General features: G+C 63.0%; 3 protein-coding genes across 3 annotated transcripts; 1 reads left to right on the top strand and 2 right to left on the bottom strand.

Moving 5' to 3' along the window:
• Nucleotides 1–10,435: 10,435 nt before the first annotated feature.
• On the top strand, nt 10,436–21,337 carry CADM4 (cell adhesion molecule 4). The gene is made up of 9 exons (XM_030543421.1): nt 10,436–10,457; nt 11,355–11,501; nt 11,919–12,071; nt 12,320–12,454; nt 14,524–14,685; nt 16,151–16,241; nt 17,042–17,214; nt 19,069–19,197; nt 19,764–21,337. Exons 2-9 carry the CDS (start codon nt 11,384–11,386, stop codon nt 19,871–19,873), a joined length of 1,071 nt encoding a protein of 356 aa, XP_030399281.1. The 5' UTR covers nt 10,436–10,457; nt 11,355–11,383; the 3' UTR covers nt 19,874–21,337.
• Nucleotides 21,338–21,827: 490 nt separating this feature from the next.
• LOC115640562 (sialoadhesin-like) lies at nt 21,828–28,461 on the bottom strand. Its single transcript, XM_030543422.1, has 8 exons — nt 27,956–28,461; nt 27,255–27,382; nt 25,861–26,062; nt 25,281–25,423; nt 24,529–24,694; nt 24,315–24,447; nt 22,725–22,838; nt 21,828–22,621 (listed from the first exon to the last, which is right to left on the bottom strand). The coding sequence occupies exons 1-7, from the start codon at nt 28,014–28,016 to the stop codon at nt 22,748–22,750; spliced, it is 924 nt and encodes a 307-aa protein (XP_030399282.1). The 5' UTR covers nt 28,017–28,461; the 3' UTR covers nt 21,828–22,621; nt 22,725–22,747.
• A 15,420-nt stretch (nt 28,462–43,881) lies between these two features.
• LOC115640623 (guanylate-binding protein 1-like) lies at nt 43,882–57,284 on the bottom strand. Its single transcript, XM_030543520.1, has 10 exons — nt 57,202–57,284; nt 54,101–54,284; nt 53,861–53,994; nt 52,838–52,947; nt 51,668–51,861; nt 49,320–49,562; nt 48,467–48,741; nt 47,802–48,014; nt 46,724–46,826; nt 43,882–46,165 (listed from the first exon to the last, which is right to left on the bottom strand). Exons 2-10 carry the CDS (start codon nt 54,279–54,281, stop codon nt 45,735–45,737), a joined length of 1,884 nt encoding a protein of 627 aa, XP_030399380.1. The 5' UTR covers nt 54,282–54,284; nt 57,202–57,284; the 3' UTR covers nt 43,882–45,734.
• Between the last annotated feature and the right edge of the window lie 1,197 nt (nt 57,285–58,481).

The raw sequence follows: 58,481 nt of genomic DNA, 5'->3' as shown, positions 1-58,481 counted from the left end.
CCTCTATATGGCCCATAGGGTGTGGCTGTCATTGTCTCCCCTCCCCCCAGGGTTGCTGGGGCACCAGGGCTGATGGATCCAGCAGCCTGGACCTGCTGCCAGAGCTGGACTGGCCCTGGCCTAGGTTAGAGCTGGAGGGCTGGAGCCCGGACTCCTGGGTTCTCTCCCCGCTCTGGGGTATGGGTGGGGTTAGAGCATGGGAGGCTGGGAGCCAGGACTCCTGGGTTCTCTCCCCGGCTCTGGGAGGGTAGTGGGTGGTTAGAGCATGGGTGGCGGTCGCTCGGACTCCTGGTTCTCTCCCGCCTCTGGAGGGGAGTGGGGGGTTAGAGCATGGGGGGCTGGGAGCTCGGACTCCTAGGTTTCTCTCCCCAGCTTCTGGGAGGGGAGTGGGGGGTTTAGAGCTGGAGGGCTTGGGAGCCCGGACTCCTGGGTTCTCTCCCCGGCTCTGGGAGGGGAGTGGGGGGTTAGAGCACGGGGGGCTGGGAGCTCGGACTCCTGGGTTCTCTCCCCGGCTCTGGGAGGGGAGTGGGGGGTTAGAGCTGGAGGGCTGGGAGCCCGGACTCCTGGGTTCTCTCCTGGCTCTGGGAGGGGAGTGGGGGGGTTAGAGCACAGGGGGCTGGGAGCCCGGACTCCGGGTTCTCTCCCGGCTCTGGGAGGGGAGTGGGGGGTTAGAGCATGGGAGGGCTGGGAGCCAGGACTCCTGGGTTCTCTCCGCGCACTGGGAGGGGAGTGGGGGGTTAGAGCACGGGGGGCTGGGCGCTCGGACTCCTGGGTTCTCTCCCCCGGCTCTGGGAGGGGAGTGGGGGGGTTAGAGCTGGAGGGCTGGAGCCCGGACTCCTGGTTCTCTCCGGCTCTGGGAGGGGAGTGGGGGGTTAGAGCACGGGGGGCTGGGAGCTCGGACTCCTGGGTTCTCTCCCCGGCTCTGGGAGGGGAGTGGGGGGGTTAGAGCTGGAGGGCTGGGAGCCCGGACTCCTGGGTTCTCTCCCTGGCTCTGGGAGGGGAGTGGGGGGTTAGAGCACGGGGGGCTGGGAGCCCGGACTCCTGGGTTCTCTCCCTGGCTCTGGGAGGGGAGTGGGGGGTTAGAGCACGGGGGGGGCTGGGAGCCCGGACTCCTGGGTTCTCTCCCTGGCTCTGGGAGGGGAGTGGGGGGTTAGAGCACGGGGGGGCTGGGAGCCCCGGACTCCTGGGTTCTTTCCATGGCTCTGGGAGGGGAGTGGGGGCTGGTGAGTTAGAGCAGGGGGGGCTGGGAGCCTGGACTCCTGGGTTCTCTCCCTGGCTCTGGGAGGGGAGTGGGGGGGTTAGAGCACGGGGGGCTGGGAGCCCGGACTCCTGGGTTCTCTCCCCAGCTGTGGGAGGGGAGTGGGGGGTTAGAGCACGGGGGGGCTGGGAGCTCGGACTCCTGGGTTCTCTCCCTGGCTCTGGGAGGGGAGTGGGGGGTTAGAGCACGGGGGGGCTGGGAGCCCGGACTCCTGGGTTCTCCTCCCCCGGCTCTGGGAGGGGAGTGGGGGGTTAGAGCTGGAGAGCTGGGAGCCCGGACTCCTGGGTTCTCTCCCCGGCTCTGGGAGGGGAGTGGGGGGTTAGAGCAGGGGGGGGCTGGGAGCTCGGACTCCTGGGTTCTCTCCCTGGCTCTGGGAGGGGAGTGGGGGGTAGAGCACGGGGGGGGGCTGGAAGCCCGGACTCCTGGGTTTCTCTCCCTGGCTCTGGGAGGGGATGTGGGGTTAGAGCTGGAGGGCTGGGAGCCCGGACTCCTGGGTTCTCTCCCTGGCTCTGGGAGGGGAGTGGGGGGTTAGAGCACGGGGGGGCTGGGAGCTCGTACTCCTGGGTTCTCTCCCCGGCTCTGGGAGGGGAGTGGGGGGGGTTAGAGCTGGAGGGCTGGGAGCCCGGACTCCTGGGTTCTCTCCCTGGCTCTGGGAGGGGAGTGGGGGGGTTAGAGCTGGAGAGCTGGGAGCCCGGGCTCCTGGGTTCTCTCCCCGGCTCTGGGAGGGGAGTGGGGGTTAGAGCACAGGGGGCTGGGAGCCTGGACTCCTGGGTTCTCTCCCTGGCTCTGGGAGGGGAGTCGGGGGTTAGAGCAGGGGGGGCTGGGAGCCCGGACTCCTGGGTTCTCTCCCTGGCTCTGGGAGGGGAGTGGGGGGTTAGAGCACGGGGGGGCTGGGAGCTCGGACTCCTGGGTTCTCTCCCTGGCTCTGGGAGGGGAGTGGGGGGTTAGAGCGGGGGGGCTGGGAGCCCGGACTCCTGGGTTCTCTCCCTGGCTCTGGGAGGGGAGTGGGGGGTTAGAGCAGGGGGGGCTGGGAGCCTGGACTCCTGGGTTCTCTCCCGGGCTCTGGGAGGGAGTGGGGGCTGGTGGGCTAGAGCAGGGGGGGCTGGGAGCCAGGACTCCTGGGTTCTATTCCTGCTATTGCCTCACTCTATGATCTTTAGCGCCATGTGCCTCAGTTTCCCCACCCAGGGGGCATGCTGGGCAGTGGCTGGAGGTGAATGGGGGGCAGCTCTTCAGGGGGTTTCACTTGCCCCGGGAGGGTTTTCCCCCCTGGATCACTAGGGCTGAATTGAGCCTCTCCCACCGAGGGGAAGGGGGGGCTGGGGAGCCCAGGCCGTTCCTCTCCCTTCTTGTGTGGAAAGGGGTCGAGCTGGCAGAAAAATGGGCCCCATTGTTGGCACTGGCTGAGGGGGGCGCGGCCCAAAATATGCCAGGAATCCAGTGCTGGGTCCCCTGGGGGGCTGGGCCAGCAGCGCGGAGTTAACCTGGGGCAGGGGGAGCCCAGGGCTGGGCTAGCAGGGGCTGCGGGTCAGGAGTGAGGGGCACCGGCTGAGCTGGGGCGGGGGGGTCTGCGGGTCGGGAGTGAGGGGCACCGGCGGAGTGTGGGGGGCTGTGGGTTGGGAGTGAGGGGCACCGGCGGAGCTGTGGGGGGCTGTGGGTTGGGAGTGAGGGGCACTGGCGGAGCTGGGGCGGGGGGGTCTGCGGGTCGGGAGTGAGGGGCACCGGCGGAGCTGTGGGGGGCTGTGGGTAGGAGTGAGGGGCACCGGCTGAGCTGGGGCGGGGGGTCTGCGGATCGGGAGTGAGGGGCACCGGCGGAGTGTGGGGGGCTGTGGGTCGGGAGTGAGGGGCACTGGCGGAGCTGTGGGGGGCTGTGGGTAGGGAGTGAGGGGCACCGGCTGAGCTGGGGCGGGGGGGTCTGCGGATCGGGAGTGAGGGGCACCGGCGGAGTGTGGGGGGCTGTGGGTCGGGAGTGAGGGGCACCGGCGGAGCTGTGGGGGGCTGTGGGTTGGGAGTGAGGGGCACTGGCGGAGCTGGGGCGGGGGGGTCTGCGGATCGGGAGTGAGGGGCACCGGCGGAGTGTGGGGGGCTGTGGGTCGGGAGTGAGGGGCACCGGCGGAGCTGTGGGGGGCTGTGGGTTGGGAGTGAGGGGCACCGGCTGAGCTGGGGCGGGGGGGGTCTGCGGGTCGGGAGTGAGGGTCACCGGCGGAGTGTGGGGGGCTGTGGGTCAGGAGTGAGGGGCACTGGCGGAGCTGGGGCAGGGGGGTCTGCGGGTCGGGAGTGAGGGGCACTGGCAGGGGGGGGACTGGTGACCTTGGTGGCGCGAGTGACCTTGACAATCACAGCTGGCTGCGCTGCGGTCGCCGTGGAGACCCTGCCGGAGGTGGGAGGGGGGCTGGGGAAGTAGCTGACACAGCAATAAACCGCCCCCCTCCACACACCAGGGAGTCCTACAGTCTTGGTGCTTAGCAACGGGCGATGGGGGTGTTGCCATGGCAACCCTGGCTGGCATCGCTGGGATGGTGAGGAGACAGCTGCGTAGGGGGGGTCCAGCTGTGCTGGTCTGTCCCCCCCAGCAGGGGGCGCGGGGGGGAGGGGCTGGCTGAGGGGATCCGGCCGTGGGGAGAAGGGAAGTGAACTATGGCCCCCCCTGCTGTAACCACTAGCCCCACCCCCACCCAGAGCCGGGGAGACAACCCAGGAGCCCTGGCTTCCACCCCCCTGCTCTAACCACTAGCCCCTGCTCCCTTCCCAGAGCTGGGATAGAACCCAGGAGTCCTGGCTCCCAGCCCCCCCTCTAACCACTAGACCCCACTTCCCTCCCAGAGCTGGGAGAGAACCCAGGTGTCCTGGCCCCCAGCGCCCCAGTAACAGCCAGTGTTTGCAGGGGCCACGTCCCCTCCTGTGAGGGTCGAAGGGGGCTCAGGCCCCAGGCCCCATATACTCCTCCCCGGGCTGGAGTGGGGCCAGTGCCCCAGAGGGGCCAGGCCCTGGGTCTGTTGAGCAGGACGTGCGGGTGTCGGTGGGCGGGGGGTGTGGGGCCGGGCTGTGGGGCCCACCCCTTGGCGTTTCCATGCTCTCTGTGTCCCTCTGGTCAGAGCCCAGGACCAGACGGGCAGGGTGAGGGGCACCCCCAGGGGGCTGGGGGCAGACGCTTGTTGGGGGGCTGACACCCCAGGCTCCCTGCACTGTGTGTCGCCTCCTTTCCTCCGGGTCCAGCCCTTCCGCCCCCCCTCCCGTGGTGGTTTCCGTTTGCCGGCTGGTTACCTGGGGGCTCTGCCCCCTCCTCACGGTGACTCCCCCCCGGCTGCAGCCCCCCCACCGCACCCTCCTTCGCTTCGTTCCCAGCCAGGCCAGGACCAGTGGGAGCAAGGACCTGGCCACCATTTCTCCATTCAGCCCTTTCTGCCCCCCTGCCCTGCCCCCCAGCACCCCCACGCCTGCCCCCTTCCTGAGTGAGGGGCACTGTCCGAGCTGGGGGGGCTGAGCATCAGGAGTGAGGGGCAGCGACCGAGCGTCTCCCCTTTCTCCTCCGGCTCGTTCCCTTCCTCCTCTGCAGCCTGCGCCCCCTTTCTCTGCTTGGCGCCTTCTCCAGCCAGCTGCCCCCCAGCGAGCCAGGCCCTGTGCCAGGCCCCTCCAGTTACCCCCACCCCACTGCCCCCCACGAGCCAGCCCCATCTCAACCCCCCTCCAATTACCCCCACCCCACTGCCCCCCACGAGCCAGCCCCATCTCAACCCCCCTCCAATTACCCCCACCCCACTGCCCCCCACGAGCCAGCCCCATCTCAACCCCCCTCCAATTACCTCTACCCCACTGCCCCCCAGCGAGCCAGGCCCTGTGCCAGGCCCCTCCAGTTACCCCCACCCCACTGCCCCCCATGAGCCAGCCCCATCTCAACCCCCCTCCAATTACCCCCACCCCACTGCTCCCCATGAGCCAGCCCCATCTCAACCCCCTTCCAATTACCCCCACCCCACTGCCCCCCACGAGCCAGGCCCTGTGCCAGGCCCCTCCAATTACCTCCACCCCATTGCCCCCCAGCGAGCCAACCCCTGTGCCAGGCCCCTTCAATTATCCCCACCCCACTGCCCCCCACGAGCCAGCCCCATCTCAACCCCCCTCCAGTTACCCCCCCACTGCCTCCCACGAGCCAGCCCCATCTCAACCCCCCTCCAATTACCCCCCCACTGCCCCCCACGAGCCAGCCCCAATCCAACCCCCCTCCAATTACCCCCACCCCACTGCCCCCCACGAGCCAGCCCCATCTCAACCCCCCTCCAATTACCCCCCCACTGCCTCCCACGAGCCAGGCCCTGTGCCAGGCCCCTCCAATTACCCCCACCCCACTGCCCCCCGGTGAGCCAGCCCCATCTCAACCCCCCTCCAATTACCCCCACCCCACTGTCCCCCAGTGAGCTAGCCCCTGTGCCAGGCCCCTCCAATTACCCCCACCCCACTGCCTCCCACGAGCCAGGCCCTGTGCCTCACCCCTCCAATTACCCCCCCACTGCCTCCCACGAGCCAGGCCCTGTGCCTCACCCCTCCAATTACCCCCACCCCACTGCCCCCCCGGTGAGCCAGCCCTATCTCAATCCCCTCCAATTACCCCCCACACCAATACCCCCCATCAGCTAGCCCCATCCCAAGCCCCCTCCAATTACCCACACCCCACTGCCCCCCGGTGAGCCAGCCCCATCCCAACCCCCCTCCAATTACCCCCACCCTACTGCCCCCCACGAGCCAGGCCCTGTGCCAGGCCCCTCCAATTACCCCCATCCCACTGCCCCGCGGCGAGCCAGGCGCTGTGCCAGGCCCCTCCAATTACCCCCACCTCACTGCCCCCCAGTGAGCCAGCCCCATCCCAATCCCCCTCCAATTATCCCCCACCCCACTGCCCCCCAGTGAGCTAGCCCCTGTGCCAGGCCCCTCCAATTATCCCCCACCCCACTGCCCCCTGGTGAGCCAGCCCCATCCCAACCCCCCTCCAATTACCCCCATCCCACTGCCCCCCATGAGCCAGCCCCTGTGCCAGGCCCCTCCGATTACTCCCACCCCACTGCCCCCTGGTGAGCCAGCCCCATCCCAACCCCCCTCCAATTACCCCCATCCCACTGCCCCCCATGAGCCAGCCCCTGTGCCAGGCCCCTCCAATTACTCCCACCCCACTGCCCCCTGGTGAGCCAGCCCCATCCCAACCCCCCTCCAATTATCCCCACCCCACTGCCCCCCACCCTGGGTACCCCAAAGCCAGAGATGAGGCCAAACTTGGCCTCCGTCACCCCATCCTGTCGGGGTTGAGGGGTATTATCAGTGGGGGGAGGGGCCATGTGGGTCCCAGGCCCCAGTTCTCTGCCCCCTCCAATCTCCAGCCCCTCCATCTCCAGCTCTCAGCCAAATATTTAAGGACTCGAATATGCAAATCGCAGTGGCCGGCTGCCATGGCAACGCCTGATTAGCTGGAGCTGAATGGAGCCCTGGGGGGTGGGGATGAGGCGGGCTATGCTGCCCATCGCCCCCTGGAGGGCGTGAAGGGAACTGCCCCTGGTACCCCGATGCCACCTCCCAGGCAGGATTGGGGGGATCCCAGCTATGGGGGTACAGGGCCTGGGGGTTACCCACAATCCTTCACTGCTGGGTGGGGGGGTCTAGGTCCATGGGGTGAGATTATATGGGGGGGTTCTCTCCCATCCCCCCCACTGCCATCACCACCCCTCCCCTGGCCTTTTGCCCCCACTCTGCCCAGACCCCCCCATCCCCCGCTGACTGCACCAGCTGATCAGAGCCGTTCCCATGACAACCCATTATGATGTCAAAGGAGGAGACGACAAAACAGCAAGGGATTTAAAGGGGCAGCATGACCTGCAGACCCCCCAACTCAACCGGTGCCCCTCACTCCCGACCTGCAGCCCCCAACTCAACCGGTGCCCCTCACTCCCGACCCGCAGCCCCCCAACTCAACCGGTGCCCCTCACTCCCGACCCGCAGCCCCCAATTCAACTGGTGCCCCTCACTCCCGACCCGCAGCCCCCCCCCAAGTCAACCAGTGCCCCTGACTCCCCACCTGCAGCCCTCCCCAAGTCAACCGGCTCCCTTCAATCCTGACATGCAGCCCCCAACTCAACCGGTGCCCCTCACTCCTGACCTGCAGCCCCCCCCAAGTCAACCAGTGCCCCTCACTCCCCACCTGCAGCCCTCCCCAAGTCAACCGGCGCCCCTCACTCCTGACCCGCAGCCCCCCCAAGTCAACCAGTGCCCCTCACTCCCCACCTGCAGCCCCCCCCAACTCAACCGGTGCCCCTCACTCCCCACCCCCAGGGCCCAACCCGCTGGCGCCCCTCACTCCTGACCTGCAGCCCTCACAACTCAGCCGGTGCCCCTCACCCCTGACCTGCCCCCCCCATTCAACCGGCACCCCTCAGTCCTGACCCGCAGACCCCCCAACTCAACCGTCACCCCTCAATCCTGACCCACAGCCCTCCAATTTGAACGGCACCCCTCAGTCCTGACCCGCAGCCCCCCAACTCCAGCAGCACCCCTCAATCCCGACCCGCAGCCCCCCAATTTGACTGGTGCCCGTCAATACTGACCTGCAGCCCCCAACTCAACCGGCGCCCCTCACTCCTGACCAGCAGGCCCTCACCCGCTGGCGCCCCTCACTCCTGACCTGCAGCCCCCTCTTCTTGGTGCAGGTGGGGAGTCCTGCTATGGTGGGGAACTTTCCTGGCTCATACACGACTCAGTGAAATGGGCTAGTGAAAGGATCGCTCCCACTCCCTGCACCCGAGCCCTGCCTGACCTCGGGGGCTTCCCTTTCCTGTGGGGCAGAGTCCTCGTAAGCCCGACCAGCCTGGGCCCGGGATCCGGGGGCGTCTCTGCTCCGGGCGCTTCCCTGGCCCGCTGATCCCTGCACAGAGCTCCAGCAAATACAGTTGATTAAACAGCAACCGATTAAAAACTCAGGAGAAAATGGGGCAGGAAAACCCATCACCCCGGTCTGTGGCACGGGGACCCCACACCAAGCCCCAGCCCCACAGGGACCCCACACCCAGCCCCAGCCCTCTACCTCCAGCTCCTGCTGTCCCCTTAGCTCTGCCCCTCTGGGCCAGGCTACCCCAGCTCACACAGAGGACGGTACCCCCCCGGGACTCCTGACTCCCTGATTGGCCTGCCTGCCCTATCAATCAGGCTGAAATGGAGTGCTGGCCTCTCCCCATTGGCCCTGGCGCCTGTCAGTCTGGGTCCCATCAGCCCATCCCCTTTCTGTTGGTACTGGGAGCCAGCAACCAAACCCCACTGAGTGTCCCTAGGGCGACCGGTTTTCATCTGTGTTGTACAGGAGAGGGCGGCCTTGTCTGTCCGCGTTGCCGGGGGGCGGCCTTGTCTGTCCGCGTTGCCGGGGGGCGGCCACGTCTGTCCGCGTTGCCAAGGAGCGGCCTTGTCTGTCCGCGTTGCCAAGGAGCGGCCACGTCTGTCCGCGTTGCCGGGGGGCGGCCACGTCTGTCCGCGTTGCCGGGGGGCGGCCACGTCTGTCCGCGTTGCCGGGGGGCGGCCACGTCTGTCTGCATTGCCGGGGGGCGGCCACGTCTGTCCGCGTTGCCGGGGGACGGCCACGTCTGTCAGCGTTGCCAAGGAGCGGCCACGTCTGTCCGCGTTGCCGGGGGGCGGCCACGTCTGTCCGCGTTGCCGGGGGGCGGCCACGTCTGTCCGCGTTGCCGGGGGGCAGCCTTGTGTGTCCGCGTTGCCAAGGAGCGGCCTTGTCTGTCCACGTTGCCGGGGGGCGGCCTTGTCTGTCCGCGTTGCCAAGGAGCGGCCACGTCTGTCCGCGTTGCCAAGGAGCGGCCACGTCTGTCCGCGTTGCCAAGGAGCGGCCACGTCTGTCCGCGTTGCCAAGCGGGGGCCATGTCTGTCCGCGTTGCCGGGGGGCGGCCACGTCTGTCCGCGTTGCCGGGGGACGGCCTTGTCTGTCCGCGTTGCCGGGGGGCGGCCTTGTCTGTCCGCGTTGCCGGGGGGCGGCCTTGTCTGTCCGCGTTGCCGGGGGGCGGCCACGTCTGTCAGCGTTGCCGGGGGGCGGCCACGTCTGTCCGCGTTGCCGGGGGGCGGCCACGTCTGTCTGCATTGCCGGGGGGGCGGCCACGTCTGTCCGCGTTGCCGGGGGACGGCCACGTCTGTCAGCGTTGCCAAGGAGCGGCCACGTCTGTCCGCGTTGCCGGGGGGCGGCCACGTCTGTCCGCGTTGCCGGGGGGCGGCCATGTCTGTCCGCGTTGCCAAGCAGGGACCATGTCTGTCCGCGTTGCCGGGGGGCGGCCACGTCTGTCCGCGTTGCCGGGGGGCGGCCATGTCTGTCCGCGTTGCCAAGCAGGGACCATGTCTGTCCGCGTTGCCGGGGGGCGGCCATGTCTGTCCGCGTTGCCGGGGGGCGGCCATGTCTGTCCGCGTTGCCAAGCAGGGACCACGTCTGTCCGCGTTGCCGGGGGGCGGCCACGTCTGTCCGCGTTGCCAGGGGGCGGCCACGTCTGTCCGTGTTGCCAGGGGGCGGCCACGTCTGTCCGTGTTGCCTGGGGGCGGCCACGTCTGTCCGTGCTGCCAAGGAGCGGCCACGTCTGTCCGCGTTGCCGGGGGGCGGCCACGTCTGTCCATGTTGCCAAGGGGCGGCCACGTCTGTCCGCGTTGCCGGGGGGCGGCCACGTCTGTCCGCGTTGCCGGGGGGGCGGCCACGTCTGTCCGCGTTGCCAAGCGGCGGCCACGTCTGTCCGCGTTGCCAAGCAGGGACCATGTCTGTCAGCGTTGCCGGGGGACGGCCACGTCTGTCCGCGTTGCCAAGGGGCGGCCACGTCTGTCCGCGTTGCCTGGGGGCAGCCTTGTCTGTCCGCGTTGCCGGGGGGCGGCCATGTCTGTCCGCGTTGCCGGGGGGCGGCCATGTCTGTCCGCGTTGCCGGGGGGCGGCCATGTTGTTGCTAGGTGACGGTGTAATTTACACCGCATAGGCCGCAGCCGCGGGTGGCGGGGAAGCAGGCAGTGACGGGGCCGGGGCGTCCTGGCTACGCACTGGGGGCGGGTTAAGCCGGGGGCGGCACCGCTCCCCGCGCTGGGCCGAGCCGGCGTGTGCTCGCTCTGATTGAAGGTTTCCCGCGTGTTGACGGTTGCCGAAGGGCTCTTCCTAGGCGTCCCTAATACAGAACTAAACTGCTGGTGGACGCAGGTAAATACGGGTTTTCAGATGTTTAAGAAGCTTCGTTTAAAGGTAAATGAGCCTGAGCGGTGCCCAGGACCCGGGCAGCGTGAGTGCCGCTGAGAACCAGCTCGCGTGCCGCCTCCGGCCCGGGTGCCACAGGTTGCCGACCCCTGGGTTAAGCCAAAGACAGGAAGTGGCCTCACGGCAGAGGTCAAAGGTCACGGGACAGTCGCCATTTGGTGGGAATAGCAGCATGAACTGGCCCTGGGCTCTTGTGGGGCCACCTTATCTGCATAGAACACGCCCCGTTCCAGCAAGCCACGCCCCTACTCCGTGCCCCATGTAACAAATCACCACCAAATCTCGGGGGGGGGGGTGGAGATCTGGCGGGTGTGGGTGGGGGCTCTGAGGGGGATCGTCTCCCTGGGGGTTGAGGTCATTGCAAACCAGGAGGTTCCCCCCCCCCCACCCCCAGCCAGCCCCAGGATTGGTTCCCCGGTGCTGCCAGCAGCATGTCCCTCCCGGGCCCTTCACCAGCTCCGGTTGGCGCAGCGCCGGCTCCAGGGGAGGCTCAACAGTGTAGAGGGCCCATGTCCATCTGTTCCTCCCCACACGCCCCATACAGTCATCGCTGCGTCGGGCCAGGCACCGGGCGGGACCGGGGCACCCTGGACCAGCCGGGCAGGGTTTGTCCGGGGTCTCTCAGAGCCTGCACCGGACAATCATCTCCGTTTCCCTGACCTGGGCTGGGTTTGGCACGTGTCCTCGGGGAGTTGCTTTGAGCCCAATTCTCCAATGCGTCGAGGTCGTTGTCGCTGGGAGGTTTGATGAGCGCCCTCAGTGCTACAGGGGTCCGTGGGGGGGTCTGCGTGGCAGCTTGACAGTCCCCCGGTCTCTCCCTGACCCCTGCTCTCACCCGCCCAGCCCTGGCGCAGGAGGTGCAGACGGAGAACATGACAGTGGTGGAGGGTGGTGTGGCCGAGATCAACTGCCGGCTGCACCGATACGATGGCTCCATCGTGGTGATCCAGAACCCAGCCCGGCAGACGCTCTTCTTCAACGGCACGCGTGGTGAGGGGCTGCCGGGCGGGGGGGTTTGTGCACGCGTGGTGAGGGGCTGCCGGGCGGGGGGTCTGTGCACGCGGGGTAAGGGGTCGCCAGGCGGGGGGGTGGTCACACGGGGTGAGTGGGCACGCGGGGTGAGGGGCTGCCAGGCGGGGGGGTGGGCACATGGGGTGAGGGGCCACTGGGTGGGGGGCAGCCGGGCGGGGGGTCTGTGCACGCGTGGTGAGGGGCTGCCGGGTGGGGGGTCAGGTATGCAGGGTGAGGGGCCGCCGGGTGGGGGGTCTGTGCATGCGTGGTGAGGGGCTGCCGGGCGGGGGGGTCTGTGCACGCGTGGTGAGGGGCTGCCGGGTGGGGGGGGTGGGCACATGTGGTGAGGGGCCACTGGGTGGGGGGCAGCCGCTGAGCCCGTCCCTGTCTCCCCAGCGCTGAAGGACGACCGGTTCCAGCTGGTGGAGTTCACCCAGAGGCAGGTGCGGATCCTGCTGTCTGAGGTCCGGCTGGAGGACGAGGGCGGCTACTTCTGCCAGCTCTACACCGACGACACGCACCACCAGATCGCCTCGCTCACCGTGCTGGGTGCGCGGGGTCCCCGGGGGCGGGAGGGGGTGGCTGCCCCAGGGGATTCTGGGAAGTGATGGGGGGATTCTGGGAAGAGATGTGGGGTGGCTGCCCCGGGGGATTCTGGGAAGAGATGTGGGGTGGCTGCCCCGGGGGATTCTGGGAAGGGATGGGGGGTGGCTGCCACAGGGGATTTTGGGATGGGACGAGGGGCCAGCCCCGGTGACCCCCTGCCCTGCCCTGCCCTGCCCCCTGTGTCTCTGCAGTGGCCCCCGAGAACCCGACGGTGGAGGTGAAGGAGCAGGCGGTGGAGGGCGGGGAGGTTGAGCTGACGTGCGTCGTGCCCCGGTCGCGCCCCGCGGCCACCCTGCGCTGGTACCGGGACCGGCGGGAGCTGCGAGGTGAGGCGGGGTAAGGGGCCTACTCCCCCTAGGGGGCATGGGCCGGCTGGGGGGCTGGGGAATGGGGCAGGGGGGTGGTTGACTCGGGGGGGCAAGGAATGGGGCAGGGGGCCTGTCCCCTCTGGGGGGCGGGGAATGGGGCAGGGGCCTGTCCCCTCGGGGGGCGGGGAGGTGGTTGACTCGGGGGGCAGGGAATGGGGCAGGGGGCCTGTCCCATCTGGGGGGCGGGGAATGGGACAGGGGGCCTGTCCCCTCTGGATGAGGAGGCTGGCTCAAGGGTCAGGGGTGGGGCAGGGCAGGGGGCCTGTCCCCTCTGGGGGCGGGGAGGTGGTTGACTCGGGGGGCAGGGAATGGGGCAGGGGGCCTGTCCCCTCTGAGGGGCGGGGAGGTGGTTGACTCAGGGGGGGCAGAGAATGGGGCAGGGGGCCTGTCCCCTCTGGGGGCGGGGAGGTGGTTGACTCAGGGGGGTGGGAAATGGGGCAGGGGGCCTGTCTCTTCTGGGGGGCGGGGAATGGGGCAGGGGGCCTGTCCCCTCTGGATGAGGAGGCTGGCTCAGGGCTCAGGGGTGGGGCAGGGCGGGGGGCCTGTCCCCTCTGGGGGCGGGGAGGTGGTTGACTCAGGGGGGCAGGGAATGGGGCAGGGGGCCTGTCCCCTCGGGGGGGTGGGGAATGGGGCAGGGGGCCTGTCCCCTCTGGGGGCAGGGAGGTGGTTGACTCAGGGGGGGCAGGGAATGGGGCAGGGGGCCTGTCCCCTCTGGGGGTGGGGAGGTGGTTGACTCGGGGGGGGGCGGGGAATGGGGCAGGGGGCCTGTCCCCTCTGGGGGGTGGCGAATGGGGTAGGGGGCCTGTCCCCTCTGGATGAGGAGGCCGGCTCAGGGGTCAGGGGTGGGGCAGGGCGGGGGGCCTGTCCCCTCTGGGGGTGGGGAGGTGGTTGACTCAGGGGGGCAGGGAATGGGGCAGGGGGCCTGTCCCCTCTGGGGGTGGGGAGGTAGTTGACTCAGGGGGGGCGGGAAATGGGGCAGGGGGCCTGTCCCCTCTGGGGGGTGGCGAATGGGGTAGGGGGCCTGTCCCCTCTGGATGAGGAGGCTGGCTCAGGGGTCAGGGGTGGGGCAGGGCGGGGGGCCTGTCCCCTCTGGGGGTGGGGAGGTGGTTGACTCAGGGGGGGCGGGGAATGGGGCAGGGGGCCTGTCCCCTCTGGGGGTGGGGAGGTGGTTGACTCAGGGGGGGCGGGGAATGGGGTAGGGGGCCTGTCCCCTCTGGGGGTGGGGAGGTGGTTGACTCAGGGGGGGCAGGGAATGGGGTAGGGGGCCTGTCCCCTCTGGGATGAGGAGGCCGGCTCAGGGGTCAGGGGTGGGGCAGGGCGGGGGGCCTGTCCCCTCTGGGGGTGGGGAGGTGGTTGACTCAGGGGGGGCAGGGAATGGGGTAGGGGGCCTGTCCCCTCTGGGGGTGGGGAGGTGGTTGACTCAGGGGGGGCAGGGAATGGGGTAGGGGGCCTGTCCCCTCTGGGATGAGGAGGCCGGGTCAGGGGTCAGGGGTGGGGCAGGGCGGGGGGCCTGTCCCCTCTGGGGGTGGGGAGGTGGTTGACTCAGGGGGGGCAGGGAATGGGGTAGGGGGCCTGTCCCCTCTGGGGGTGGGGAGGTAGTTGACTCAGGGGGGGGCGGGGAATGGGGTAGGGGGCCTGTCCCCTCTGGGGGTGGGGAGGTAGTTGACTCAGGGGGGGCAGGGAATGGGGTAGGGGGCCTGTCCCCTCTGGGGGTGGGGAGGTGGTTGACTCAGGGGGGGCAGGGAATGGGGTAGGGGGCCTGTCCCCTCTGGGGGTGGGGAGGTGGTTGACTCAGGGGGGGCAGGGAATGGGGCAGGGGGCAGGGAATGGGGTAGGGGGCCTGTCCCCTCTGGGGGTGGGGAGGTAGTTGACTCAGGGGGGGCAGGGAATGGGGCAGGGGGCGGGGAATGGGGTAGGGGGCCTGTCCCCTCTGGGATGAGGAGGCCGGCTCAGGGGTCGGGGTGGGGCAGGGCGGGGGGCCGGCCGGGGTCACTTCGAGGCGCTCACCCCCGGCCGTGCCGTGGCAGGGCTCAGCAGCCGGGAGCAGCTGGGGAAGGTTTTCCGGGTCAGCACATCGGTGAGGCTGCGGGTCGAGCGCCGGGACCACGGCACCATCGTGACGTGCGAAGCCACGCACCCCGCCCTGCGCGGGCAGCGGAAGCAGACGCAGTACGTGCTAGACGTGCAGTGTAAGTGCGGGGGGAGATATGGGGGGTCGGGTGGGGGGCAAAGAGGGAAGGGGGGACAGGGAGCAGATGGGGTAGGGGTAAGGGGAACGGGGGGTTGGGGGAGGGTGGGGTGAGGGGGGAAAGGGAGGGATGCGGGGCAGGGTTTAGGGCTGGGGGGCAGGAAGTGCCTGTGGATGGGGCTGCCCTGGGGGGGCGTGTTTCTCATGTCTCAGTCACGTGTGGGGTTGGGCTGGGCTGTGGTGGTGGGTTGGGGGCAGCGTGTGGCCGTGGGCTGCTTTGGGTTGTGAGTGTGCAGGGGGCCGGGATGAGGGGGGGTTGTGAATTCACAGGGGGGCTGGATGGCATGTCCTGCTGGGGCTGGGGCCGGGGCCAAGTTGTGAGAGGCTGGGGTTGTGTTGTGTTGTCCTGTGTGTGTTGGGTGTTGCAGGGGGCAGGAGGTTGTGTGTGGGGGTCATAGGCTGTCATGTTGCTGAGGGAGTGTGGGGGCTGTTGGCGGAGGTGGCGAGTTGTTGTGTTGTGCTGTCGTGCTAGGGGGGCGCACTGGGTGTGTGCTGGGGTGAGCTGTGTTGTTTTGGGGGGAGCGTCGTGTTGCAGTGGTGTTGGGTTGTGATGCCGGGGGTCACAGGGTTGCAGTGTTGATGGGTTGTTGGTGCGGGTATGGAGGTGTGGTGTTAGGTTGTGTTGTTGGATTGCTGTGGGGACATCGTGTGGTTGGGTTATGGTACTGGGTTCTCAGGTTGTGTTGTTGTCAGGCTGTGGTGGTGTCAGGTTGCTGGGGGGACATGGCGGCATTGTGTTGCTGGGTTGTGGGGTTGTTGTGGTGTGGTGTCGTGCTGGGGGGCGCACTGGGTGTGTGGTGGGGTTGTGCGGCCGGGGTGAGCTGGGCTGTTTTTGGGTGTGCAGGGAGTTGGGTCGTCGTGTTGTGGGGTTGCTGGATTGTCGGGTTGTAGTGTTGCTGGGTTGTTGTGTTGTGGTGTCGTGCTGGGGGTGCACTGGGTGTGTGACCAGCGTGAGCTGGGCTGTTTTTAGGGTGTGCAGGGGGTTGGGTTGTCGTGTTGTGAGGTGGTTGTGTTGTGGTGTCGTGCTGGGGGGCGCACTGGGTGTGTGGTGAAGTGTGACCAGGGTGAGCTGGGCTGTTTTTAGCTTGTGCGGGGGGTTGGGTTCTCGGGTTGTTGTGTCGTGCTGGGGGGCGCACTGGGTGTGTGGTGGGGGTGTGACCAGCGTGAGCTGGGCTGTTTTTAGGGTGTGCAGGGGGTTGGGTTCTCGTGTTGTGGGGTTGCTGGGTTGTTGTGTTGTGATGTCATGCTGGGGGGTGCACTGGGTGTGTGGTGGGGTGTGACCAGCGTGAGCTGGGCTGTTTTTAGGGTGTGCAGGGGGTTGGGTTCTCGTGCTGTGGGGTTGCTGGGTTGTCGGGTTGTGCGGCTGCTGGGCTCCCTGTGCAGCCGCCCTCGTCTTGTCCCCGCAGACTCGCCCACGGCGCGGATCCAGCCCAGCCAGGCCGTGCTGCGTGAGGGTGACACCCTGCTCCTCACCTGCGTCGTCAACGGCAACCCGCTGTGAGTGGGGGCCGTGGGCTGTGTGCTGGGGGGAAGCTCGCAGCGCCAGGGTCCCTGGCTGGGGCACTGCTGGGGGGAAGCTCGCAGCGCCAGGGTCCCTGGCTGGGGCACTGTTGGGGGAAGCTCGCAGCGCCAGGGTCCCTGGCTGGGGCACTGCTGGCGGGAAGCTCGCAGCGCCAGGGTCCCTGGCTGGGGCACTGCTGGGGGGAAGCTCGCAGCGCCAGGGTCCCTGGCTGGGGCACTGCTGGGGGGAAGCTCGCAGCGCCAGGGTCCCTGGCTGGGGCACTGCTGGGGGGAAGCTCGCAGCGCCAGGGTCCCTGGCTGGGGCACTGCTGGGGGGACGCTCGCAGCGCCAGGGTCCCTGGCTGGGGCACTGCTGGGGGGAAGCTCGCAGCGCCAGGGTCCCTGGCTGGGGCACTGCTGGCGGGAAGCTCGCAGCGCCAGGGTCAAGGCCTGGGCCCCAGCCGAAGGCCCGGGCCTGAGCCCAGGGCAGCAGGGCTCAGGCTGGCTCAGAGCCCTGGGGAATCGCAGGGCGAGGGGGTGCGGGGCCCTGACTCCCCCACACTCCATGACACCCCCGTATTTTGTACAGCGTCACCCCAAGCCTCCAGCTCACAGTGCCGGATGTGCCCGGGACATGGGGGGCTGCGCGTCTCAGTGCCGGGGACTGGGGGTGTCACCCTGTGAGCCGTGCTGCTGCCCATCACCCTGGTGTTGGGTCGGCCCTGCCCACTGGTGCCAGGGGACGGATCCCAAGGCCTGGCCCCGCTCACCCCCCTCCCCGGTGTGTGTCCCCGCAGCCCCCATGAGATCACGTGGAGCCGGGCGAACGACTCGCTGCCTGAGCGGGCACAGATCGAGGGCGCGGAGCTGACGCTGCCGGTGCTGGGCCCGGGCGACAACGGCACCTACGCCTGCCACGCGGCCAACAAACACGGGCGCGCCTCCGACCAGTATGTGCTGGTGGTGTACGGTAAGGAGCCCCGGCGCCCCTCCCTCCCTCCCGACCCGCAGCCCGTGGCACCGCCGGCACCCCTCCCTCCCGACCCGCAGCTCCCTGCCCCCCAGTGCCCCTCCCTCCCGACCCGCAGCTCCCTGCCCCCCAGTGCCCCTCACTCCCGAATCCACAGCCCCGTTGACCTGAATGTACAGGGCTAGTTCGTGACGCTTCGCCAGTGATCTGAGCAGAAGATATTTAGGCTCTTGTCCCAGTTCAGGCTCCAGGGGTAGAGAACAGAGCTTTCTCCGGGCTGGGTGGGCTCTCGGCAGCTGTGGCCAGGACACGTCTACTGAGGCCAATACCAACTTTTCAGGCTCTTTATTTGAACGAACGGACGGAGAATCCAAGGTAGAAAACACAGAGTTACACAGACGTCCACCACGGTCCCTGGTGGTAACAGCTCTAGTCTCAAATGAGCAAACTCGCCCCCTCCCTGGAGACCCGACCTGCCTCGGCACTGGCGCGCCCGGAGAACTCGAGGGGCCAGGCTGCCCGGTGGCAGCGAGCCGGTTCAGGGGTCGAGTGGCTAAGCTGTAGGGCCAGAGCTGAGCTAACAGAGTAGCAGAAGCTACGCAGAGCGAGCCCTCGCCATGGCATTAGCGGGTCCCGGCCGGGCCCTGAATATTCAGATCAGTGCCCGGCCTGCCAGGCCCAGCGACATCTTCGGGGTCACTTCTTCTGGGGCTGACATGTATTCAGACACGTTACTACGGAGTGGCTCGTCCCCGAAACCGGTACTTGGCCTAACCCGTGACATCCGTGCTCTGCGGTGCGGCCTGCGGCTACCGGCTCTCCAAGCGCACGGGAAACACGGGCAGGTCTCAGTTCCCCAAAGACAACGGGAAGTGGAGGCCGTTTCTCGGGGCTGAAGGTTACAAACACTTAGACTGAGTTGCTGGAGCGAATCCGACAGGAGACGCCTGTCGGGGCCTCGTTTCACAGCAAGCATGCTGACGAGAATTCGGTGTCAGCAAACCCCCAAGAAAATAACCATTGAATCAACCAAACCAGTGAAGAAAACGCATGATGCGAACTAGCAAATTAGCCTTGATGGCTGCACCCCCGGGGACCCTCACTGCCGATCTGCAGTCCCCTGTCCCCCTGGGGACCCTCACTCCCGACCCGCAGCCCCGTGCCCCTCAGGGACCCTCACTGCCGACCCGCAGCCCCCTGTGCCCCAGGGACCCTCACTGCTGACCCGCAGCCCCGTCCCCCCGAGCGCCCCTCACTGCCGACCCGCAGCCCCGTGCCCCTCAGGAACCCTCACTGCCGACCCGCAGCACCCTGTCCCCTCGGCACTCCTCACTGCTGACCCGCAGCCCCGTCCCCCGGGGACCCTCACTGCTGACCCACAGCCCTGTCCCCCCGAGCGCCCCTCACTGCCGACCTGCAGCCCCCTGTGCCCCAGGGACCCTCACTGCTGACCCGCAGCCCCGTCCCCCCGAGCGCCCCTCACTGCCGACCCGCAGCCCCATGCCCCTCAGGGACCCTCACTGCCGACCCGCAGCCCCCTGTCCCCTCGGCACTCCTCACTGCTGACCCGCAGCCCCGTCCCCCGGGGACCCTCACTGCCGACCCGCAGCCCCCTGTCCCCTCGGCACCCCTCACTCCCGATCCGCAGCCCCCCCCGCGCCCCTCACTCCTGACCTGCAGCCCCCTGTCCCCTGACCCTCACTGCCAATCCGCAGCCCCTATCCACTCTGGTGCCCCTCACTCCCGAGCCGCAGCCTCCTGCGGGGGGGGGGGGCAGCTGGGAGCTCCAGCCCACGTGGCCAGTCGGTGTCCACCTGAGCCCGACCCCCCCTGACCCCTCCTTTCCACCCCTAGACCCCGGGGCCATTGTGGAGGCCCAGACCTCGGTGCCCTATGCCATTGTGGGCGGCATCCTTGCCCTGCTGGTCTTCAGCATCATCTGCGTCCTGATCGGCATGGTGTGGTGCTCCATCCGGCAGAAAGGTGCGCGGGGGGGGGCACAGTGGGGGATGGGGTGTGGTGCTCCATCCGGCAGAAAGGTGCGCGGGGGGGGGCACAGTGGGGGATGGGGTGTGGTGTGGGGCCGTGGGGAGCAGGGGACAGGGCGAGAGGGGCTGGGGGAGGATGAAGGGGGAGGGGACAGGATGGGGGATGGGACAGGTGGGGAGGGGGATAGCGGCTAGCGACTGGGGGAGGATGAAGGGGGATGGGACAGAGGCAGGGGATGGGGCAGTGCGGGGTTGGGGACAGAGCCAGAGGAGGGGCAGGACAGTGGGAGGGGCCGCAGGGGGCGGGGCAGAGCAGCAGGTGGGTGGGGCGGCTGGGGAAGTGGCCTCGGGGGTGGGGAGGGAGGGAGGGGCCACGGCCACAGGGGGAGGGGCAGAGCAGCGGGGGGGGAAGGGAGGGGATGGGGCAGCAGGGGGAGAGGCAGAGCAGCAGGTGGGTGGGGCGGCTGGGGAAGGGGCCTCGGGGGTGGGGAGGGAGGGAGGGAGGGGCCACGGCCGCAGGGGCACCAGGGGCAGCCCCTCACTCCCCCCCCCTCCCCGCAGGTTCGTACCTGACGCACGAGGCCAGCGGGCTGGACGAGCACGGGGAGGCGCGGGAGGCGTTTCTCAACGGCGGGGACGGCCACAAGCGCAAGGAGGAATTCTTCATCTGAGCCGGGGGCGGAGCCGGGGGCGGAGCCAGGGGAGTTTGGACCAGCCCATCGAGCAGCGGCCGAACCACGCGATTGGGGGGCTGGTTTAATTTTTGAAACCAAGGCCCATGTGCCAGCAGCCTAGGGTTCAAGCCCCGCCCCTGGACTGTGAGGCCCCGCCCCTCTGCAGTAAGACCACACCCTTGGGCTGAGGCCCTGCCCACCCGTGAAAGTCTCCCCTCCAGGGACCCCGGCTGGGGGGACAGGCAGAGGAGGGGGCTGAGGGAGTGAAGCAGGGGGTTCTGGCCTCACCCACAATACAATTGGGGGGACTACACCCCTCTGATGGGGCAGGGCTCCAGGGAGGTGGGGTGGAGACCCTGGGGTGCTTTTGGAAACAGCTTAACTGGGTCTTGAGTGGATGGGCCTGCTGGGGCCCGGACCCCTGGCTTCTCTCCCCAGCTCCAGGAGGGTGGTGGGGGTTACTGGAGTGGAGGGGGTGGCTGGGAACCAGGACTCCTGGGTTCCATCCAGGGCTCCCGAATCCCTGCTGGGGGCCTTAAAAGCAGGTTGGACTCTTTAAAGCCATGATTGGGGGGTGGGAGGGTGTCTCTGTCCATCAGTGTCTGTCCGTCCTCGTCATGTGACGTCCTCACCAAGCACAAGAGCCTGAGATGGGGCCGGAGGGGGGGGGGCATCTTCCCCCACCCCCAGGAACTCCCCTGCCAGGGGGCACCTGTGGGCCCAGAGGGGGTGAATGGGGCAAATTCAGATTTCACCCTCCTGCCCCCACAATGCACCAGCCCCTCAGATGCCCCCAGCATGGGGGGTGCTGTGGTGGTGGGGCTCACTCACCCCCCCCTCGTAGTTAGTGCCACCCCCCACCCCAGGCATTAGAGAAGCCAGACCCTGAACTCCCTCGCCCCCCGCCTGCCCCTCTGTTAAACTGGGCAAGAGCTTCCCCGTCACGGCCTGCTGGAGAGCGGGGACCCCTCCTCCCCCTCCCAGCACCGGGCAAGGGGTCCCCCCATAACCCACCCCACTCCAGAGGGGCCATGTCCTGTGCCGGGCGAGGGGTCCTCCCATAACCCGTTCCACCACAGAGGGGCCGCATCTCCAGTGTGGGTATCTCCTCCCTGATCCCCTCTGACCCCCCCACTTCCTTGACTGCCCCCAGCCCCTCCTTTGTCCAGAAGAACCCCCCCCAGTGGGTCCCAGCCCCATCTCTGGCTCAAGGTTATTTTCTAGCGTGTGTCGGGGGAGGGGAGAGGGGAAACGAATGGGAGATTAATATATAACCGGGGTGCAGAGAGGGGGCTCTGTGTGTGGGGGGGGGCCAGGCCCTCCCCACCCTGAGACTGTTCCCCCACCCCCACCGCCTGAACGTTAATATATATGTAAATATCTGTCGCCTTTTAACCGCCTTTGATACTTCAATAAACTCCCCGATTAATTCTTTTAACCCGAGTGGGGGCAGAGACCTGGTTTGTGGGGTCTGTCCCCAGTGGGCCCCCCGTCTCCCCCCTCCAGAAAGTGTCACTCAGGGGCCTAAAAATCACAGCTTGGGGCTGAGAAATGAGGGACGCAGGTTGAGTGAGATCCTGGGATTCTTCTAGGTGAAATCCCAAGGGGGCTGAAGAAAAATCACCCACCCCCAAAGTCACAAGGACCTCCCCCTCGAGACTCACAGCCGAGAACAGGAGCAGTGGGACCCACACCCCAACAACCTCCCCATGGGGACCCACACCCCAGCAACCTCCCCACAGCTGGGACACAGGGCAGGGCCCCAGATAGCAAGGGGCGGGGGGGCTGAGAGCCAGGACTCCTGGGTTCTCTCCCCGGCTCTGGGAGGGAAGTGGGGTTTAGGGGCAATGACAGACTCCAGGGCTACCCCATAGCCCTGCTGGTGCCCCTCAATCCCGACCCCCAGCCCCATGACGGGGGTTGAGGGTATTCAGATGCCAACACTCGCAGCCAGAGTTTTAAAGTGTCATTTTAATCCCATTTAAACTGGGGGCGGGAGGGGGGGCTGGCCCATGTTCTCCCCCCCATTTAAAGAGCCCCTCCCACAGAACTACAATACCCAGATTTTAAGCAATAGCCCTAAGAAATCCCCCCCCCCCCCGAAATAACGCTTAGCCCCCGGCCCCGCAAAGACTTACATGCAGGGCAGATGAAAGCAGAGGGGCGAGAGCAGACTGCAAGGGATCAGCATTGGGGGGTCCCAGTTTAGGGGGACTCCACCCTCAGGCTGCCCTGACCCCTCCCCCACTACACTGATTACAGTCTCCCCATTAACAAAGCAAATTAACTCCATTTAGCTGGGGGGGGGGACGAGGCCTCTGGAGATTGGGGGTTTCTGGACTGGTGACCCCTGCAGAATGAATTTGGGGGTGGCGGGAGGTTTGCGTTTTGGGAGGGTTCCATGAACAACCCCCCCATTACAAATGGGGGGTTGGCTCCCAAATGCCGATATCCCCCAAACCAAGCTCCCAGCCCCCTAAGGGGGGGAGCTGGGCTGGTCAAACAGCACCCCAAGATCCACCCCACCCCCAAAATAATACCAGCCCCCACATCCGGAGTATTTCCCCACCCCCCACAGTGGCTGCATCTGCCTCAACTGCCTATAGAAACCACACCATAATAAGCTCCTCCCGAAAACGCAGCTGAGCCCCCAATAATTTCCTCCTCCCCCAAAGCCCCCCTATAACCCTCTCCCTGCTGATTACAGAAGTGGCTGAAGCTCTGTGACAGCCGGTGCGGTTCTGCCTGGGGGGGAGAAAAGAGATTTCAATGGGGGGGGGGTGTGAGAAATCGGGGTGGGGGGGGAGCTGCAGTCCCCAAAGGATCATGGGAGGAGCGAATCTCCTACCTGTGCCGGGGGCAGGGCCCATCTCACAGCACCAGGGGCTGCTGGTCCCCCGCCACCGAGGGGACCGACTCCAGGCTGCCTTTGTAGATCGGGGTGCGCTGGCCGGGCTCCTCCCTGAACCGGGGGGACAGAGAGCCCGGGTGAGTGATACCCCCAAGCCAGCCCCCCTCCAGGCAGGGGGAAAGACCCCCCCAGCCAGCCTCTGGGATCCCATTCCACCTGCCCTGTGGGCAGACCCCCATTCGCCCTCCCACACACCCCAAATCTTCCTGGGACCGAGCTGGGGGAGGGGAAATGAAGAGAGACGACTCCCCCACCCCCCGCCGTGAACATCCGGATCCCCCTGGGGACTGTACGTTTCCCCCCCCACAGCTACTGAGGCGCCGAAGTCGGGTGCCAGCAGCCGGGGAGTCAATAAATCAAAGGGCCCGAACCCGTGTCACATTCCCTGCCCTCCACAAGCCTCCGCTATGGGGCTGGATCAGTCCTGGCGCCCCCTGGAGGGCAGACCCCGTGCCTGGCACTGCGGCTGGCACCACCTGGAGGGCAGATCCCACACCCGACTCTGTGCCTGCTGCCCCCTGGAGGGCAGACCCCACGCCCGGCCCTGTGCCCAGCGCCCCCTGGAGGGCAGACCCCATGCCCGGCCCTGTGCCCAGCGCCCCCTGGAGGGCAGACCCCACGCTCAGCCCTGTGCCCAGCGCCCCCTGGAGGGCACATTCCACACCCGGCTCTGCGCCTGCTGCCCCGGCCCTGTGCCCAGCGCCCCCTGGAGGGCACATCCCACACCCGGCTCTGCGCCTGCTGCCCCCTGGAGGGCAGACCCCACGCTCAGCCCTGTGCCCAGCGCCCCCTGGAGGGCACATTCCACACCCGGCTCTGCGCCTGTTGCCCCATGGAGGGCAGACCCCACGCTCGGCCCTGCGCCCGGCGCCCCCTGGAGGGCACATTCCACACCCGGCTCTGCGCCTGCTGCCCCATGGAGGGCAGACCCCACGCCTGGCCCTGTGCCCGGCGCCCCCTGGAGGGCAGACCCAATGCCCGGCCCTGCGCCTGCTGCCCCCTGGAGGGCAGACTCCACACCCGGCTCTGTGCCTGCTGCCCCCTGGAGGGCAGACCCCACGCCCGGCCCTGTGCCCAGCGCCCCCTGGAGGGCAGACCCCACGCTCAGCCCTGTGCCCAGCGCCCCCTGGAGGGCACATCCCACACCCGGCTCTGCGCCTGCTGCCCCATGGAGGGCAGACCCCACGCTCGGCCCTGCGCCCGGCGCCCCCTGGAGGGCAGACCCCACCCCCGGCCCTGCGCCTGCTGCCCCCTGGAGGGCAGACCCCACACCCAGCCCTGTGCCCGGCGCCCCCTGGAGGGCAGACCCCACGCCCGGCCCTGCGCCTGCTGCCCCCTGGAGGGCAGATCCCACGCCCGGCCCTGTGCCTGCTGCCCCATGGAGGGCAGATCCCACACCCAGCCCTGTGCCTGCTGCCCCCTGGAGGGCAGACCCCGCACTCGGCCCGGCGCCCCCTGGAGGGTGACCCCGTGCCCGGCCCGGCGCCCCCTGGAGGGCAGACCCCGCGCCCGGCCCCTCGCACTCACCCGGTTGGGATCTTGGCAGCCTGGCGGCGCCGCAGGACGAGGACGCTGAGCCCCAGCACCAGCAGCAGGAGCAGCAGGGCCGGCAGCCCCACGGCCAGCAGCAGCACAGGGGTGCTCAGCCCCAGGCCCGGCTCTGGGGGCAGAGAGAGGGGTCAGTGCGGGGCAGGTGGGTCACAGCCCATAGGGGGGACGTGGGGGGGAGCCATCGACTCACCCAGCTGGTAGCTGCTCTGTGGCCCCTGCACGTCCAGCCGCACGGCCCGGCTGCGCGCCAGGTGGGGCAGGCTGGGGTGCTGGGCCCGGCACTCGTAGGTCCCGGCCTGCTCCCGGCTCACCTGGGGCAGGGTCAGCACACTGGACGCCACCACCCAGTCAGCCCCCTGCAACAAGGGCAGCTGCTTAGGGGGCGGGGACCCACATGGTGCCCCTGGCTGACCCCCTGCCCCACAGCATTCCCTACTGAGCCCCCATTCCCTGCCCCACAGTGCCCCCATTCCCTGCCCCGTGGCACCCCCTATGAGCCCCCGTTCCCTACCCCATGGCACACCCTGGTGACCCGCTGACCCCTCTGCCCCATGGCACTCCCTGCCCCACGGCACTGCCTGCTGACCCTCCGTCCCGCTCCCTGCCGCACAGTGCCCCCTGCTGACCCCCTGCCCCACGGCACCCCTTGCTGAGCCTCTGCCCTGCTCACTGCCCCACAGCGCCCCCTCTTGACCCTCTGCCCCGCTCCCTGCCCCATGGCATCCCCTGCTGACCCTTCGGCCCACTCCCTGCCACACGGCACCCCCTCCTGACCCTCTGCCCCGCTCCATGCCCCACGGTGCCCCCTGCTGACCCTCTGTCCCGCTCCCTGTCCCATGCCCCCCCCTGCTGGGTCTACTGTGTGACACCCCATATCCATCCCTGATATTTTGGGGTATGATCCCCCTCCACTGCCCGGGGGGGTCCTGCCCAGCCCCTCACCTGGCGGCTCCACTCGTACTGGGGGGGCTGGGAGGCATCGGCCGAGCACTGCAGCTCCACGTCCTCGCCCTCCATCACGGCCACGGAGTCACCCACGGTCCCGCACCAGGTGTGGGCCCGGGTCACGAAGACGCTCCGCAGATCTGGGGGGACACGTTGCGTCAGGTGCCGCGCCCCGAAATCCTTGCTCCTCCCCTGCCTGCCCAGCTGCCGGAGAGCTAACCACCCCCCGCCCCAGGTTACAATTGGGGTGTCCCTCTGTACCCCACTTCTAGCTGTGGGGAATAGACACCCATCAAACTGCCGCCTCCACGCTGGGCACTTTACCCCTCCCCTGCCTGCCCCACAGATGGACCCCCAAACTGAAGTAATTTCCCTACTCCGGGCTCCCTGCTGCACCCCCTGTTCATCTCCTCCCTCCCAGCCTGGGGAGGCAAGGGGCAAATTGGGGGGTTATGCTCAAATATAACCAGGGGTAACCCCCCCATGGCCCCCCAAGAGACAGACATGGGTGGGCCCCCCTGAATTGGCCACGCCAGATTCATTTGTGCGCCGAGGGGCCTGGGGTGGCGCCACCCACACTCCACGTGCAGGCTGAGCTCGGCGGAGGCGGACGCGTTGCCGGTGCTGTTGGCGGCCGCGCAGCGATAGGCCCCGGCATGCCAGGACTGCAGGGCCCCGATGGCCAGCAGGAGGCGCCCGTCCGCCCGCGTCACGTTCACGTCGAAGAACCAGCAGCGCAGCCGGTCGGGATTGTCCAGCGAGACCCAGGAGTGGAGCCACTGCAGAGAGACGCCCCCGGTGTCCCCGTTAAACCCCGATAGGCTGCCCCCCATGGACCCCTGGCCTGCCCCACGGCACCCCCATGGACCCCCTACCCTGCCCCCTGTGGCATAGACCCCTGCCCTGCCCCACGGCACCCCCATGGACCCCCTGCCCTGCCCCCCATGGCACGGACCCCCAGCCTGCCCCACGGCACCCCCATGGACTCCCGGCCTGCCCCACGATGCCCCCTATGGACACCTTGCCCTGCTCCCCGCAGCACAGACCCCTGGTCTGCCCCACGGCGCCCCCTACGGACCCCCTGCCCTACCCAGTGTGGCATGGACCCCCGGCCTGCCCCACGATGCACCCTATGGACACCTTGCCCTGCTCCCTGCAGCACAGACCCCTGGCCTGCCCCACGGCACCCCTATGGACCCCGGCCCTGCCCCATGCGGCACTGACCCCCGACCTGCCCCATGGCGCCCCCATGGACCCTCAGCCTGCCCCATGGCACCCCCTATGAACCCCCTGCCCTGCCCCCCATGGCACGTACCCCCAGTCCGCCCCACGGCGCCCCCTATGGACCCCCTGTCCTGTGCCCCCATGGCACCCCCTATGGACCTCCTGCCCTGCCCCCCCGTTGCACGGACCCCCAGCCTGCCTCACGACCCCCAGGGACCCCTGGCATGCTCCACGGTGCCTCCTATGGACCCCCTGCCCTGCCCCACCCCCTTTGGCACAGACCCCCTGCCTGCCCCATGGCACCCTGTATGCACCCCCTGCCTCTGAGGCATGGACCCACTCTCTGCCCCACAGCACCCCCTGCCCTCCCCTCTGTGGCACAGAGTCCCTGCCTGCCCCAGGGTGCCCCCTATGGAGCGCCTTGCCCTGCCCCCCATGGCATGGACCCCTGTCTGCCCTATGGCACCGCCTACAGATCCCCTGCCCTGCCCCACTGTGGCACAGACCCTCTGCCTGCCCCATGGCACCCCCTTTGGACGCCCTTTCCTGTCCCTCATGGTACAGGCCCCTTGCCTGCCCCACGGCACCCCTGCTGAACCTGTGCCCTGGCCCCTGTGACATGGACCCCCCCCACACACTGCCCCCTGCTGACCCCCCGCCATGCCCCCTGCAGCTTGGCACCCCTCAGTGTCGGGTGAGGGGCAGGTTCGTCCCCGGCGGGGCGTTGGGGGGGGCTGGCATCCTGACCCGACTGTATTTCTGGAAGGTGAATTGGCTCATGTCGGCTCCGGCCTCGTCCGTCAGACACTCCAGGGTCACGTAGCTGCCCTCCAGGATTGGGCCCTCTTGGTCAATCAGGCGGACTGTGGGCATCTCTGGAACAGTCGATGGGGCACAGTATGAGCACCCCCTAGAGGGGACAGGCCCCACTCCCTGCCCCCCGAGCCAGCCAGGCCCTGCTCTGGGGCTGGGTGGGAGCCAGCCCCCCCAGAGGGGACAGACCCTGTGCCCCATTCCCTGCCCCCCCTGAGCTGGCCAGGCCCTGCCCTGGGGCTGGGTGGGAGCCAGACCCCCCTAGAGGGGAGAGGCTCTGTGCCCCATTCGCTGCCGCCCTAAGCCAGCCAGGCCCTGCTCTGGGGATGGGTGGGAGCCAGTGCCCCCTAGGGGGGAAAGGCCCCTGCCCCATTCCTGCCTCCCTATAACCAGCCAGGCCCTGCCCTGGGGTCGGGTGGGAGCCGGACCCCCCTAGAGGGGAGAGGCTCTGTGCCCCATTCGCTGCCCCCCTGACCCAGCCAGGCCCTGCCCTGGGGCCGGGTGGGAGCAGCTCCCCCAACCGCAGTGGGCCCCCCTGGCAGAACAGGATTACAGGGCGGGGGTTGGGGGGAAGGAGCCCCAGCCCCCCCCGAGGAAGGGAGGCCGCAGGCGGGGCGAGGCTCTGACCCACTCACCCCCGTGGGCCCAGCGCAGGGCGAGGGCGGCCAGCAGGAGCAGGGGGCCTGGCCGGGCCATGGCAGCGGGCGAGGGCTCCAGGCAGACTCTGGCGTCCGGCTTCCGTGTCGCAGCAGAAGCAGGAAGGCGGCGGGGGGGCGGGGGGAGTCGGGGTTCCGCCTGCCTCGAACCCTGCCCCGGAGAGCACCTGCGGGGGGGGGACCGAGCAGAGACGCCAGGGCCCAGGCCCCTCCCGGGGGCGGAAAGTCAAAACCAAACCGCCTGTAACTGACTCCCAGCAACTGCACGTGATGGTGCAATTCCAACACACAACACACAACACACAACGTGTGTGCGGGGGGGGGGCAGGGCTGGCAGGGGCTGCAGGTCGGGAGTGAGGGGCACCGGTTGACCCATGCATTTGGGGCATTCCTGGGCCTCCCTCCCCCCCTGGGAAGTTCTGTGCGGGGGTGACCCGGGGAAGCTGCAAAGCTCAACCCCCCGGGAAGGGGAATTGGGCAGCTGCAGGTCACCTCCTGCTGAGAGCTGGGGGGGGGGTGTGTGTGTGTGTAAATTTCCCCTCCCCCCAGTCACCTCCATCGCGGGCGGGGCGCCGGCTGGACCGGTCCGGCCGGTTTCGAGCCGCGTGGGGGGCGGGGCGCTCAGCCCCAGTGACTGGGGGGGCGGGGGAGCTGCGGGCACAGAGTCGGGACAAGCCGCGAGATGCTCAGACAAGAGACGGGGGGGGGGCTTGTGCTGGGGGCTGCGAGACACCAGGAGGGGCGGGGGACTGAACTGGGGGGGCTGGGAGACACCGAGGGGGCTGGGAGTGGGGGGCGGAATTTGGGCTGGGGGCGCCGGGCGGAGGCGGAGGAATTTGAGCTGGGGGGGCTGAACTGGAGGAGGGGGGGCTGGGAGACACCAGGCGGGGGGGATGAGCAGTGGGCGCCGGGAGGGGTGGGGGCTCAGCTGGGGGGACTGGGAGACACGGGGGGGGGCTGGGAGACACCAGGCGGGGGGGATGAGTGGTGGGCGCCGGGAGGGGTGGGGGCTCAGCTGGGGGGGCTGGGAGACACGGGGGGGGGGAGGAATTTGAGCTGGGGGAGGGGGGACTGGGAGACACCAGGCGGGGGGGATGAGCGGTGGGCGCCGGGAGGGGTGGGGGCTCAGCTGGGGGGGCTGGGAGACACGGGGGGGGCTGAGCTGGGGGCGCCGGGCGGGGGGGGAGGGGCTGGGAGACACCAGGCGGGGGGGATGAGCGGTGGGCGCCGGGCGGGGTGGGGGCTCAGCTGGGGGGGCTGGGAGACACGGGGGGGCTGGGCTAGGGGCGCGGGGAGGGGGGACTGGGAGACACCAGGCGGGGGGGATGAGCGGTGGGCGCGGGCGGGGTGGGGGCTCAGCTGGGGGCTGGAATGGGGACCGGAAACCTCCTATCTGCAACTATCCCCCCCGTCCCGATTTCACACCTGCTCTCTGGGCACCTCGTGGGGCAGCGGGGACCCTCCCCCGGGGGGGGGATCTTGGTGGGCGGGGCTGGCTGGGGACGGGGCCTGAGGAGGGGACACTCGAGCCCCCGCCCGCCCGTTGCGGTCCCTGGAACACCGCCCCCGGCCCGCTGATTGGCTGAGCGCCTTCCGCTCCGCAACAGTGTAGCGATGGGGGCCAGCCAGGTAACCCCCCCGCCTTAAAGTGACAAGAGCAAAGGGGGGGGTTCCATGGGGGCTGGGGAAGAGGACGAAACTCACTATGGGGGACCTGGAAGCAGGAGGGGGGGGGCGCTGGGAGCCAGGACTCCTGGGTTCTCTCCCCGGCTCTGGGAGGGGAGTGGGGGCTGGTGGTTAGAGCCGGGGGGCTGGGAGCCGGGGGACTGGGAGCCAGGACTCCTGGGTTCTCTCCCCGGCTCTGGGACGGGAATGGGGGCTGGTGGTTAGAGCCGGGGGGCTGGGAGCCAGGACTCCTGGGTTCTTTCCCCGGCTCTGGGAGGGGAGTGGAGGCTGGTCGTTAGAGCCGGGGGACTGGGAGCCAGGACTCCTGGGTTCTTTCCCTGGCTCTGGGAGGGGAGTGGGGCTGAGTGGTTATAGCAGGGGGGCTGGGAGCCAGGACTCCTGGGTTCTCTCCCCTGCTCTTGGAGGGGAGTGGGGGCTGGTGGGTTAGAGCAGGAGGGGCTGGGAGCCAGGACTCCTGGGTTCTGTCCCCGGCTCTGGGAGGGGAGTGAGGGCTGGTGGTTAGAGCAGGAGGGGCTGGGAGCCAGGACTCCTGGGTTCTCTCCCCGGCTCTGGAAGGGGAGTGAGGGCTGGTGGTTAGAGCAGGAGGGGCTGGGAGCCAGGACTCCTGGGTTCTCTCCCCGGCTCTGGGAGGGGAGTGGAGTGGGGGCTGGTGGTTAGAGCAATGGGGCTGGGAGCCAGGACTCCTGGGTTCTCTCCCCGGCTCTGGGACGGGAATGGGGGCTGGTGGTTAGAGCCGGGGGGCTGGGAGCCAGGACTCCTGGGTTCTTTCCCCGGCTCTGGGAGGGGAGTGGAGGCTGGTCGTTAGAGCCGGGGGGCTGGGAGCCAGGACTCCTGGGTTCTTTCCCTGGCTCTGGGAGGGGAGTGGGGCTGAGTGGTTATAGCAGGGGGGCTGGGAGCCAGGACTCCTGGGTTCTCTCCCTGGCTCTGGGAGGGGAGTGGGGCTGAGTGGTTAGAGCTGGGCTAAATTAACAGATTGGGGATTCTCTCCATCCCCTGGCAAACTGTCGTGTTTCTGTTAAACAGCCCCCGCTTCCAAACCCAGAGGCGGCTGCATCTCTGCGCTGGCAGTTCCTGGGAGCGGGAGGCAGGGCGGAGCTGGGGGAATATTTGTCTCCGTTATGAAGACAAACGCCTGGACATCTGATGAGTGAAGCTTTGCTCCGTCTCCTCTGTGTCATGCCTCATCGCCAGCCCGTCCAACCCGCTAATGGAGCAAATGGCAAATTAAAAGCTGATCCATCGAGTGGGCTGGAGCGAGGGCTCCCCACACGCCGCCCTGCGGCAGAGACGCCCCCGCCTCCCCCCCAAGGGTCTCCCCAGAGAGTGAGGCCGGAGCTGGGCAGGTGCAGGGCCGGATTAACACATGCTGCCCACAGCACAGCCAGGGGAGGGCCTCCCATTACCCCCCCACAGCACAGCCAGGGGAGGGCCCCCCATTACCCCCCTACAGCACAGCCAGGCGAGGGCACCCCATTTCCCCCACACAGCACAGCCAGGGGAGGGCACCCCATTCCCCCCCTACAGCACAGCCAGGTGAGGGCACCCCATTTCCCCCACACACTCCCTACAGCACAGCCAGGGCCGGATTAACACATGCTGCCCACAGCACAGCCAGGGGAGGGCACCGCATTACCTCCCCACAGCACAGCCAGGGGAGGGCCCCCCATTACCCCCCTACAGCACAGCCAGGGGAGGGCACCGCATTTCCCCCCCACAGCACAGCCAGGGGAGGGCCCCCATTCCCCCCCCACAGCACAGCCAGGGGAGGGCCCCCCATTTCCCCCCTACAGCACAGCCAGGGGAGGGCACCCCATTTCCCCCACACACTCCCTACAGCACAGCCAGGGCCGGATTAACCTTTTGTGGAACTGGCACCACACCTATCTGTGGACCCCCATGGGGCAATAGAGCTTGGTGTGGGGGTGTCGGTCCCCAGAGCGAGAGGCCAGCCAGGGGCAATGAGGCCTGGCAGGGTTGGCCCCGATCCACCCAGCCCAGGGCACTAGTTACAGACCGGCAGCTGCCTGACGCACACTGGCCCACTCAGCCCTGTGCTGCCAGCCTGCCCGTTCGGGGCGGGTCCATGCTGTGCCATACAGCCCCCCACCACCACCGGGACACCCCCCCAATTCCCTATGGCCAGAGCCCCCCAGACCCACTATGCCCCCTACCCCCCCCCACAAATGCACAGCACCCTGCACACCACCCCTGCCCTGCACCCCCAGCCCCACCACGACTGCCCAGCACCCCCCACTCCCTACTGCCCCAACACACACAGATCCTCCCCCGCCCCCAGCAGCCCCAGAGACCCACTCTCCACCCCCTGCCTCCCGGCCGCACTCACGGCCCTGCTGGGAGGGGACTGTGTCTGCCGGGCTGAGCTGGCAGCGCAGCCAGGGCTGGTCCTGGGGCCGGGAATCGCTCTGGCCCCTCGGGAGTGGTGTGATCAGCCAGGCCAGAACCTGCCCCACTGGGCTCCCTCAGGACCCACCTGCCTGGAGGGGCCCAGCCAAGCCCCCCACCCTGTGTCCCCTTCCCCCCACCCCCCTGGGCTTGAGACTGGCCAAGCTTCTGCACCAGTCCCAGGCGGCTCAGCTCTGGGGAGCCAGGTGGGGTCCACAGGTGGTGGGAAGCGGAGACTGCCCGGAGGTGCCCTGGGGTCCGGCCAGGGGGCAGAGAGGAGCAGGGGGTGGGGCCGGGAGCAGAGAGGAGCAGGGGGTGGGACCAGGGGGCAGAGAAGAGCAGTGGGTAGGGGGAGCCAGCGGGGTCTCGGGGCACAGTGCAAGCGGAGCAGGCCAGGGCCCCTTTCGAACATGGGCCGGCTCCACGGAGCCATAGGCGCCATTGTAAATCCAGCACTCGCTGGATGCAAGACATTCCTAGGAAGCCGCCTTGAACACCACTACTCCAACCCACCCCGACTTCACCCCCCGTCTCCTTGAGCTAGGGAGAGAACCCAGGAGTCCTGGATCCCAGCCCCCCCATCTCTAACCACAGGAGCCCCCTCCCCTCCCACGCCTGGGGAGAGAACCCAGGAGTCCTGGATCCCAGCCCCCCCATCTCTAACCACAGGAGCCCCCTCCCCTCCCAGGCCTGGGGAGAGAACCCAGGAGTCCTGGATCCCAGCCCCCCCATCTCTAACCACAAGAGCCCCCTCCCGTTCCAGGCCTGGGGAGAGAACCCAGGAGTCCTGGCTCCCAGCACCCCCTGCTCCCTAATTTACCCTAACTGTGAACGTAACTGTCCAAGGGAAGTGGCTGTTCATCACCCCAAGCTCTGCTGGTGGGAAAGGCACCCCAGGGAGGCCATGCTGGACTGAGCAGTAGTTGGGCTGCAAGTCACAGCTAACCCCCTGGCCAGACCTGCCTCGTTCCGTTGGCTGTTGGGGGTCCAGCCCTTTCGCCTTCCCCTGTCTGCTGGGACAGACCCCCCCTGATGTTCCCAAGGCGCGACGCCGGCTGCCGTCTCTGCAGTCCAATGCTCTCCTTTAGCCCCCTTGGGGGTTGGACGGTTTCGGGTTCATGTGAGCCCCTTGAACGAGGGGCAGCTACTGCCCAGCCATGGGGTTCTGCCCCCCCGGCCGCACGGGCCCAAGGAGCAGTGCAGACGTCAGGGTGCCTCAGCAGCTGGCAGCTGGGTGAACTCAAGCAGGGGCTGCCCTGGCACTGCCGAGGTAACCGGGTCGGCTAGCGCGAGAACACGGCCACGCAGCCATGCTCGGTGGCCGGGCTAGAGCCAGGGTGCTGGCCTGCAGCCGTCTCCTGAGTGCCCTAGATAATGGAGCTGTAACCAGGGGCTCGGCCCAAGCGGGACATTTTCACTGGCTCCTGGCTGGGCCCTTTGCTGGCCACTGTGTCAGTGAATGCCCTGAAAACACACAAAGTTGGCAGCCAACCCCTAAACGGGGGGAGCGGGAAACCCTGACGAGGACACGGCCCTGGTACCGAGCCAGGCAGGTCACTTGGGAACCGGGGCGCAAGGGCCGACGGCAGGAGCAGTGCCAGGGTTTCTGGCGCCCTAGTCAGAATTCAGGGGGCGGCATTTTGTGCGCTCCCCATGGGGCGCGCGGGAGCTTCTGGTTCCACCCCCATCGTGCTGCCAAAGAAGGACCCTTCGCCGAAATGCTGCAGGCGACAGCGGCAGTCATTGAGCTGCTCCATTGCCTGCCGCTGTTTTCCGCAGCACGTCGGCAGAAGGTCCTTCTTCGGCGGTGCGACCGGAGCGGAACCGGAAGCTCCCGCGCGCCCTGTGGGGAGCGCACAAAATGCCGCCCCCCAAATCCTGGCGCCCTAGGCAACCACCTAAGGTCGCCTAATGGAAGCACCGTCCCTGGCTGACAGGAAGGAGAACAGCATCATCCTGCCTTTAGCGCCAGTGGTTCCCTCGCTCCCACAACCCACCCAACAGCTTTGGAGACAGCCGCCCCCGCCAAAGCCTGGGCCCCGATCCCCTAAAACCCACCCCTGCCCTGCTACGTTATTTACTGCGGATTTTCTTTCCCATAAGGCCCCCCCCCCCAAGACCCACAGCGCAGGGGGCTGAGCTCAGACGAGCCAAAGGCTCAAGGCTGGCAAGGGGCTGGGGGGCTGGACAAAGGGGGGGGCTGGGTTGCGGTGGCAGCTGCTGATCTGCCCTGGCCCAGGTGGTGTGTGTGAAAGACAGTCACTGTCCCTGGAGCAGCAGGTCCTGTGGTCGCTGTGGCCCATGGAGAGTCTGGCCCAGTGAGTACTGAAGACGGGAGAACAGGGGCTATAGACACAGGAGGGAGAAAGAGGCCGACGCGGCCCAGGGGCAAAGGGCTCGGGGCACAGAAGGGAACAATGGGGCCATTGGCATGGGAGGTGTTGGCTGAACATATCTTCCCTGAGGCCTGAGATCTCGGCCTCCATCAGCCTGGCTTTCTCCGCGAAGCCCTTCTGCAGCATGGCCTCCTGCTCCTTCAGCTTGCTCTGCAGCGCCCGCTCTGCCTCCTGCCGGGCACTGGCCAGCTCCTCCGCCACCTTGGCCTCCAGCTGCTTCACGTTCTCCTGGTGGCTGCGCTCCTGGTCCTTCATCAGCTGCTCCGTCTGCAGCTGCTTCTCCTCCGCCGCCTTCCGCTGCTGCTCCAGCAGCTCTGCCTTCTGCTTCTCCTCTGCACATTGGGAAGAAGGGTTGAAACGAACAATTCTGATGTAAAGGTCAGTGCAACGGCGCCGCCCTCCCAGGGCAGACATGACGCCTGAGACGCGTTTAAACAAGAACAGGCGGCATCTGGAGCAGATCTGCCAGAGTCCGATTCTCAGACACAGGAAGCACCCCCATTTCCTGCCTATGGCCTGTCGGGTGCAGAGCTGCTGCTGCCTGGACCGAGTGAAGAACTACATTTTTGGGTCAGAGGCCCAATCAAATAATCAAAAGAAAATTTTTTGTTTTGCATCAAAGTGGAACGAAAAATGTTCAGATTTCCCAGCAAAATGAAAATAGTTGGAAAAAAATGATTTTGGATCAAACGAAACATTTCATTCAACCCGAAACAAGTGTTTGTCTCTGTTTCTTCTTTTTTTTCGTGTGGTTTTCAATTATTTTAAAAAATAAAATGTCAGCCCAGCACAAAATGTCTTTCTGAAATATTTTAACATTTCCAGACTTGTTAAGAACATGAGAATGGCCAGACTGGGTCAGCCCAATGGTCCATCCAGCCCAGTGTCCAGTGCCAACAGTATCCAGTGCCAGGTGCCCCAGAGGGAGTGAACAGAACAGGGCCATTATCGCGTGATCCATCCCGTCGTCAGGTCCCAGCTTCTACACTCAGAGGTTCAGGGACACCCAGAGCAGGGGGTTGTGTCCCTGCCATCTCGGCTAATAGCCATTGATGGACCCATCCTCCAGGAACTGATCTAGTTCTTTTCTGAACCCTGTTATACTTCTGCCCTTCACGACATCCCCCGGCAGTGAGTTCCACAGGTTGGCTAAGCGCTGCGTGAGGAAATACTTCCTGTTGTTTGTTTGAAACCTGCTGCCTGCTCATTTCATTGGGTGACCCTGGTTCTTGTGTTACACGAAGGGGTAAATAGCACTTCTGTATTTACTGTCTCCACACCCGTCAAGATTTTATAGACCTCAGTCACATCCCTCCCAATCGTCTCTTTGCAGGTGGAGCAGTCCCAGGCTTTTCCTCACATGGAAGCTCTTCCATCCCCCTCATCGCTTACGCTGCCTTTCACTGCACTTTTCCCGGTTCTAATAGATCCTGTCATTGACCAGAATGATTGGCCACAAATTGATCTAAATTACCAATAGCTTTGGTTGCCCTGAATCTGTGAAAAAAACATTGCACCAAAAATTTCTTCCAATGCTACTAATGTCTGTTAGCAAGAGTGGGGGTTTCCCTGGTCGCTGGTGACAGGAGATCGGCTGCCGTTAGGGTGACCAGACAGCAAATGTGAAAAATCGGGATGGGGGGGGTAATAGGAACCTATACAAGAAAAAAAACCCCAAATCGGGCCAGTCCCTGTAAAACTGGGACATCTGGTTGTAGAACTGATGTGAATGAAATTGTTTTTAGTTATTCACTGTATCATTGTAACTTCTGTTCACCATTCCATTACACTTGCCATTTTGCCTACATTGTAACTTCTGTGCACTATTGTAATTCAAAACCCATTTTAAAATGCGTACTCCATTTTGTGGAAGGCTTGTGCTGCAGCCTTCATTTTTGCGAGCCCTGCTGTAATTTTATTAGTTTAGTTTAGATGTGTGACTGAGGTATGTATGGGTGTTAGAATTAACCTCCAGCCCCAGCCTGTCCTGATGAGATAAAGTTCAAATACCAACGGCTGAAGACGCAGACAACAGCCCTAAACAGAGTAAGAAGCACCCACCCTAAAAAGAAAAGGACAACAGAACAACAGAAGGAAGATCAAAGCCAGGTTCAAGGCTGAAAGTCAGGCCTGCAATTGATGGGTGATCAATCACTAAACCCAGAGGCAGCGTGACACAGCAAGACCTATAGACTTTGAATCCAAATCAAAAGCCTATAAAGAAGATGGGTGAGATGAGAGACTTTGGGTAACATTCTGCTATCAACATGGAGGGGCATTGGTGCGCGCTCAACAGAGACCTGGCTCCTCCTCCCCAGCTTTCCTGGCCAGTTAGCTGCCACGAGCTACGATCCCCAGCTGCGAACTCAAGCCACAAACTCAAGCTACAATCGGGACTGGTAACTATCCAGCAGCTGGAGAACATTTGGGGGGTATGTATGTGTGAGTGTATGTGTATAAGTATTAAGGTATTTGCTAATAGTTATAGATCATAATAAATGTGGCATCTTTGGCTTGACCCCTAAAATGATTCTGTGTAGTTTTGTCTGTACAACATGGTTACCCTAGCTGCCGTAGGGAGTTCAACATGGAGAGATTTTCTTGGGCACAGAGCCTGCTGGAGATGCAGGCGTGGGGATTTCTGAGAAAGGGAACTTCCTGCTGCTGCACAGGCCCCTGTGAAAATCCTTTATAAATAAGCAAGATGACACCACAGAATATCACTTCAAAAGTTTTTTTTCTCCTGCTGACGATAGCTCATCTCAATTCGTTAGACTCTTCCTGATGATATGCGTACTTCCACCTTTTCATGTTCTCTGCATGTACAAATATCTCCTGTCTGCGTGTTCCATTCTATGCATCCGAAGAAGTGAGCTGTGGCTCATGAAAGCTCATGCAGAAATAAATTTGTTAGTCTCTAAGGTTCCCCAAGTCCTCCTGTTCTTTTTGCGGATACAGACTAACACGGCTGCTACTCTGAAACCTGCAAGGTGGGGAATTCTGGCAAACCCCTGGGCTCAAAGGAGCGACAATTTCTAACCATCTCCAGAGATCCTCCTGTGTGGAGCTTAGCTAAGGAGCTTGTAGAGAAATCTCTGTATTAACTATCTCTATAAATCTTTATAACGTTGCATTGTGTTATTTTGTATTAAGTATCTTTCTGTATTAAGTATCTTTATGACATTGCATCTAGCATGATGTTATCTTGTATTTCATATGACTTGGCATTGTGCCTCTTTATTTTCATACAACTTTGTATTAGATCCCTATATAGAAAATTGGTAGAAAACTTTGTATCAAATGTTATAGCCCCTAAGGATAGTATAGTTAAAGTAAAAGAAACATGTGCCTTTTTGCTAGAAGTAGAATAAGATCTTCCCCCCACTCTGTAATCAATTGCCCTATTGACTGAATGAGGTGTGAATGAGTGAGGCTTGGAAGACACCCACCTCCAGACAGCTACAACAGTTGAAGAGGGAATGGGAGCCAGAGCAAAGGACAATACAACTTGTCAAGTGGGCCCAATAAAGAAGAGCAGACATCTTGACGGCCTCAGGGATTAGAAGCAAGCACCTTCTTTAGAAAACACCCTCTTTGAGCAGCATTGGGACAACACCCAAAGAAAAGCGGCACAAAGACCAATGGACACAGACCAACGGACACAGACCCAGGGCTTGTCTACATCAGAAAATTGCAGTGCTGGTGAGGGAGTTACAGCGCTGCAACTTAGGAGGTGTACACATCTGCAGGGCACCACCAGCGCTGCAACTCCCTGTTTGCAGCGCTGGCCGTACTCCCGTTTTGTCTCGGGTGTAGAGGATCCAGCGCTGGTGATCCAGCGCTGGTAATCAAATATAGACACTTACCAGCGCTTTTCTTGACCTCCGTGGAATAAGCAGGTATCCCAGCATATCTGAGGAAGCCTCTGGTAATCAAGCTGGTCTCCTTCCCCGGCTTGCTCTCGCGTTCCCCGAACCCCGAGCAAGCAGGTCTCCTTCCCTGCGGTTTGCAGGGGGGTTCGGGGAACGCGAGAACAAACCGCGGCGAAGCTGGTCTCCTTTCCCGGTTTGCTCTCGCTTTCCCCGAACCCCCCTTGAAGCCGCCCAACAGCGCTGCAGTGTGGCCACATCTAACACCACTTGCAGCGCTGGTTGCTGTAAGTGTGGCCACTCTGCAGCGCTGGCCCTATACAGCTGTACTAATACAGCTGTAACAACCAGCGCTGCAAAATTTTAGATGTAGACATGGCTCCAGATTTTGAATCTGGTCTAGATTTGCATAAGAGGGAAGCTGCTATAAATACAAGGTGTCTTGCAGAAGGACCCCGGGTCTCATCTTGTCACCATCGGAGCATCGACCCGGCTCCACCCCTCCCCCATCTAACTCACCTGGCCAGTGCAGTTAAGGGGAGCAACTAGTTGGTAACAACAGCAAGACAGAGTGTGTTTGTGTCTGTGTGTGTGGGTGAATGCATGACTGTGATATATATCTCATATGCATTTCATAGAGTATTAATTGATACCTGTATTACTAATAAATGTGGCGTTTTGCCTTAATCCCCCTGAAAAGATCCTGTATAGTACTTTGAGTACAACAAGCTCAACATTGACGTGTTATCGCTGTGGCATCCTGACCAGGGGTTCAGACTATGTACAATGATGATGTAACGCTTAGGAGTAAGCCCCAAGACCTACCTGCACGGGGCATGTTGCCTGTAGTGGTTTGATGGACTGGTCTGGCCCTGGGAGCGGTTGCCGGTTGGCTGGAGTTTATCAGACTCTGGGCTGGGGTTATCAAAATAGGCCCCTAAATCATTTAGATGCTTTTGAAAAATCTTACTCCAGAACTAATTCCGGTTTTGATTTTTTCCCTATACAAGTGAGCAGTGTTTTGAAGTTGCTACAGGAATCTCGCACCATTAGTTCCTGGGGGGCCTTACATTAAACAAGAATATTTTCTCCCCCTATTTTTCTTTTAAATCTTCCTGAGGTTTGCTTGGTTTTTGTGTCTCCTTCACGGTAGTTGAGTCTATTCCCCACAGTTCACATGCGCTAGGCTGCCTTGTGACGGGCAGCAAATAATTCAAGGATGAAGAGAGATTTAAATCCAGTGCAGTATTGATTTATAGTAAGTGACTGTCACATGGGTGGAAAAGACTGGGTCGGCGACCCCTAAGAGACTGAATCGAGGGTAAGTGATGGGGAGTTTAATCTCTTCATTCCAGCTGCAGGGGTTTTTTAGCATGTTATTAGAGGTTTAACTGTTACCCTTTGTTTCAGATAAGCTGCAGGAGACAGATAAGCACCAGTCATTGCCTCAAGCAACTCACAGACATTGCAAACATCTGGGCGGAGGGGTGTCACTGAATGTTGCTTTGGCTTAAAAGTCTGCGTGTAAGGCAAAAGAAAGCAAGATGCAGCCTGAACGAGCAATTGATAGCACAACCCTGAGAGAAGCCCAGAGAGGGAGCTTTTGGGCACAATACTGGCTGGAAGAGGCTTCGAATTGTGAGCAAGGAAACTGTCTCCTGTTAGAATCATAGAATCACAGAAGATTAGGGTTGGAAGGGACCTCAGGAGGTATCTAGTTCAACCCCCTGCTCAAAGCAGGACCAACCCCAACTAAATCATCCCAGCCAGGGCTTTGTCAAGCGGGGCCTTAAAAACCTCTAAGGAAGGAGATTCCACCCCCTCCCTAGGGAACCCATTCCAGTGCTTCACCACCCTCCTAGGGAAACAGTTTTTCCTAATATCCAACCTAGACCTCCCCCAGTGCAACTTGAGACCATTGCTCCTTGTTCTGTCATCTGCCACCACTGAGAACAGCCGAGCTCCATCCTCTCTGGAACCCCCTTCAGGTAGTTGAAAGCAGCTGTCAAATCCCCCCTCACTCTTCTCTTCTGCAGACTAAACAATCCCAGTTCCCTCAGCCTCTCCTCATAAGTCATGTGCTCCAGCCCCCTGATCATTTTTGTTGCCCTCCGCTGGACTCTCTCCAATTCGTCCACATCCTTTCTGTGGGGGGCGGGAGGGGGGCCCTCTTTTCTGAGTCATCCTGTGTTCAGGAAAATTGGACTTGGTCCATGCTTGGTAAATGAACGGGATTGCCCCAAAGGCACCACACTCCAGCCTCAATTTCCCCTCCCAAGTGGAACAACCCACAAGACCCCAAATCCTGGTGAGCCACGTAGGTCAGCGACCGTAACGCTAGGGACACACGGACCCATTTATTCCTGTGTGTGGGGATGTCACCAGCACCATCACCACGCAAAGGGGTGTGAGTCTCTGCTTTTGTGCTGCTAAAGAAAAGCCTCTCTTCATGGCACTGACCCATTTTTTCTCAGCAGTCTGCGGAAATTAGGGAATGTTTAGGTCTGGTTCGATTGGGAATCCTCCAGACTCGAGCACTGGACTGGCTTTCTCCTGCTCTGGCTCTGAGGATGGCATCTGCCACCGCCTTTTACTGGCCAGGAACTGGTCCAGTACCTCTTCTGCCTGGGAAGAAGAGATCACATGGTGTTGAATTATTCATGAGCTCTCATGAATATGCTAATTTACCTCATCTCCCACTAAAACACGTTTCCTCTTAGCAAGGGAGCAAGGGCCGTTGCTGGAGTTTGAAAACAAACCTGGGGGGGATGAGGAAGGAAAGCATCGCTGTGGCTACAGGGGCGAGGGAAGGTCCCTAAGAGTGGGGGGGCCACCAGTGCCCGAACCGTGGCCCTGCCCCCTTCATTACCCTTGCCCTGGAGGCCTCGCCCCCGCTTCACCCCCTTCCTGTTCAAAGGGACGGGGCTATAGCCCCCTGACCCCCCATTCCGTCCACCTGCCCCCTTTCCAGTGACGGGTCATCAGCCACTCACCTGGACCCCGAAATTCTCCACCCCCCGGCTCTGCTCTCGGAGGTCGACTTCGGAGCTGCGGGTGCTGCACAGCGGCCGAGAGCTCCTCTCGCAGCACAAGGCAAAGCTCCCTGGAGATGCTTCATTTCTGCTGGAGACTTTGCCAAAGTTTTCTGCTATCCCGGCCTAGCCCACAAAAGGAAAAAACTCATTTCTGTTCTCCGCAGCCGCCTCTCTGCTCTGGCCTATAGCGTCAGGCTGGCCCCTGCCCTGCAGGAGAGGACACAGTCCTGGCATTTCTAGCCCTTTCGCCAGTGGGTACCCGCTCAAGCCAAGCTCACCTGGAGCTCATAGTGCTTTCGATCCTAGACTGGCCCTGGCACGGCTGCCACGGAGGATCGAACCAGGGACCTCTAGAGCTGGAAGCACGAGCGGTGACTGTACCTTACCACGAGCTCCTGCTGAGACTGTAGCTTCTCAGCCTTGGAGGAGCCCGGCATGAAAAGCTGCGGTGCGGCCACCAGGCTTCTGCCGTGAGGCTCCAGGAGCTCCATCATGGTCACCGGGAATGTCACCCGCGTCTCCATCTCAGGCATGTAGTGAGCCTAGTGCCTCTGTGACGGCCGCCTCGTTCTTCACAGCCGCCAGCAGTGTCCCGGCGTCCTCCAGGCAGGGCACGTTCCCACGGGGTGTTGTGTCCAAAACGCTGAGCACTGGAAGGGGGAGAAAGGAGCAGAGGGTTAGGACTCTGGGAGGCGTTTTCTGGGCCCTCCAGGCCTGATGGTCTATGCAGGGGGCTGGTCGCTTCGTCTTTCGTCCCTGGGCCAGACAAGCAGCCCTTCGAAGACAGCAATGGACAATATAAAACCGGCCTCTGCAGGGCGGGAAATGATCATGCGATTAGGAGAAGAGGTGAGTTCCCTGTCAGCTGCCAGGCCACTGGTAATCTGGCCCTGCACCAGGATCAAACGGCTCAGGCGACCCTGGCCAAACAGGGGAATCTCGAGTCTCCTCCTGGAGAATGGATCTCACTCTTCACACCAACAGTAGCCTGAGTGCCTGGCCATATTTGGAGTCTCACATGTTGTTTCTGTTACGGGGGGTGGGGGGACATTACTGATGGGTCAGGTACTTCTTTGCTATGTCTTTATTTACGAAGTCCTGTTCCCCAGAACACAGCAAGAGGCAGGTTGTTTTACTTACATCTCAAGCCTCTTTCCAGACAGCACTCTGCCCAAAAGGTCTCTCTTTTTCAGGGTCATGTTAGAAGCACATCTCTGGGGCTTGCTGTCTTCCTTCTGTGTCTGCTTCAGTGGTGATTCTGCTGTTTCTCTGCCACACCTTCCCCTCAAACACACACATCCCTCCACCAAAAACATCACCAATATAGCTTGGATTCCTAACAGGCTTTGTATATGTCCCACAGTTTGGGTGGTGGCTTCTTTAGTTTCAGCTGTCTGGTTCCATAAAAGGAGCTTAATTGCTTCTTTGATACTTATCTTGATTGAAAGGCAGCTGCCCACCGGGTTTCACCCTATACACCAATGTTGTGTCTCAGCAATTTGCTACTGGGGCAGCTCGTGGTAGGGAGCTTAGCTGGGGGTGGTGACTAGGAAGTGCCGGAGAGCAGAGCTGGATGTGTGGCTCTCTGGCTTTCCAGTGGGGCTGCATGTGACTTAGAAGCACCCTACTGATCCCTTTTCTTTCCCAGTCTGTTACGTGATCTATTAGCCACCCGTATTAGCACAGCTCCTTGTGTCCCTCTGCCGTGCTGCACACAGACCACTGGCCCCTCCTCTTCGCTGTCTCGGAGCTGGGACACTGATTCCCTTTAACAGCTTCTCCCTTCTGCTGAAAATGGGCAGACTAGATTCCAGGTGACGGAGTTCGGGCATGGGGAAGTGGCTGGGCCCGAAACCCCCTCCCCCTCCCCCTGTGTCAAATGGAAACTGAAAGTGGCCAGGCCAGCAGCTGCTCTTTGTGTCACAGGAGCTGATGCTGGGAATTCAGCACCACGCCGACACAAAGCTCGTCTTGTGTTTCATGCTAAACTGTGGGGAAAAGGCGCGGCACCACCCCAGAAAGTGAGGAGTAAACAGGACCCTCCCCTCCCGCACAGGGCTGACCCCCTCCTGCAGGGGTTTTACTGCCCAGGGTTCCCTGGGTCGCCCTCTCCACTCTTTTTAAATATTGGTATAAGAGCTTTTTCCAATTGTCACGGAGTGTGGGGGAGTCCGGCCCTGCACCCCTCTTCCTGGGACCCACAGTGACTCTCAGCCAGCCAGTAAAACAGGTGGTTTATTGGACAACAGGATTGCAGGTTACAGCAGAGCCTGGAGGCCCAACCAGGACCCCCCAGTTGAGTCCTTCTGGGCTTTCAGGGTGCTTAGATCCTAGCTAGGATACCCTGAATTCCGCCCATGCAGCCCCAAGCCCAAACTCAAAACTGCTTCCCTCCTGCCACTCCCTTCCTTTGTTCCCCTTCCCAGGCAAAGGTGTTGACCTTTCCCCTCCCTTACCTAGCTCAGATTACAGGCTCTGGTATCGTCCATCCCCTAAAGTCCTCCCCTGCTCTCCCATTCCCCACACAGACAGCCCCTACTCCATCACACCAGTCCTCTGGGACCTCCTTTGAATGCCAAGATTTGTTGCATATCAACATCAATGGTTCAAATAGCTCCTTGGCCAATTCTTTTGCAACTCTTCCGTACAGGGTACCCGGTCCTGCCGATTTAGAGATGTGTAACTTTAGCATCTGGTATTTAACATCCCCCACAGTCACTGGCCGAACAGAAAGCCGGGTACAGTTGCTAGAGCCGAATGTTTCGACCCACTTCCTTCCGACCCAGGGCAGGAACATTCACCGAACCCGTTTGCCTTGGCCGCATCCCTCGTGAGGCTTTTCCCAGCCGGGCCTGTAACGGCTGCGCCTGTGCTGGGATCTCGGTTAGTACTGAGATGTGTGACAAGGGCTTGTGATCCTGAACCCGACTGGCCAGGGGCTTTTCACTGGTGCCTGCAGTTCCCCGTATTAATGGTCTGAATTCCCTGGGTCACATCCTGTGAGAGCATTGCCGGGAATTGAAGCTGCTCCCGCCGCCCCACTGCTCCAGGCCCAGGGGGGCTGACCCAACTCTGGCCACTGCTCCGGGTCTGACAGCTGCTCCAGCCCTGCCCCCAAAGACATCCTGGAGGTCCCGGAAAGTCCTGGAATTTGTGACCTCTGCCTGCGACAGAATTGTATCCTTAATTGCGAGTCAGGGTCCTCAGAAATCATGAGATTGGTTTTAAAATCATGAGATTATGTAAAGATATGAGATCTGGGGGCTTGTTATTTGCTGTCTGATCTTTGAGTCATTAGGGTGCCCGGGGGTCACATTTTGTAGCTTTCTCCACAGCCACAAGGGTTCAAAGCTTCCTTTCTCTTTAAGGCTGAAACCAGCCCAGGCCCACCTGACTCCAGGAGCTGGGGCTTTAAGGAAAACGATTCCACTCATGAGCATCGGCAGCACTGGTCCCTGCTGCCCCCTGTTGCAACTAGCTGGGTGTAACAGCCACGGGAAGGCCTTGAAAAGAACAGATTCAAAGGACGTGGCACCCAGCAGGACAGGCTTTGGGGAGGGTGCTGAGCTCGGGAAGTGGCTCAGGAGATGAGAAGCGGCTCGCTGGGAAAGGGGCCTCGCCATGACGAAGGCGGGTGTGGGCAGCCAGCCAAAAGAGCCAATGGGAAGGCTCAAACTTTTTAAAATTGAACAAAGACTCCCCTTTGGTCGGTCTGTTGTTCTCCCGGGGAAAGGGGCCAAGGCCCATTGATGCTGTAAGAAGCTGGAGGCAGGTATGAAAAGTCCCTGGTATCACACCTAGAAACTACTCATTGAACCCCAGATATGTGAGTAGCTCAGGGAACATCTAGGACAGGGGTTGGCAACCTATGGCACACGGGCCGAAGGCGGCACGTGAGCTGATTTTCAGTGGCACTCACGCTGCCTGGGTTCTGGCCACCGGTCCGGGGGGCTCTGCATTTTAACACTGCGTGTAGAGGGCACCATCCGCTCAGCATCTAACAGACAAACAACCCTTCGTCCTCTGCACCCAGAGGGAAGATCCTCATTTCACAAAGGGGAAACTGAGGCATGGAACAGTGATGTGATCAGCACAAAGGTTCACAGAATTACAGTGCAGGAGATGGGGACAGAACCCAGGCATCCTGGCTCCCAGCCCACCTGCTCTGACCACTAGACCCTGCTCTCCTCCTAGAGCTGAGGACAAAACCCAGGTGCCCTGTGATTTCCTTTTGCAGACAGCTCCAGGCCCTGTGTTAGTAGCTGTGGGATGTGGCAGATCACAGGAATTAGTCAGCAGAAGCTTTCGATTGTGCAGAGAAGCAGCATTTGTGGGATTTGCTGCCGGGGGGGACCCCACAGGGGCCCGGCTACTTTGGTCTCGAGGTTTTACTTGGGTTACTCGTCCCTTTCCCCCGCTGGCGCCTGGATCTCAGATAATCTGACACACTGGCGACGGCTCTCAGCCCCTCCCTGATGGTGCCCAAAAGGTCTGACAAAGATTCAGTCCTGTTGGCGAAGCTGATTTCCCGCCGGAGGCCTGAGATCTCGTCCTCCATCAGCCTGGCTTTCTCCGCGAAGCCCTTCTGCAGCATGGCCTCCTGCTCCTTCAGCTTGCTCTGCAGTGCCCGCTCTGCCTCCTGCCGGGCACTGGCCAGTTCCTCCGCCACCTTGGCCTCCAGCTGCTTCACGTTCTCCTGGTGGCTGCGCTCCTGGTCCTTCATCAGCTGCTCCGTCTGCAGCTGCTTCTCCTCTGCTGCCTTCCGCTGCTGCTCCAGCAGCTCTGCCTTCTGCTTCTCCTCTTTGGGGGGGAAAGAAAGGGGGAAATAGAGGCACAACCCCTCCCCCAACCACTTGGAGCAGCTCCCAGGCACCACGCAAACCCGTACCCCTGACTCGGTTGGCATGAGACAGGGGCAGATAACTAGGAAGCCAGCCCCTGACACCAGCATCTCAGCATGGGACCCACCTAACCACAGCTCGAAGGGCAGTTTGGATGGGGACTCACAGAGCCCTGGAGAAAGGGGATGTGGGGGGCATTCAGAGCACCTGGCATGGGAGGCGGGGCAGGGGGTTGCAGAGAGTCTCTAAAATAAAGGGGGCTGGGAGGGAGCACCCAGGGAGTTGGCTGAGGGGGGTGCGTGTGGGTAGCTCCTGGTGGGTGCAATGAGTTTGGCCGACAGACGCTCTGCAGCATGTGACCCTGGTATTATTTGCAGTCTGCTTGGCCATAGCACCTACGAGCCACAATCCCAGCCCAGGGCCCCACGGCGCCAGGTGCTGCACAGACACACAGCAGCGATGGAAACTGCTTCTGCTGCAAGGAAAAGGGAGCAGAGGCTTGTTTGTGGGGTCTCACCGGCCACGTGCTTCTCCGCCTCAGTCAGCAGGTTGTCGGCCTTCAGCACAGCCTCCGCCTCCGCCTTCTTACTGGCCAGGAATTGCTCCAGAGCCTCCTCCGCCTGGGACCAGAGATGGCCAAGAGCTGGGTTATTCATGAGCTCCAATCAATATGCTAATGAGCCCCCTCCTTTCTCCGGGACATATGTCTCACAGGGGACTTTATTCCGCCTCTGGGCAAAATGTTCCCCCCATGAAGGTGGAGGATCGCAGGGGCTGGAGTCAGGGGTGGGGAGATGGGAGCTGAGCTGCAGCAGCACAGGGGCTGATCCCTCCTCTCCGCAGCTTCATTTGGGAGAGGAAAATCGATGATTTGGTGGGGGCTTCCCCATGGTGTGCCAGAGCCCGGGGTTAGAAAGCAAGCGACCGGGTCGAGAGGAGCTGCCTGCGCGCAAGGCCAACACTGTCGCCCACAGGGGAATGTGGGGTGTTTCTCTATGAGATCTGCTCTCGTTCAAACAGGAATCACTTCAGGGACGTCCTATGCCCTGTGCTGTGCAGGAGGTTGGACCCGCTGATCACAGGGGTCCCTCGTGGGCTGAGAATCGATGAACCTATGATGCATGTGGTGTCATTTCATACAAGGCCCCATTGCTGTTCATACAGAGCCTGATCTGAAACCCAGTCAATGGAAAGATCCGGACTGGGCCCAGGCAGAGCGGGATAGGATCATGGGGGGAATTCGCCCACAGCACCATCCTGCTCGGAAAAGCAGCTCCATGACCGAGGGCCTTTGTGGGACTTTTCCAGCTCCACAAACTCCCCACATGGGATAAGGATCCAGCTGGGGCATCACCAGGGGCCGCAGTGACTCTGCAGGTCACGGTCAGACCCTGGTTACCCCACGGCCTTTCCCTGCCGTTGCCCCTCTGCTTTGTCCTCAGCGAAGCGGGGAAGCCTGACTCGGCCGCTGGGGTTTAGGCGCCAGCTCTGCGGGCGAGGTACAAGCCGGAGCAGAATCTGGCTCCTCAGTCTGGAGCTGCACTAGCTCCTGTAACTGCCATGCCGAGACAGGGGGGCTAATTTCAGACACTCACCTTGACCCCTTTGTTGGGCTTGGCTCGGTAATTCTCTACCACCTGGTTCTGGTCCCTGTCGTAGGCCTGGTACCCGCCAGGCTGGGAGTAAAGCCCGGTGCTGAGTTTCTGCTGCATGGCGGCCGAGAGCTCATCCAGCAGGACACGGCAGGTCTGCTCCGAAACGGCCTCGTTTTCTGCTAGGATGTTTGCGTATCGCTCCGTGATCCCGGCCTGGGCACCGAAAGGGAGAAACCTCATCGCAGAGCAACGGCTGGGGCTGGATTGCGGTGCCCTCCTGCCTCCCCTGGCTGACGCCTGCACCCGACTGTGGGTCACTGGCCACGCGGGGAACGGGCGAGCCGAAGGCTCACTGGTCACTCAGGGGATCAGAGGGTCAATGGGTCACTGCCAATCAGGGGAACAGAGGCCAATGGTCCACTGGCCAATCGGGGGTTAGGAGGGTCAGTGATCCATTGGCCAGTCAGAGGATTGGAAGTGCCAATGGTCCATTGGCCTATCAGGTCACCTGGGGATTGGACGGTCCCCGGAGCAGGTTTCCGTACAGCGCCTGGCACAAAGGGGCCCTGACCCACCACTGGTGCCCAGGGGGCTCCCCGCAGTGCAAATCCATCCCAGCAATTCTCTCCTTGCTGCTGGGCCCAGTCCGGGATGCCCCCACCTACCACTAGCTGCTTCTGGAAGCCCTGCTCCTCGTCCTTGAAGGAGCGCTGCATGAAAAGTCGCAGGGCGTCCGCCTCGCACGTCCCGTGCGCTGCCAAGAGCTCGTCCAGCTCCGACGGCAGCTGCAGCCCTTCCATCCCGGCCGCGTAGTGAGCCAGCGCCTCCCTGAGGGCCGCCTCATTCTCGATGGCAGCCATGGTGGTCACCGCGTTGTCCAGGCAGGGCACCTGCCCGCTGCGGATGGTGTCCACGTAGCTCCGGACTAAGGCGCCGAACCCTGGGCAAGGGAAGGGGGAGGGTTAAGAGCTGGGGGAGGGAGGGGACTGTATATTTGTACAGCACCTGGCACCCCAGGGACTTCACTGGGGAGTGTGTCCCAGATTCTCCTTTGTGCCAACCCCTGGGGGATAGGGGTTATTCTGGTCGCAGACACAGAGCTCCTGCTTTTGCTCTGCAGACCCCAGTCCACGGGGCTCATCTGGGATTCGAACTGTTAGAGGCTCAGAGCGAGTGTCCTCTGAGCAGAGCCAGGGCTCCGTAGCTGGGCCCAGAAAGAGCTCCTCTCCCTGGTGGGTTGGCCCAGTGGGGGCACCCGTCAGACCTGCCCGCAGGTGGGTAATGCCAGCAGGGCTCCCTGGGGCCTTTCTCCAGAGCTGGGATGGGGCTGGAGCCGTTTTACCCACAGATTGCCAAGGCAGGTGTGCGTCGTCCATGCAAATCTGAAGCTGGGCGGCTCCCAGGATCCCTGAATGCAGGACGACCCCTGCTTCCATCTCTGCTACGAGGCCAGATGCAAGAGCACCCAGCAAAGCCATCAGCTTGCGTCTTCCCCGAGCAGCCGTGGGGCTGACGTACTTCGCCCGTTGACCGGAATCCCTCCTTTGACCATCTTGATGTTCGAGCACTGGAAGACGTAGTCACAGAACCGGCGGGTCTGCTCCAGGAACTGCGGGTCCAGGGCGCTGGTGGGCAGCGAATCCAGCTGGCCCATCTCCTGCCGCGACACCGGCTGGACAAACACGAAGCACGTGCGGGTGGGGAAGAAGCTGCGGATGCACTGCCGCGGCAGGTTGTAGTCCATCACCTTCTTGCTGTTACCTGGAGAGCCAAGGAGAAGCAGGAGGCTACACCCAGCACTGGGCAAAGAAAGGAGTTTTGGATCGTTGGCAGCTTCCAAACATCAGGGGAAAATTTGGCTGAGGTCAGGTGGAAAATGAAAAGTTCTGGAAAAATGAAAAGCTGAGAAAACCTGACTTTGGAGCTGAAGGAAATGTGGTGTTTTAATTATGGCCATTTTTAACCATGTCTGGAGTCGGGACGCTGAATAAAGTCAAATGGAGATTTTGGAACCAAAATTTGTTTATAACCAAAAGAAAAAAAATCCAGATTTTTGGATTTTTTATTATTTATTTTCTTCCCAAATCAACAAACCCAACCGGAACCTGCAACATGGTGCCTTAATCCGCAGGGTTCACCAAACCCAGACGGTCGGCTGTGACTACGCCTTGTAAGCGGGCTCTGAATGAATTGTCCCTGACAGCTAGTGGCGGGGGGGAGGAGGGAGACTTCAGGAGCAAACTGTATTTCCATGAACACACCTACCCTGCCTAGGTATCCAGCACAGCACCGGTGTTGGGTTACAAATCACTTTAGTAGTGAATGCAGGGTGGGGAAATGTTATCAGTGTTGTATGAATAAAGGGGTGCAGAACCTGTGTTTAACCTGCCCCAAATGAGGGGGTCACCCTAGGCTGAGAGAACCTCGTTAAGCCAGGGGCTCAAATGCCAGAGCCCTGTGACAATAAGAGGAGGGGCAGCAGGTGTTCCAGCCAAGAGGTCTGGACTCTTCCTACTGTTCCCTGGCCTGGTTTAACTTGTTCCTCCCCCCTGCATTCAGACACAGCTAAATAGGCTTCATTAGGAGACTCCTTCTTATTTCAAATGCTCAGGCAGAGCTGAAATCTGTTGTGATGGGACCTGTTTTCACCCAGCCTGCTTAGAGCGAAAAGTCCCTAAGAGACTGACCAGCCGAGGGGCAGGAAGCAGCAGCAGGTGACTGAGGAGTGGGCAGAACGGGCAGGTGGTGGGGTGCCCAGTTAGCAGGGCCGGCTTTAGGCCAATTCCACCAATTCCCCCGAATTGGGCCCCACGCCTAAGAGGGCCCCACACCCAGTGAGAATCCCTTCCCTAGCTAGAGGCACCTTTTTAATTTTTACTCACCTAGCAGCGCTTCGGGTCTCCAGCCGCACTTCGGTGGCGGGTCCTTCACTTTCTCTGGGTCTTTGGTGGCACTTCGGTGGCGGGTCCTTCGGTGCCGCCAAAGACCTGGAGCGAGTGAAGGACCCACCGCCGAAGTGCCGCCAAAGACTCAGAGCACCGCCCGGTGAATACAAGCCCCACGTGTTTTTCTACAGGTGTTTTTTGTTGTTGTTCTGGTTTGTTTTTTTTTAGTCATCCCTGCCGGGGCCCCGTCGAAACTGTTCGAATTGGGCCCCGCACTTCCTAAAGCCGGCCCTGCCAGTCAGAGCACGTGTTCGGATGGCAGTGGCTCCGGCTGGTGGCATTTTCCCTAATTAATGTCGGGTGACTTCCTTCCTTTCATTAAAAGGGTCTTTTCTATGCTCAGAGGCTGTCCTTGCGAGTGGGGAAGTATCACCTCTCAGAGTCGCGCAGGGGTGGGGTGTGATTGTCCCAGGTCACTGGGTGGGGGCTCGAGCTGGTTCTGTGTTGTATCGATGGAAAGGAGCCCTTAGCTACTGAACCCGGCCCTGGTTGCTGCCGGCTCCACCCGGCAGAAGGGTTACATCTCTCCCAACCGGCGCTAGGGGTGTGTGTGTGGGGAGGGGGAACGCAGGGACCTGCGCGGTACCCAGCCGCGGCTGCGGAGCTCCCAGATAACACTGTCCCGTGTGGGCCTGGCCAGGGAACGTTCACAGCTATATTGCCCTGTATTGTCCCTGTGTCCCCGGGCACCCCCCGTCTGTCTGTCTGGGCCGCGTGTCTTACGCCGTCGGCTCATGGGGGCAGGGCCTGTATCTTTGTTCTGTTTGTGCAGCACTGGGCTCCTGGGCTACGACTGGGCCTGGCCCTCAGTGCCAGGGGCCGGGACGCCGGGGTAGATGGGCCCCTGGGTCTGATCTCGGGGGGGGAGGCAGGATACCAGGGGTGATGGGCCCCTCCTGCACACAGCTGACCCCAGCTCACCTTTCCTCAGGGCCAGCGCGTGCTCCAGGTACTGATCCTCCGTCACCAGCTGCCCCTCGATCCTCAGCTCCAGCGTGAAATCCCGCACGGCCCACACGAAGCTGGGGAAGAAGCGGACGAACTCGGTGTCCTCCTCTGCGTCGTCCCCTCTCCGCGCCTTCACCTTGATGTGCTCCGTCAGCTCCGACACGAAGCTGGGCCGGGGGCTGAGGGCTCAAACGGGGGCCAGGCCAGGGTGCTACCAGCTGGCGTGGGACTGAATGGGGGGATCCCAGCCCCAAATCCCCACGGGCCACCCCCCAGGAGCCCTAGCGCTAGGCCCCCCCAGGGACTATTCCCCAGGAGCCCCAGCCCCACGTCCCCCAGTGGCCACCCCCCAGGAGCCTCTAACCCGCATCCCCCAGGGCCAAGTCCCAGCAGCCCCAGCCCCACATCCCCCGGGGACCATTCCCCAGGAGTCCCAGCCCCAAATCCCCCAGGGGCCACCCCCCAGGAACCCCAGCACCAGGTCCCCCCCAGGGACCTTTCCCAGCCCCACATCCCCCAAGGCCACCTCCTAGAGCCCCCAGCCCCACATCCCCCATGGGCCACCCCGCAGGAGCCTCTAACCCACATCCCCCAGGGCCACCTCCCAGAGCCCCCAGCCCCACGTCCCCCAGGGGCCACCCCCCAGGAGCCTCTAGCCCACATCCCCAGGGCCACCCCCCAGCAGCCCCAGCCCCACATCCCCCAGGGACCATTCCCCAGGAGTCCCAGCCCCACATCCCCCACAGGCCACCCCCAGGAGCCTCTAACCCACATCCCCCACGGCCACCTCCCAGAGCTCCCAGCCCCACGTCCCCCAGGGGCCACCCCCCAGGAGCCTCTAGCCCACATCCCCCAGGGCCACCCCCAAGCAGCACCAGCCCCACATCCCCCGGGGACCATTCCCCAGGAGTCCCAGCCCCACATCCCCCACAGGCCACCCCCCAGGAGCCTCTAACCCACATCCCCCATGGCCACCTCCCAGAGCCCCCACCCCCATGTCCCCCAGGGGCCACCCCCCCAGCAACCCCAGCCCCACATCCCCCCAGGGACCATCCCCCAGCACCCCCAACGTCAGATCCCCCAGGGACCACTCCCATAGCCCCCAGCCTCATGGCCCCCATGGCCACCCCACGACAAGGATACTGCAGCTGCTCCATGGCGTACTGGTCGATGGTCCCTTTGCTGTTGTAGACCAGGGTGCTGCTGAGCAGCACGGCCAGCGCGAAGATCCACACGTCGTTCTTGGTGTCGCCCTGGGCAGCGAGGGGGGGTTGGATCTGAAGCACGAGGCCGGGTGCCCAGCACAGGGCGAGAGGGGGCTGCTCCGGGGCCGAGCGCACCAGCCGCCCGTGCTAGCGCCGGCCTGGGATCCCAACGGGGGCTCTCCAGTGGGAGCAGGGAGGGGATCTCCCCTCTGGGCTTGGCCTGAAGGCGACATGCTGGACATGTGCCCAATTTGGGGCCAGCCATCCCTGCCAGCTGGTGATACATTGGGGAGGGGCCGGAGCAGAGCCCCAAGGATGATTCGAGGGTTCGAAGCCCTGCCCCAGAGCGAGCGAGGCCAGGACTCCCGCTGCTCAGCTGGGCCCAGGGAAGGCTCTGGAGCAGGGGTTGGCAATCTGCGACACAGGAGCTGAAGGCAGCACGTGAGCTGATTATCAGTGGCACTCACACTGCCCGGGTCCTGGCCCCCGATCCTAGCTCTGCATTTTAATTCAATTTTAAATGAAGTTTCTTAAACATTTTGAAACCTTATGTACTTTGCAGACACCAATAGTTTAGTTCTATATTGTAGACGTATAGAAAGAGCCCTTCTAAAACCGTTAACATGTCTGACCAGCCGGCAGAACCTTAAATCAGGGTGACTAAGTGCAGCAAATTCAGCCTGGGACTCAGGCCCCAGTTTTGCCCGGGGAGGGGAACGAACCCTGGGAGCAGCTGGCCCAGGGACACAGGGGAGTCTCCTTCCCAGGCAGTATGGAAATAAAGGCGGCCGATCCTCTCGATCCCTTTCAGGAATTCCTGGGGGTCTGGAATCCAGCCAGTGCTATCCAGGGGGGCCAGGCTAGACGGTCACAGGGTCCCTCTGGCCTTGGGGGTCTCAGAATCTGCTCCCCAGGCAAGGGCCACATGGCCCCTTCCCCCAGCCCCCTGCCCCCCGCTCACCTTCTCCACGTCGCCCAGCCCCTCGGTATCCAGCAGCACCAGGGTGTGGCCGGCCCGGCAGGGGTGGGGGTGGGGCAGGCACCACATCCAGATGCCCTTGGTGTGGGACTGCACCGTCGAACCCAGCGAGAACCCTGGGGAGAGAGGAGATGGGGTAGAGACCCAGCACCGGGCTGCACCTGCCCCCTCACTCCCGGCTTCAGCCCGGGCCCACGGGAAGGGTGCTGGGAAACCTCTCACCTCTCTGCTTCCCGGCCAAGGAGTTCATGAGATAAGACTTGCCGGTGCGGTACAGCCCCACGATGGCCACCACCACCACGGGCTGGGCCACGCCAGACAGGATCTCCAGTGCCGCAGGGTTCACCTCCAGCTGCCCATCGGCGCCGTTCCCCACCAGGCACACGGGCCCCTCCATGGGCATGGGCTAAAGAGAGGGAGCGGCAGAGAGACCGTGGGAGGCAGTAACGCCGGCAGTGATAACACCGAGGCGCTGGCTCCGGAGCACAGAGCTGCTCACCCAGGCACAACAGCTGGAGTGGGGCCAAACTTTACAGGCCAATCATTAAGTCGCTAAAAAATGCCCTTTCAGGTGATCCGATCAGGACTCATTGAACACTCATAATTTGCCCACAACCAATAACCAGTGACTTGATGGTCAAGCACTGACCCAACGTCCTGTGCTGAATGAGAGGGGCCCGCCCGGGCTGGGCTGGGTTGAATATGTTGACAAAGTCGCTTAGATTGGATCTAGTGATGAACAGGCAGCGACACCAGCAGCACACACAGAGGCTGGGAGAGACCTTCCCTGGTGTATTCGGACAGTCTATGTCCAGGCTGCAGGTAGGCTCGCCTGCCCAGGATTTCCTGGGGTAATTATACCCTTGTGCCCCTTCCTGTATCCGGGGGACGTGACAGAGGGCTCCACAATCATGACTGGTGTGGAGACAGTGATAAGGGAAGTGTTTTTTCTCCCTTCACATGACACAAACCTGGGGTCACTCAATGAAATTAACAGGCAGCAGATTTAAAACAAACAGAAGGCAGCATTTCTTCACACAGCGCCATCAGCCTGTGGAACTCCCTGCTGGGGGATGTTGTGAAGCCCAGAAGTATAATGGGGTTGAAAAAAGCATTAGCCAAGTTCCTGGAGGACAGGTCCGTCAATGGCTATGAGCCAAGATGGTCAGAGATGCAACCTCACGCTCTGGGTGTCCCTAAACCTCTGAGTGCCAGAAGCTGGGGCTGGATCACTGGATAATTGCCCTGTTCTGTTCATTCCCTCTGAAGCACTGGAGCCCCCACCCCACCCGGAGGAGCCCCGGGCCAGCCGCAGCCGCCCTTCCCCTCTCATCCGGATTCGTTTGCTATGCCTCATGCAGGATGTGCCTGCATGGTGCATAATAATGCAAAACCTTCGCCACCAAACCCTGCAACCGGGGGTCAGCGGCCTCAGCAGCCGGGGGAGGCAGCGTCTCCCTGGCCTTTCATCCCCACTGCCCACGCTCCAGAGGTCACCCAGGCCGACACCCTGCGCCGAGGCGGGAGGAAGCCCTGCCCGTCACTAGCTCAGTGGTCCCGACCTCTGCTCCATGGCCCCCAAGGGGTCTGCACCTCCAGCAGAAATTCCTGCCAGGGTCTGCAGCTGAACCCCCCGAGGTGCAGAACAGTTCGGAGGGAAAATATTTGGTTTGAAAGTCGAAATGTTTCCCTCTGACATTTCCTGAATGAACTGTTTTGACTTTCTTTTGAAATTTAAAATGAACCAAAACAATTTTAAAAAGCCAGGAAAAAATGAAAATAAAAGAATCGGAGGCCAAATAAAACATTTCAATTGACCCCAAATGAATCATTTTTCGTTTTTCCATTTGCATCTGGTGTCGACCCGAAAAGAGGCAGTTTTGTGATTTTCAGCCACTGACCTGACAAATCAATTACTGGCTCGGCTCTGAAACAAGCAGCTTTAATGCACAACAGAGATTTGCAACGCCACCTCCTGGCGCGTTCACTGTGCACTAGCGATTGACACCTGTCCCGACGTCTCTTGTGCAGCGCATTCCTGTAACACATTTCTGCCCTTGTCCGTGGCAAACACCCACTTTCCGCTTCTCAAGATGCTTCGTGCTGCGGGGCCCCACCCCCACGACCTACTGCATCACAAACCCCAGAGTTATACCGAGAATCGCCCTGTTATTTCCTCTCGAATATTATTTCTTATGTTTCTACCTCAGTCAGTTTCATTATCACTAATGACACTTTGCTCGTCTCGTTTGAGGGGCTGAAAGTTTTTCACACACAAACAATTCACCCTCCCAGTCCCCAGAGGCTTTGCTCTTCTCTTCAACACAGAGAGAAACTAAGGCACCGGCGTCGGAAGTGGAATTGTTGAAGATTCGTTACTGAGCTGGGAACAGAACTCCGGAATTTGGGCTTCCAGCCCCCAAGCTGAGCTAACCACAAGATCCCAGCCCCCTCCAGAGCTGGAAAAGGAACCCCAGAGTCCCAGCCCCCCAACCCCCAGTGTTAGCTCCAGTTCCCTTCCTAGTAAGTTGACATGAAACTCCGCTACCTTTCCTCCCCTCCCTGTTCCATCCAGCTCGTCTCACCCTTCCCATGACCAATCTCCATACGACCTACCAGGCTCTCCCACAGCTATGCCCCTGGCTCTCATGGCCCGGGCAGCTCAGGTTAAGAACATAAAAGCAGCCAGACCGGGCCAGACCAATGGTCCATCTCGCCCAGTGTCCTGTCTTCTGACAGTGGCCCAAGCCAGAGCTTCAGGGGACATGCACAGAACAGGGCAATTTGAAGAGACTCACCCCCATCTTCCCCTCCCAGTGTCTGGCCGTCAGAAGTCCAGGGTGGCCCCAGGTAGGGGGTCGTATCGCTGACCATGTTGGCTAATAGCCATGGATGGACCTGACTCTCCTCCAGGACCTTCCCTGCCTCTCCTCTAGCTTCTGTTCCACCAGACTCGCTTTGCAAGATAATTATGGGCAGTCCGGTTCCCCCATGTGCCGTGAAAAGGATCTTCAGCCATGAATAATGGTGCTGCAGCTAAAGCCGGCTCTGCACAGAAGGGCTGCACTGGCAAACCCTGCTGGTGGGGACGCGGCTTCTCCCAGCCAACGAGTTCTTGTACCCAGACAGCCTGAAACGTTTGCTGCTAGAGCTGCGTCCATACTGGGAATTTGGCTGGCACAGGTCTGTCAGTAGGGGGGCGATTTTCCCCACACTCTGACCTGATGTACCGACGCCAGTGTCGCCAGTAAACCTTTCCAGGGTAAAGTCATGCTGATAATTTCCTGGGGTGCGGTGGGACAAGCCGGAGGCTGAGCACTTACCTTCTTTAGCCACCCAGCGTTTCTCTCACATGTAGGGACAAGTCCTACGCATTGCCGCTCTGCACTGTGGCTTCCTGCCTCTCCCTGGGGTTGAGCGAAAAGCAAAAGCAAAAGCAAAAGCAAAAGCAGGTGGCATCCGATATAAGGGGTGAGCTCAGAGGGTGGGGTCGAAAACTTGGTCCTTGTTCAGCCTTGCCCAGGTCCACTGATTGGTTCCCTGCCTCCCCCGGGCGGCTGCCTGCCTTGAACTTCCTTCTCCAGCTGACATCTCAGGCAGCTCCTCCCTCTTAGCAAGTTCCAGCTTCCGAGGTGGCCAAAGCGTCCCGGGCCTCCTCTTGTGTGTGGAAAACTTCCTGACCCACGTTCGGTGCCACACTGGCCTGTCCTGCCACTCCAGCCTGGACGCGGCCCCGGCCATGGCTTGGCCTTCCCCAGCCAGCAGCAGCTCCTGCTCCACGGGGAGGGGGGCAGCCCATGGCACCCCCCGCACAGCTTCCTGTTGTGCTGCTCCCTTGGTCTTGCGAGTGTGGTGTGCACCTTTTCCTGTTAAGCCGTCGCAAAACCACGAGCAGCGAAAAATCGCCAGTGATGTTAAGTGTTCGCTTAAAGCCAGACTCGGGGGGGGCGGTCTGCCCTAGGACAGATCGGCAGAGACCTGGGGTGGGGGGGTTCACCTTTCTCTGCACTGGGGCCCAGGTCACTGGCAGGTTTGAACTTGTGTCCGTGGTGGAGTCTCTGTCACTCTGTCTGTAACCCGTGATTTGGGGCCCTTGGTGAGTCAGTCAGAGGTTGGGGTCTGTTACGGGGGAGGGGGTGGAGGTTCTGGGCCCTGCGAGGTGCCAAGGGTCAGACGAGACAATCACGTTGGGCCCCCTGACGTTAAACTCGATGAGTCTAAAACTGGCCGGCAGTGCAAACAGCTCTGTGTCAAATGGAAACTGGGAGCGGTCAGGAGAGCAGCCGCCCTTCATGTGACGGGAGCCGATGCCGGGAAATCAGCGTTGTTCCCGCACTAGGCCTGGGCTGCGTTTCTCTCTAAGCCGCGGGGAACAGGTGCAGCACCACCCTGGAAAGCACAGGTTAAACACTACCCTCCCCCGCCCAGACCTCCCAGCTGGCTGACCCCCTTCCCGCAGGGGTTTTACTGCCCTGGGTTCCCGGGTCACCCCATCCACCCTTTTAATATTGCTGTAAGAGCTTTCTCAGATCCCCTGGGACCTGCTGCATGTGCCAAGGTTTGTTACACATCAACCTCAGTGGTGCAGGGAGCCCTCGGCCAA

This window comes from Gopherus evgoodei, unplaced genomic scaffold (assembly GCF_007399415.2).
Source record: "Gopherus evgoodei ecotype Sinaloan lineage unplaced genomic scaffold, rGopEvg1_v1.p scaffold_31_arrow_ctg1, whole genome shotgun sequence".
NCBI classification, from domain to species: domain Eukaryota; kingdom Metazoa; phylum Chordata; order Testudines; family Testudinidae; genus Gopherus; species Gopherus evgoodei.
This window is presented reverse-complemented; position numbering and strand designations above follow the sequence as displayed.

What these genes read in the sequence shown, in the direction of transcription:
- CADM4 (XM_030543421.1), top strand. Translation starts at nt 11,384, where the DNA reads ATGACAGTGGTGGAGGGTGGTGTGGCCGAGATCAACTGCCGGCTGCAC. An exon ending in GTCGTCAACGGCAACCCGCT is followed by an intron (nt 16,242 to 17,041) that starts GTGAGTGGGGGC and finishes GTGTCCCCGCAG; the next exon opens with CCCCCATGAGATCACGTGGA. An exon ending in GTGCTCCATCCGGCAGAAAG is followed by an intron (nt 19,198 to 19,763) that starts GTGCGCGGGGGG and finishes CCCTCCCCGCAG; the next exon opens with GTTCGTACCTGACGCACGAG.
- LOC115640562 (XM_030543422.1), bottom strand. Translation starts at nt 28,016, where the DNA reads ATGGCCCGGCCAGGCCCCCTGCTCCTGCTGGCCGCCCTCGCCCTGCGC. An exon ending in CCTGCGCTGGGCCCACGGGG is followed by an intron (nt 27,383 to 27,955) that starts GTGAGTGGGTCA and finishes CGACTGTTCCAG; the next exon opens with AGATGCCCACAGTCCGCCTG. An exon ending in AGTACGAGTGGAGCCGCCAG is followed by an intron (nt 24,695 to 25,280) that starts GTGAGGGGCTGG and finishes CCCTTGTTGCAG; the next exon opens with GGGGCTGACTGGGTGGTGGC.
- LOC115640623 (XM_030543520.1), bottom strand. Translation starts at nt 54,281, where the DNA reads ATGCCCATGGAGGGGCCCGTGTGCCTGGTGGGGAACGGCGCCGATGGG. An exon ending in CTTGGCCGGGAAGCAGAGAG is followed by an intron (nt 53,995 to 54,100) that starts GTGAGAGGTTTC and finishes CTCTCTCCCCAG; the next exon opens with GGTTCTCGCTGGGTTCGACG. An exon ending in GGCTGGGCGACGTGGAGAAG is followed by an intron (nt 52,948 to 53,860) that starts GTGAGCGGGGGG and finishes CTCGCTGCCCAG; the next exon opens with GGCGACACCAAGAACGACGT.